The sequence below is a fragment of the Vitis vinifera genome, chromosome 14 (assembly GCF_030704535.1).
Source record: "Vitis vinifera cultivar Pinot Noir 40024 chromosome 14, ASM3070453v1".
NCBI lineage: Eukaryota > Viridiplantae > Streptophyta > Magnoliopsida > Vitales > Vitaceae > Vitis > Vitis vinifera.
Window position 1 is genome coordinate 11,216,969 of NC_081818.1, and position 72,089 is coordinate 11,289,057.

Sequence of the window (72,089 nt, forward strand, 5' to 3'; positions counted from 1 at the left end):
GTTCCATAAGAAGACATCCAAGCAGATGGAAGGTTGTGCTTGGAATGGAAATTCTATTGAAATTGTGAACATAAGAAGCTTGTCTAGAGATATAAAGGTAGCTTAAGTCAACTAGGGCATCAACTCCTTCAAGTGGGGGTGGGTTTGTTAGCTCTCGCATCCTTACCTGGACATTGAAAGCCACTAAGGGCTCATGGGTGAACACCTTGTACCGATGGTAGAAGCCCAGAGAAAATAGGCAAGGTGATGGAGGGTTTGTGGAATTAGAAAGGTAAAGTGGTGCAAAATGGTTACAACACATAAGCCGGTTCGAGGTGTCGCACATGGGCAAGGCACATAGGTCACACACATGGGGTGCACACATGGGCAGTAGCTACGCACACAGTAGGCCGCACAAATTAGGTGTATTTTCACTCATATTACTCACCCAATTTAGTGTTTAGAATACTTCAAAAATTACAACTAAAACAAAAAGCATTCATCGAAGAAATAGGATTTGAGGGTCTTCTACAACTAAAGTGTACAAAAATTGACCATGTTTTATGTCTTTAGTTAGCAAAAAACTTCAATCCAAACTCTACATGCTAGGAGTGTATAACATTTCTATATTATTGTCACCAATGGATGTGGAGTTTATTTTACACTTAAAGGCAAAAGGGTTGAAAATTGATATGAATAAATATATAAGTAATAGGACTAATTTATATAATAAATATTGTAATAAAAAGAAATAGTTATCATTTGCGATGTTAGAAAATCAAATTAAGCAAGTCATAGATAGTAGGAATGAGTTCAAATTTCACTTGTATTATTTGTGTTGGTGTCTTATTATGTCCAATAATGAAACTTGTTGCCAAACGTTCTTTTTTATATATTCTTGAAAACATCACTTCAATAAACAAAATGAACTGAGATGAACTTGTCTTCGCTTTTCTTGTGCACGACATAAAAGAATTTAACAAACAAAGTGGAGTATTTAATTGCTTATACTTGTATATAATTTTTTTTCTAATTATTTTTTCATGTACTACAAAATGTGACAGAACAAGCATATATCTTTAGAGAAACATTTGCTACTATTGTCTTTATGGGAGGATAACAAGTTATTCAAGATAAAGTGAAAATTAAAAATGTTTGATGGTTATGTCAATCGGAATATAAGTTATATTTACTAATTTATTATGTTGTTTGTTTATGTAATTAATGATTTTTAATAGTCTTTCATCAACATATTATAGATGAAAATACGGGTTATAAAAAACAAGAATGGTAGAATAAAGAAAAACAAAGTCAGAATAAAAGGAGATATAGAGAAGAAGATAAAGAATGATGATAAAATAAAATTTTCAAATAATGGACATGTGAAACAAGTACTATAATTTTTTTAACATGTATAATTATTAGTAGTTAACCCTTATGTTATCATCTTATTTATCACTAGGTTATGAAGAAAGCTTAATGGACATGTATAAAGGTCTTTAATGAATGAATGCATATGTATTTGGTATATGTAAGTATGCTATTAGTAGTAATTTCTTAATTGCTTTCAATGAATATGAGAAATACACAATATTCAAAGAGCTTGTTTTTGCTTGAAGAAAGAAATATTTGAAAAAGAAAGGTAGGGAAAAAAAAATAACACATCTTCATGTGAAAATTTTTTGGAAGAGAAAGTAAAAGAAAAAAAACTAACACATCTTTAAGTGAGAAATATTTGAACACATCTCCTACTTCAAAAAAAATAAATAAATAAAGTGAATGCCTTGTGCAAAGTAAACGATAACATTATACCACTTACGATCAATAGGCAAAACAATGATAATGAAAAGATATATTTAATTACGACATGTGTACTTGTTGATAACCACTTTTTGACAAGATAATACATGCATATATGGTAATGATTATTTGCTTCATAGAACCATTATGATCATTATATCTTCTTTTAAGTCATATCTGCAGACCCACATTTTTCACATGCATCCCCACTCGATGGCGAGACTCACTTTTTAAAGGTAAAAAAATTGGAGTCACCATTTATTTTTATTTTAGCTTTTAAAAATGAAACTAAAATAAGAAACTAAAATAGTTAAGAAAGATGACTCCTTAAACTTTTGGAAAAAAGTGTCTTTGAAAAACTTGAGTCTAGGACTGAGATCAAGTTACCTATCAGGAAGGTACCTTAAAAAAATGTAGAACCCTTGTAAGCCTTAAAAACAAGTCTCTACTGACTAGGTTGAGGGAAGCATGGCAATTAATCAATAAATCAAGAATACCAAAGAAAGCAAAGATGATCAAGTCTGAGGGCACACAACATGATATTATATCCTAACAAACATACCAAAGAAATTAATCATAAGAGAAAGAAAGATAAGATCGTACATGAGTTGCTTCTTAAGCTCTATCATAAGACATCAAAGTTAGTTTGACAATATAATACAACATACCTCATGAATTTTATCTCATTCAAGTAATCAAGAACTTATCAAAACATACAAAACAATAACATAAATCAAAATATCCACACCCAAAGTTTGCATATTTTGGAATTAGAGGGATAAAAGGTGTGAGAGACATACTTGGGTAGCACGCACCATTGACAAAACGCTTGCATTAGCTAGAGAGGGTTAGCTCACAAGTAATAACAAATAACTATGATACTGATTACTACTCAAAAAGTGTTATTTCATAGCTTGTAATTAACTCTTTTAAACACTTTTGTGTAGTAGTTATTACCTTTTAACTAAATTGGCATGTTAAGGACCCTTGCAATCAATTCTAATCAAATTGTGTTAAGTTTTGGTGTTTTGATAGCTTTTTTATCACCAAAGCAATCCAAGATTGAGGAGAGTTCTTTGGAATCCATGGCAAAGCAATGGAAAGCTCAGAAACATGAAGAACCAAAGTATTAAAGCTTTAAAGTCTTTTGCCATAAGCAAATCCGGAATGCAAGGAGGAGAAGCAAAGAGAAATCTAACATGAAGCATTCTTGATGACAGTCATGTCAGCCACTTTTGGAGCACTTCCTGGAGTTCAATTTTTACATGCTATATGTCATTTCGAAGCTCAGGAAGTCAACAATACAATGTTTCAAACGGTACGCAATTCAGAGTTGAAATGAAGGAGTTACAACCATTGGAAGCCAATCACTCCAAGCTGAAGGAAGATTTTTGCACGGCTGCGAAATCAGCCTTGGGCTGCGAAAATGTTGTCCTTTTGCTGCGAAATTTCACAGCCCTCTTGCATGCACAGCTGCGGTGTTCTCCTGAAGCTTCCCGATATTTGCGACAGACATTTTGAGATATTTTGCTTTAAATATTTGATGTCTAAATCCCCAAACTCTCCTTGTAACCCACCTATCATAGGATTCCTTAGTCTTTAAGTAAGAACAAAGGGTGAATAACCTCTTATATATAGTTTGTAATTTTCTTTACACGATATCATGATGTAATCGGCAAAAGGAAGAAATATATTTTACAGAGCACTTGCTCTGTTTTTCCTTCATATTTTTGTTTTTTCGTTATTTTTCTTTCTAGCCAACCAAACTCTGAGGATTTTTCCTTAGCGGATAAGAGGCTAGGCTCTTCGTCTCTTGGAATGAAGAAAGCCGGGTAAGTTTCCACATGCATAAATTGGAAGTTTTGTTGTTTTAGTTTTTAATGAAGAGAAAGTGTGACCCGTTAATGGTTTTTATCTTTTTAGTTAACTTAAAACGCCTTTAAATCACCTGGGTCAACACTTGGTAAGGCAAGTGATCTCCATCCATTGAGATGCACTAGTTTATCTCTTGCGAGCCTTTGGGAGGTGGTTTGAAGGTAGGATTTTCTAGAATAGCCAACACTTGGTAAGCTTTTGGACTCTAAGGAGACATCCATTAGTTATCTCTTGCGAACTTTTGACAGGTAATCCAAGGTTAAAGATCACCTTGAATGGAAAATGCTAGGTGAGAGGCATGAGCCATTGCAAGATGCATCAGTGAGAGGGATTTAGAGTTTTAACCCATTAGGGGAAGCATCTGTACCACACCGGTTAGAGAATTAACTATATGTTAATTCTCTAATGCGAGGAAAAGAAACAAGTGACCAGAACTCCCTTTTTGTATAAGGAACCTGAGCCTAGTGATCTAAACTCTAAGAAACACTTTTCTTTGTAATTAAAATAAGTTATTATTATTTTTGGTTAGCTTAAAACCAACCTTTTCAACCAAAGATTATGTTTTCTTTTAAAGCTAACCTTGAAATGAAAAAGCACCAATTCATCTTTGAATTAATATCAATTGTGAAGTGAAAACTCATCCCAGTGAACGACCCTAGAGCCACTATGCTATGCTAGCTAAGATTATCCTAGTACATAGTGTAATAGGTTATAAATTTTGTTGATTACTCCCTGAGGACCAAAATCAAGGGACACCAACTGGACATGAATCAGCTGAGACACCAATTGGGAACGTATCAGATACAAAACACTAATATATATATATATATATATATATATATATATATATGACTATGTATAGCTGAAAAAAGGCAAGAATCTAAAGGAATATCATCTATCACCTAGGACATGCATACAAGCTCATTGTTAAATTTAAATTGATGCTCAAGATAGCTAGAAGTATCAAAATTAGTAACTAAGACGAAAACATTTTGCAAAGGGCAGAACAATTGCATTCACTTGAAAAATCTTAAACAAATATCTAAAAACATTATTTTGTCATATAAAAAAATCAAACAATATCCTCATTATGTCTACATTAGAGAATAAAATCCAAAACCAAGTCAAGATATGTCAAACAACACTAGATTAAATAATAACCAGGTATTGTATGCGAACTTCAGCATGCAATTAGAATAGGAAGGTTTGCAAAATAAATCCTAAAAAAATATCTAGAATGTGAATTTAATTACAAAAATTTTCAGGGAACCTCTTCTATATGTCTAGTTTATCATCCAAGTGGTCAAATTAACTATCTTGGTCTCATTAGTACCAGATTTTTAAAAAAGCATAATCGGTTTAGAATAGAGTAATTTTCTATAGTATGCAAGAATTAATTTTTTTAATTAACTTAGATATGTCCTAAAATCCTATAAAAATTCACACTATTTATTTGATATGCCTAGTTTACAAAAAAAAAAAAAAATTCCAAGACATGATAACATACATGACATATTTAAAAATTAATAAATATCTAATAACTCCATAACATAGCATGTGTAGTAGGTCTCGAAAAGAAAAATCATAACTTATACTGGGGAAATTATTTGTCAATATTTTATGTGTTTAAAATTAAATTTAAGAAGTCTAAATTAAGGGAAAAGTACCCAAGGAAAAATAAAGTACAAACTAAACCTTCTAAAAGATTGATTTATATCTTTTAAAAATTATTTTTGCCTCAAACAACATTCTAATAATATATTTAGGAGGTTTGTAACATCAAAAAAAATCATTAGATAAATTTTAGATAAACTCTAAATAATTCAAATCTAATTTTACATTCAAAAGATTCAGTTAATCATCAAGATTCAATCACATAAGCACATAAGCAACAAATCTAAAACTCATGTGTGGCCTATTCATCCACATCAAACCTGATTTAACACATTCAGAAACATCTAAGAAATGTGGGAATAAGGTTGAGAAAGAGAAGAAATTAAAATCAAAGAAAAAAAATGACTAACTTGAAATTTCTCCCAAACTCGATGTTGTTGAGTAATATCCAAATTGTTTATAAAATGTGTTTTGTACTCCCAAAAAAACAGTTGTCAAATTGAGTTTAAAATTGTCATACTCGACCCAACCTATTTGTATTTCTTTTGAACTTATCCTATTAGCAAATAATCCAAAAGCAGGATTATAAAAAAAAGTTATCCCATTATTATTTCTAGTTAACTTGTCATAGAAGTAGTATTTAACCAATCAGTGCCTTCCAGAGTCTTTTTGTTTTTGTTTTTTTTCTTGGGGTAGAATTTTCTTTCCTCAAGATGCTTCAAAGGTTTGCTTTTGAAGATCTAGAAGCTTTCAATGGTAGCTTCTACCTATTTCAACAAGAGAGAACCTTGTGTCCGTGTTTAAGTTTACTTCTCAAAAGTAAAATTACTTTTTTAAACTCAATAAGAGTTAAAGTCGGGGTGATATTATATTGTAAAAGTTTTATCAAATATAAAATAACTTTTTGTATGGAATAAAATGGAACTTATACAATAAATAATATTTTTTTAACTTTTATATTAAACTCATTTTTAAATAAAAAAATTCTTTAAATAAATAAGTCAATCGTATATAAAAACTCTTATTGAATTTAAAGAAAGAGCTTTTAACTTCTTAAAATCGATCCAAACATGTTTTGTTTAGCTTTTGAGAAACTAAAATCTTTTTTAAAACTTAATAAAATTATTATTATTATTATTATTATTATTATTATTATTATTATTATTATTATTATTATTATTATTATTATTAATTAAAGAAGAGTTCAAAGTATTTGATTAATAGTTCATTGATGGGAAGATAAATTTAAGGTCATTATCTCCATTAAGCCATTATAAAATTCATCCAGGGAGATTTTATATGCAAGGCCATTGAAACCTTATTGAAATCAAGTCATTAGTATTCACAAAGTGGTTGCCCATTCTCCATCATAATCAAAGTGTTAACACGACTGAAAGTGAATGAAAGCCTTATAAGGGAATCTACATAACAACGACAATTCCATGATTTACGTTCATTCCAGAATTATCTTTGTAATCACTCTTTCTACCTTCTATTTATATATGTACATTCCTTAATTAGTCACAACATTGTATTATATATAGTCCAGTTACAATAAGAATACGGTTGGTTTTTCTTGCCAAATTGTTGGTTTTTCTTGCCAAATTGTCTATGCAATCCTTATATGGTATCAGAAGGTCTTCTTCTCTCACGAGCATAACGATCCTCCTCTGCACTATGTCGTCCAATGTCCACTCCACTCCCTACTCTGTTTCGGGCGACTCCAACCCTTCCTCTGACTTACCCCTAGTCACCATCAACACCTCCAATCAAATTCCTTACAAGCTTACCGCATCAAATTACCCTTCCTGGCATGCAACGTTCACAACCATCTTGTTTGGTTATGATCTAATGGGATACTTGGATGGCACCCTCCCGTGTCCTCCCACACCCACTGAGAAGTCCTCTCCCTCTGCTTTGGCTCATTATGCACACTGGTATCGACAGGACCAGTTGCTACTCAACGCGATCTTCTCCTCGGTTTCTGAAACCGTGATGCCTCTCATCGCAATGACCACTACAAGTCGTGATGCTTAGCAGCATTAATTCGTGCCCAGTCGGTGTATCAGCTGATTCATGTCCAGCTGGTGTCCCTTGATTTTGGTCATCAGGGAGTAATCAACAAAATTTATAACATATTACACCATGTACTAGGGTAGCAAAGACAAAGCTACTATAGCATAGTGGCTCTAGGATCGTTCACTGGGATGGGTTTTCACTTCACAATTGATATTAATTCAAAGTTGAATTGGTGCCTTTTCATTTCAAGGTTAGCTTTAAAAGAAAACATAAAGATGTTTTAAAATGTTGGTTTTTAAGTGAAACCAAAAATAGTATCTGATTTTACTTACAAAAAAAAAGTGTTTCTTGGAGTTTCAGATCACTAGGCTCAGATTCCTCATACAAAAAGGAGAGTTCCGGTCACTTGTTTCTTTTCCTCGCATTGGGGATTTAACATATAGTTATTTCCCGAACCGATTTGGTACAGATGCTTCCCATTAATGGGTTTAAACACTAAATCCCTCTCACTGATGCATCTTGCAATGGCTCGTGCCTCTCACCTAGAACTTGTCATTCAAGGTGATCTTTAACCTTGGATTATCCGTCAAAAGCTCGCAAGAGATAACTAATGGATGTCTCCGTGGAGTCCAAAAGCTTACCAAGTGTTGGCTATTCTAGAAAATCCTACCTTCAAACCACCTCCCAAAGGCTCGCAAGAGATAAACTAGTGCATCTCAATGGATGGAGACCACTTGCCTTATCAAGTGTTGGCCCAGGTGATTTAAAGGCGTTTTAAGTTAACTAAAAAGATAAAAACCATTAACGGGTCACACTTTCTCTTCATTAAAAACTAAAACAACAAAACTTCCAATTCTTGGATTTGGAAACTTTACCCGGCTTTCTTCACTCCAAGAGACAAAGAGCCTAGTCTCTCATCCTCTGAGAAAAAATCCTCAGAGTTTGATTGGTTAGAAAGAAAAAAAAAAAACAAAAATATATATATGAAAAACAGAGCAAGTGCTCTGTATTTTACTTCCTTCCCAAAACTGTACAAAGAATTGATCGTCGAGAACAAGCTCCCGAGATATCCTACATATCTTCTGTAAAGAAAATTACAAACTATATATAAGGGGTTATTCACCCTTTTTCCAAACTTAATAACTAAGGAATCCTATAATTGGTGGGTTACAAGGAGATTTTGGGGATTTAGACAACAAATATCTAAAGCAAAATATCTCAAAATATCCCAAAATGTCGGTCGCAAATATCTGGAAGCTTCAGGAGAACACCGCGGCACTGTGCAAAATGGCTGCGAAACTCTCCGGGTAAGCGCTATCAGAAGATCCAGATATGTTTGACCGGGGAAGTTGAAACGTCCTTCTCTCCCATCTGGCGTTAGGCGCCGGATGCGAATTATCCGAAGAAAGTGTGTGCCGGATGTGAGACATCCGGGTGGAATGGCGGCGGAGCAGAATTCCGCCCAGATTCTCTAAGAGGATATGTGGTACGCTCCCCTATCCGGACTCCCTCATGGAGAAGCACACGGCACTCGCGATCATCACACCAGGACGATAGCATATCCTATCCGGATATGTTGTCCGGATGAAAAAGACAGCCTGCCATAGCTCACATGGCACTCCGATGGTGTGTCCGGACACCCTATGCCTTGCCATGGATTCCAAAGAATTCTCCTCAATCTTGGATTGCTTTGGTGATCAAAAAGCTATCAAAACACCAAAACTTAACACAATTTGATTAGAATTGATTGCAAGGGTTCTTAATATGTTAATTGGTTTAAAAGGTGGTAACTACTACTCAAAAGTGTTTAAAAGAGTTAATTACAAGCTATGAAATAGCACTTTTTGAATAGTAATCAAGCATCTAGCCAATTTGTTTGCAAGCAAATCTCGGGCTAGGATTATGCAGTTGAAGAAGGATTTAACCCTTATCCAACGGGGTTCTCGCACGGTGTCTGAGTTCCTTTATGCGGTCAAGGTGACTGTCGATGAACTTTCCCTTGTTGATGCACCAATTTCGAATGATGATTTGATGCTCTACATGCGTAATGGTCTTGGTTTGAAATTCAGAGATATGGTCGCGCCCATTCGCACCAGAGAAACTACTCTCTCTTTTGCTGAGTTACATGATTTGATCATTGGTCATGAGCATTACATCAAACGTATGGATAACAACACTTCCACTCTAGTCATCACAGCAAATTCATCTCAAAGAAAGCCGTCCAATGGTCGGTTCAAAAACAACAAATCCCAATCCAAACAAAACTCTAATAACAACAAGTCTAGATCACAAAAGTCCCATGTTGATTGCCAAATCTATGATTAGTCTGGACACACTACCAAAACATTTGCCAAACTGCAGTCACGCCCTACTGTGAACTATGCCACTTCGACAAATGGCAAATGGCTTCTTGACTCCGCGGCCTCCCACAACATCATCTCCGACTTGGTCAATCTCTCTATTCATTCTGAATATGAAGGACAAGATGAGGTGGTTCTTAGAGATGGTATAGGTTTGAAAATTGCCTACATTGGTTCCATAACCCTTTCTTCTTTATCCCGCTCTCTTATGTTAAAAGAAACATTACATGTGCCTCTTATTCGCAAAAACTTAATATATGTTCATAAATTCACTCATGACAACAATGTTACCATTGAGTTTCACCCTTTCTTTTACCTTGTGAAGGATCGGATAATGGGGGCAGTGCTCATGCATGGAAGGTGTGAAAATGGTGTGTATCCTGTGGCATTGTGATCTTCCTCGTCTCAAGCAAATCAAATTCGCTTAGCTGGAACTCGGGTCACTTTTGATTGTTGGCCTCATCGATTGGGGAATCTAACTCCAAAGATTTTGTCATCGTTACTTCGAAGTCATGATTTATTTGTTGCCTCTTCTAAGTCTACGTTGTCTTGTATTTCCTGTCAATGCAATAAGTGACACAAACTTCTTTTTAGTTCAATTTCTCTCAAGGGTATTGTCTCTCTTGAATTTTTGTATGCTGATGTGTGGGGACCCTCACCGGTTTCTTCTATTAATGGCTATCACTATTATCTACTGTTTGTTGATCATTTCACTAAGTACTGTTGGTTTTATCCTTTATGGCATAAATCTGATGTTCACTCCACATTTGTGCAATTCACCACCATGGTTGAAAATCAATTTTCATGCAAGCTTAAAAACTTGTACTCTAATAACGGTGGCGAATTCATCAAACTATGATCATTTCTCATTACTTGCGGTATTAGCCATTACACTACTACTCCACACATCCCTCAACAAAATGGCACGGTTGAGCGTCGTCATCGTCATGTTGTTGAAACAGGGATGACCCTGCTCCATCATGCCTCAGTCCCTTCCACTTATTGGATTTATGCTCTAGCCACTGCGGTCTATCTCATCAATCATCTCCCCACTCCTTTGCTTTTGTACAAAAGTCCCTTTGAAGCACTCTTTGGTTGTACCCCTAACTATCACAAATTACGAACCTTTGGTTGCTAATGTTACCCTTGGCTTGTTCCTTACCGAACAAACAAACTCCAACCAAAGTCTCAACCTTGTGTATTTCTTGAGTACTCCCTTACTCAACATGCCTTCAAATGTTTGAACCTCCACACGGGTAAATTGTATCTCTCACGTCATGTCATATTTGATGAACATTTGTTCTCGTTCAAAAATGCACCACCTCACGTTCAAGTGTTGATTCTTGCTACCTCCCCTACGATTTTTTCATCCCCTTCTCCAGTGCCTCCTGTTCGCCTTACTACTTCAGATGGCCCTCCTCACACACGTCCTACGCTTGAGACTCCTGCCACCTTCAAATTGATCTCTAAGCCAAGTATGACCTCGCTCACTACCCTTCAGTCTGCTCCTAACATTGTGTCTTCTTTGCCTGCAGTACCCACACCTCCTCGTCGAACTCATCCCATGGTCACTAAAGCTCAAAACAATATCTTTTGTCCCAAGCAACTGTCTGTCACCACCAAGCATCCTCTTGCATCACCCTTGGAACCAACTTTTACCTCTCAAGCCCTCAAGGACCCCCAATGGTGCAAAGCAATGGCTAATGAATTTAATGCCTTGGTTTCCCATGGCACTTGGAAACTTGTCCCCCAATCTTCAGCTTTTAACATAGTTGGATGTAAATGGGTGTTCCGCGTTAAACGCCACCCTGATGGTACTGTGGACAGATTCAAGGCCCGTCTCGTGGCCAAAGGGTTTAATCAGCGCCCAGGTGTGGACTACACTGAGACCTTCAGTCCTATCATCAAACCCACTACCATTCGGCTGATCCTATCTTTGGCTCTCTCCAATGGTTGGTCACTCCACCAACTCGATGTCAATAATGCGTTCTTGCACGGCCAGCTCACTGAGCAAGTCTTTATGCCGCAACCAGTTGGTTTCGTTGATCAATCTCATCCTCAACATGTCTATGCCCTTCAAAAGTCCATCTACAGACTTAAACAGGCTCCACGAGCCTAGTACACTGCCCTAAGGTCTGGTTTATTGGAGTTGGGATTTTTTAATTCAAAGTCCAACAATTCCCTGTTTATCTACAATTAGGACGACATCCTCTTCTATGTTTTAGTCTATGTTGATGACTTAATTCTAATCGGCAACAACAATCAATTCTTGCAAAATATTGTTAAGTCCTTGGGTGATAAGTTCTCTTTAAAGGAACTAAGTGATCTGCATTACTTCCTAGGAGTCGAAGTCATACTAGTAAATCAAGGTATGTTTCTCTCCCAAAATCGATATGTTCATGATCTCCTCCGTCAACTGAAGATGACAGGTGCCAAAAAAGTTCAAACACCTATGTCCGTGTCTACCAAACTTCTCCTTAATGATGGCATTGCGAGCTGTAATGCCACTGAATATCGCAGCACCATTGGTTCTCTTCAATATCTATCCCTTACACGCCCAGATATTGGTTTTGCTGTCAACCGGCTTGCTCAGTTCATGCATCAACCTACAGTCTTCCATTGGCAGTAAGTTAAAAGACTCCTGTGATATCTCAAACATACCATTCATTTTGGTATTCTATTACGACGACAACTCAATCCAGTTCTTCGTGGCTTTTCCGATGCTAACTGGGGGGGGGGGGGGGGGGGTAATCTTGATGATCGTAAGTCTACAACTGCCTACATTATATTTCTTGGTAACAACCTAATCAGTTGGCGCATCCGTAAGCAAAAGGTTGTTGCTCGTTCATCCACCAAAGCAGAGTATCAAGCCCTCGCAACTGCTGCCTTTGACATGGCCTGGATTCAATCTCGTCTCAATGAACTTGGTCTTAAGCTTCGTGACACTCCACTACTGCTATGTGATAACGTGGTGCCACACAACTTAGTCTCAATCCCGTCATGCATTCCAAGATGAAACACATAGCCATTGACCTTCATATTGTATGAGACTTTGTTCAACGAGGCCACCTGCATGTAGCACATGTACATACAGATGATCAGTTTGTCGATTTACTTACCAAGCCCCTTGCACGATCTCGCTTTCAATAACTGCGTAGCAAAATCAATGTTGCTGATGGCATCTTAATTTTGAGGGGTCGTATAAGGGAATCTGCATAACAACAGCAATTCCATGATTTACGTTCATTCCATAATTATCTTTGTAAATTGATTTGTAATCACTCTTTCTACCTTCTGTTTATATATGTACATTCCTTAATTAGTCACAATATTGTATTATATATAGTCCAGTTATAATAAGAATACGGTTGGTTTTTCTTGTCAAATTGTCTATGAAATCCTTATAAGCCTTTCCATTAAACCAAAGCATCAACGCAGCTAAATGTGTATAGAATCTTCTCCATTAAATCAAGGCACCAACACGCATAAAGGGGATTAAATTTCTCCATTGAAAAAAATTTCCACTAGTATAAATTCCATCGAGCTGCCATTTTTCCCACAAAATTCAACCACAATTCCAGTATTTTAGTGCTCAAAAATAAAGAAACCTGATGATGCATGATGGTGATTACTGATGATGCGTGTTGATTCCTCCTACAATAATGCAGACCGATTGTTCTTCAATGGATGAAGTTCTGCTAATGAATTACAATCTAGTGCATTCCATGATGGTGTGTGTTGATTGTCTTCAAAGAAAAACAATTGGATGCATTCCTCAATTCTCACTAATCTGCATATCCTAAAATTTTTGAAAATTCTCTCATCCACTTCTTTAAGAAATTATGTCATTTCTTCAAAAATCTGGTGGCCTCCATTTTGTCCTCAAAAATCCCTCTCCTTACTTGCGTCAGAATGCCTCCTAAAATCTCTTCCTTGTAGTCTATGAATGGAAACTTTTGATAGTAGCCTGTATCAATCCTTTCTTTTTCATGTGGTCAAACCCTTCATGGAATAGAATATTTGTGTTGTCTCTCTAAAAATAAAGTTTCCTCCTTTTCAAAACTCTGGTGAATGATCATTTTCAAAGTGGCCTCCTTCCTTGCAATATTTTGATGTATCCCTAAGGTAAGTGGATAGCAGCCTCAATATTCTCTAATATTCCCATATCTTCCATGATAAGCCACGACGTTCAGCTAGAGGTTTCAAACCAAATCCCAAATATTTGGGAAAAGGTTGATAGGAGACGTAAATGGGATGTAACAACGTAGTGCATGGGAGTGTCATGCATACTTGCATGGACTGGGTCACTTGTAATTGCGCATTTTACGTCACTTGTATTTCCGTTTGTTATGCTACTTTTATTCCATTAGTTATGCTTTGTGTTTACATATGTGGTATGTTTGTTTTTACATGTGTTTACATATGTGGTATGTTTGTTTTTACATGTGTTTAAGTTCCAATTGTTAGTTACCAACTTTCATTTTATTTCAGATTTCTTGTACATGGCTTTGCTTATTTAAAGTAGTCGTAGTTATCAATGGAAAGGAAAAAATCATTTATTATCCAAAACTTACGGTACTTTCTCACCCGAAGAGAAATAATTTACTTATCATTCTGTGTTGGGACCTATCATTGGTATCATAGCTAGATTACCTATGGGAACTAACAAGGAGCGTATTAAGCACTTGGAATTGGGACTCAGTACAATTCAGGAAAGTCTAAAATGGATGGAGAAAGCTCTCCATCGAATTTCGAGTGTGTTGATCACAAATTTGGAGAACCCCAACCACGGCAACCCTCACCGAGAAGGCAACGATGGAGGTCGGCATATCATCGTCCAAATCAGCCAAGCTAGAATTTCCACACTTCTCTGGAAACGATCCAACAAAGTAATTCAATCGGGTGGAACAATTCTTTGAATACCAAGGCACTATAGAGAACCAAAAAGTTCCCATGGCTGCTTACCATCTTAAATGGGAGGCCAACTAGTGGCTGCAGTGGCTTCGGAGGACGTTACAGGAAGAAGGATAAGTGATTTCATGGGAAAATTTTGAAGAAGAATTATGGGCTCGCTTTCGACCATCAAATTGCGAAGATTTTGATGAAACCCTCTCAAGGATCAGGTAGTTGAGAATGTTGAGAGACTATCAACGGGGATTTAAGAAGCTCGGTAACAAGGTATGTGAATAGATGCAAATGGTGTTGGTAGGAACGTTCATATGAGACTTGAAAGTTGTGATTTCTGATGGGATACGGATGTTTAAGCCGCGATCCCTCAAGGAGGCCATTAATTTGGCATGAATGCGAGACAAGAAGCTTACACAACAACAACGGTTCAAGCGACCACCAACCACAAGAGCTCTCCTAACTCTTCCACAAACTACGCTTGTAACTCCCGCTACCCCTATTGTTCCAATCAGGCGCTTAACATGGGATGAAATGCAAAGGAGAAGGGCTCAAGGTCTTTGTTTTAACTGCAATGAACGCTTCACAGTTGGGCATAGATGCCAAAAATCGCAGCTCTTACTCTTAGAGGGGCACACGGGTACCATGGTATGCGAAGACATTACTAATTAGCCAACGTTCAAGGAAGACCAAGGTGGAGATATAGGAAAAGTACAGGAACCTGAACTGGAACCCGAAATTACGTTGTATGCATTAACGGGATGGACGAGTCCAAGAACCATGCACATAATAGCAAGAATGGGCCCTCACGAAGTAGTGGTATTCGTTGACAGCGGGTCGACACATAATTTCATCAGTGATCGTTTGGCAAACATGCTCAGGTTGCTAATCGTTCCTACGAAAGCATTTTCTGTTCGGGTAGCCAATTGAGAAAAACTAAGGTGTCAAGGGTGATATGACAAGGTACGAGTGGAGTTGCAGGGCACCGAGTTTTACCTCACCTTTTTTTCTCTACCTTTAATAGGTCTTGACCTTGTACTTGGTGTGTAATGGCTTGAAATGCTTAGCTCTGTGGTCTGTAACTGGAAACAATTGACCATGGATCTTATTTAGGAAAATCAAAATCGGAGGCCATAAGGTGTAAACATGCAAGCAATTCAGGTTGTTTCACCAGACTAATTATCAAAGGAGCTTCACCAAAGCCATGCGATATTTGCGGTATGCTTTCAACCAACCTTGGGAATAGCATCCAATGGTGTGCCACCTGATGATAAGCATCAAGATATGCAAAGGTTGCTAAAAGACTATGCAGATGTGTTCCAGGAGCCTTAAATCTACCACTTGTGTGTGAGGTAGAGCATTACATTATACTCAAAGAGGGGACCCAACCAATTAATTACACCCGTATTGATATGCCCATTTCTAGAATGAAGAAATTGAAAAAAAAATTCAAGAGATGCTGAACTCTGGCCTCATTCGACCGAGTACCAATCCATTTTCATCACCCGTATTATTTGTGAAGAAAATGGACAAAAGTTGGCAATTTTGCGCAGACACCGCACATTCAATACCACCACCGTCAAGAACCGATTTCCCATTTTGATAGTAGAATGGCACATCATACTTTACCAAGTTCAACCTAAGGGTCGGATATCACCAAGTAAGAGTAAATCCTTCTCACATATTCAAAATTGTTTTTCATACTAACAACGGTCATTACAAATATTTAGTGATGTCGTTTGGCCTATGTAATGCACCCTCTACATTCCAAGCCATTATGAACTCTATATTCCGATTTTATCTATAAAATTTTATTTTGGTTTTCTTCGATGATATTCTTGTATATAAATTCTACTTGGGATAGGCATGTTAAACAAACCTTAGAGATTTTGAGGCGGCATCAATTTTTTGCCAAGGCCAACAAATGTGCATTCAGCTAATAGGAGTTAGAATATTTGGGACACATTGTTATGCCTCAAAGAGTGAAGGTTGATAATCACAAAATTGCCGCCATGGTGGCGTGGCCACAACCAACTAATATTTCTGAATTACATGGGTTTTTATGCTCGATAGGATATTATAGGAAATTTGTTCAGGACTATGGCATCATCGCTTGACTTCTTACCAACCTTCTCAAGAAATGGTAGTTCGGATGGAACAAAGAAGCCGGAGTAGCCTTTGTGACTCTTAAGCAAGCGACGATCACCACACCTGTTTTGGCAATACCTAATTTCAATGAATCCTTCACCATAGAAATGAACGTTGTAAAGGAAAGAATAGGCACGGTCTTAACTCAACAAGGCAAGCCCGTCGCCTTTATGAGCCGTGCATTGGGAGTTACAAAAAAATCATGGTCAATATACGCCAAAGAAATGCTCGCAATTGTGGAGGTTATACACGTATGGTGACCATATTTATTAGGAAGAAAGTTCTTCATCCAAACCGATCAACGCCGCTTAAAATATTTTTTGGAACAACATTTGGCAACACCGAAGCAGCAAAAATGGGTAGCCAAATTGCTAGGCTAGAATTATGAGATCACTTATCGCCCAAGTCGTGAAAATTCAGCTATGGACGTCCTCTCACACAAGCCCAATAGTCAAGTCCTTAATCACCTCCATTTACCCACTATATCCGTGTGGGATGAAATCCAAAAGGCATACGAAGAAGATCCATACATTCAGTTAGTCGCTCAGTTGGCCAAAACTCAAACCCAAGGGCCATATACACAACAACAAGGTTATTCTACTTCAAAGACAGGGTACTCATTCCTTCCCAAGAAGAGTTATAGAAAAGGCAACTACATGAGACTCACGACACAAAAATAGAGGGGCATTTAGGAGTGTTGTGAACATTCAAGCGATTGGCTCAACAATTTTATTGACCTAAAATGTATCGAGAAGTCCACGACTATGTCCAGCGCTGTGAAGTATGCCAAAAAGTGAAATTCGAAACACTCTGACCTATAGGACTTCTCCAACCGTTGCCTATTCCGTGCCAAGGATGGGATGATATCACTCTCAACTTCATTGAAGGATTGCCCCCTTCCCACGGCAAGGACACAATATTGGTAGTAGTGGATAGATTAAGTAAATTTGCCCATTTCCTAACCTTAACTCATCCATTTACTGCCAAAAGTGTAGTTGAAAATTTTGTGGAAGGAATTATCAAGTTGCATGGCCTGCCAAAATCTATCATCAGTGATCATGATCCAGTCTTTATTAGCAGGTTTTTGCAAGAATTTTTTCAAATGTCAGGCACCAAGTTACAACTTAGCTTCGCTTATCATCCGCAAACTGATGGCCAAACGTAAGTAGTCAACCGCTATATGGAGTAATATCTTCGGTGCTTTGCTCAACAAGAATGACTCCATTTTAAGCGTTATACAAGTGTCCGCCCCCCTCATTCTCATTTTATCATAATTGTTTTTCTTACATCAACGAAGTGGATGGGCAACTGATAACTAGAGATGAGGTAATACAGAAGCTTAAAGCCAATTTGGAAGCCTCCATCAATCGCATGAAGCAAACAACTGACCAAAAGATGAGGGATGTCACGTTCAAAATAGCAGAAATAGTTTCTCAAGTTGCATCCCTATTGGTAATAATTAGTTTTTAGACGTGCCCACCAAAAGCTTGCCAATCGATTTTATGGGCCATATCCTATCATACAAAAAATTGGTGTGGTTGCTTACAAACTTCAGCTGCCAACGAGAGCTCGCATTCACCCAGTTTTTCGCATTTCCCTCTTAAAGAAATTTATTGGCGAGCGTACACTGCCTTCTACTGAGTTGCCACCCGTAATTGATGAAGGAGCAATCATACTTGAGTCTCAGCACATTCTAGATACTCATTGGATCAAACGGGGCAAAAAGTTTGAAGAAAAACACTTGGTTAAATGGAAGCATTTACCAACTGAAGAGGCCACGTAAGAGACACACTAGTCATTGCTTGAGCAATTTCCGAATGTGGACCTTACGGACAAGAGTCCACCCGATGGGGGAAGTATTGATAAGCCACGACGTTCAATTAGAGATTTCAAACCAAATCCCAAATATTTGGGAGAAGGTTAAGGGAGACGCAAATGGGACGTAACAACATAGCGCATGGGAATGTCGTGCATACGTGCATGGACTGGGTCGCTTGCAGTTATGCATTTTACATCACTTGTATTTCCGTTCTTTATGCTACTTTTATTCTATTAGTTATGCTTTGTGTTTACGTATGTGGTATGTTTGTCTTTATGTGCGTTTATGTTCCAATTGTTAGTTATCAGCTTTCCTTTTATTTCAGGTTTCTTGTACATGGCTTTGCTTATTTAAAGTGCTCATAATTATCAATGGAAATGAAGAAATCATTTGTTATCCAAAACTTGCGGTACTTTCTCACCCGAAGAGAAATAATTTACTTATCATTCTATGTTGTGACCTATCATTCCACCTTCCACAATTCAGTATGTCCTCTTGTTTTGAAAGTCATCGAATTCTCATGCAAAAATAAAAATATAAAAGCTAGAAACCTGGAAAATAATTCAAAAAAAAAAAATCATGTAAATTTAAAAAGGAAAATAGAAATGATCCATACATACATTCGTTTCATAAGAAAAATTAAAATCTTAATTCGTGCAAATTAATAATAATAATAATAATAATAAGGATAAGGATAAGATCACCAATCAAACGCAATTTTCTGAAAATAAATAAAAATCAAAAAATAACTAAACAAATAATAATAACTAAATAACTAAATAAATAAATAAAATAGATAAATAAATAAAATCAAGCACATGTAAGTGTTAAATATGCAAATCATGTGAATTATGTAAGCCATGCAAGGAAATGCTTGAAAGGCTACCTGAGTGGGCCAGGTAAACCCAAGTGAGCTAAGGTATGCCTAGGTAGACCAGGTGTACCTAGATAGGCCTAAGGTGGGCCTAATGGGCTTGAGGGTGTCTAGGTGATCTAGGTGAGCCTAGGAGTCTGAGTGATCCTAAATGGACCTATGCGAACTTGAGGGTCTAGGTTAATTTAAGTGAGCCAAGGTGAATCTAAGTAGGCCTAGGGGAGCCTTGGTGGGCCTAGGGTGGTGCCTAATGGATCAGGTGTGCCTAAATAAGCTATTCTAAAAAGAAAAAAGGAAAATCCTAGATCTAACTTAGGGTTGCCAAGGCTCATAATGAAGGGTCAGATAAATCCCGTAACTAAAGTCTCCAAGATGGCTCAAAAAAAGTAAGTCATTTGAATAGCGATGGGTGATCGAGGAACTACTACGGAGTATTGGAAGAGCACTCAATAAGACGTGCTAAGGGGACAAAATGTAGGGTCTACAATATCATGAAGACACATACATCAAATGAGAAGAAGCCTAGTAGATTTAAGATTTTATTGTTTCTTTATGATTTAGTGAAGATGAGAAAGCTTAAAACAAGTGAGGTATAAAAACATCTTATCGAATACCAATTTATTAGTTGTAAAACATCAGTAGTTAAATAATTGAAATAAAACCAATAGTTGTAAGTATTGCGTTCCATATAATTAATTTCTATGTCTATTCAGGAACACATGGTGGATTTACAACACTCACTAGACTTAAATTTCTTGGTAATGATAATTTTGTTTTTAATAAATCATTACCACAAGGTTTGTAATTTATTTGATAGACACATGCTTTCTCAAAAGTTTATGTGATAGTATGTATGTATCATGTAATTAAAAAAAAATTCTTTTAATGAGCTTCTTGTCAATTATGAGCACGAACATGGAGGTCAAGATAATTTTAGTTGGATATAATAAGTATATATTTCATGTTGGGAAACCCCATATTGCTCTGTTCCCTTGCCCCAAATCATTAAGGTGCATGTAGATTCATCCTAGGTTTTCTAGATCTATTACACAGTAAAAACATGGCATTTAAAACAACAAAAGATATCATAGATCCAAAAAAATGTCATAACCACAATTCAGATGTTCCCGGATCGAATCCTATTAGTGTAGAAAACTCTAAAAATATAAAAGATCTCAAAAATGTCATGATCTTCTACATGATGACTCATTAAGTCTAAGCATTGAGATGGTGGAGATCTCAAGGCTAGAGGTTATTATTATCTCTTTGAACTTTAAGGAGCAAATGGCAAAAATTAAAATCCTAACCCCTAAGATGAGTATTTATAGGCTTCCTACTTAGCATAGTGACTTAACCCCACTATGGGTTTAGGTTACTTGATCTAGCTCAAAACGGTTGCTAATTGATTAATTAACTCCTATAAGGCTCCAATTAACCAATTAGCCCAATCTAAAAAGGTGAAAGTTATCAATCTTTCAAGACGACCTCTATAATCTTTAATTTATAAATCCTACTATTATGTAATCAAATGGCATACTCTAACTAACTAAGAGCATATGTCAAATTCCACTAAAGGAATTATTGTTGGCTCATAAATTTCATGATTGCATGTCCTGAGGATCACCTAAGGGGATACATTGTCTTAAAATCTATGAGATATCATTGTGCTTCTATTAAGAATACTTGTTATCAATTTCCATCAATAGTGACCTAATCCATAGGGAATATATTATTGACTTATGATCTCACCTGTAGGTCAAAGCCACCACCAACTTTTACACAAGTTCAATATTCTCTCAAGGTTGAGAAACTACATAGTATAACAACTTGGTGCAAACATGATTACTTGATAGCCTTATATCATGACTCACTTTAAGTTATGTCCAATATGTAACCATACATACTAGTGCACTCACCATGGGAACTCCATCCTGATGGCTAAGAAAATTGTGCATTACAGCTTCAAAAGAATTGTCTAAGTCCACGAACCAACTATGAACAAATCATATACTTGTAACGAACCCATGACTTGGATCTTCCGTCCAACTCTTAATACACCCAAGTCATGTACAATACAAGAGATGCTAAGCTAAAATGCTCATAAAGTATAATGCATGGAATAAGGATAGATAAAATTGAAACTGGAATATTACATGAATAATGAATTTCTAATCTATTACATCATATCATGCTTTTAAAGGCTCTATCCTAACATTTCATTCACATGGAAAAGCATTTTAGTTCATGTCATGATTGTTACTAAACTTATTGTAAACAAATATGGATTAAATCTATTTTTTCTATATAATTTCAAGAGTATAATATAATATTTATAGCCTATACAAGATTCATTCAAAACAAAACTATACAATTGTCAACCTAATCTAGATAGGAATTAAATCAAAATCGCAAATCACAATCTCATATTTAGCTCCCTAAAATAACGAGATTAACTTAATCAAATTTCTTAAAATAATGCACTTCTCAACACTCCTTAAGCCAACTCATAAATGTCAATCATGTCTAGCTTACTAGTCAAGTAGTCAAATGTGGGTTTTAATAGCCACTGAGCTCCCTAAAATAACGAGATAAACTGAATCAAATCTCCTAAAATAATACAATTCTCAACACTTATTTAATACTACAGATAATGAATCTTGAAACATGCAAGCTTAATAATTTTGAGAGAGTTCAAATACATACGAAATACAATATGCTACCTACCAAACACATTTTTGGTCATTTTATTTGTTTGTTATTATTAACAAAGAGAACAAATATCATGTTAGATATTTCTATTATTTTGTTTAAATAACAAATGATTTTGGATGGTAAGAAGAAAGAGAATTTAGATAATAAATCATCGATTGTGAATAAATACGTTACTAAATTGGAAGAGTGTAACAAGATCAATAAGTATTTCTAATGTCTTATTTACATATATCATATTTAATGCATATGCTATACCAACTACAACTTAACAAAATAATCTTTTTTTATTCAATTTCAAATATAAATTCCAATGCATAACAATTTCCCTAGGCATTAGTTTTTATGTATAACTAATGTTGAGCAATATAATGTCTAAAGTTTGGATTCTTTGTGAACAAAATAAGGAGATGGCCTTCACTATAATAGAGTAAAAATAGTGGTATGTGTTTCCCTTTTCAATTAGGTATTACACTATTTCATGAAGTATTAGTGCTTCAATATTACAAATAGGTTGAATTTTGCTAACTTTTTTCAAGCTTCATGAATTTGAGAAAGACTTATTGAAGTTTCGCATTGATAGCCCTTCTTGGGGGGTTCCAGTGCAAGACAATCAATGAGTTATAGTATGCTTAACTATTACATTATTTATTTTATGTTCTTAATAATGATATTAGTCAACTAATATTTACTTTATTTCTTCTATTTGTATTAAGTGAGATTATTGAATCCATATCATAAAACATAAGTAGACATTAAAGTATTTTGAACCCATGAAGGCCTCTTTCATAGGGAATTTCCCTCAGCTAGGGTGTAAAATAACAATTGATTTAGTGCTAGATGAAGGAAATAAAGAAAAATATAGGATTTTGTCTACTCTATGCACATAAGAAAAGAGCAAGAGGTTCAAAATGTAGGTGAAGTGGGTTGTTAAGACTTTTTGTTGTTGCAATTCTATTGATTCAAGATTTGTTGATTATAATTTATAATTCTATTGTTACTTTAGAGCTAAGGATCAATGGGTAATGATAAATTGTAGGTCTTTCATTTTATGATTTTAGTTAATAGATGGACTTTTTGTTATCCCCATACTAAATCAAGTTTTCATTTTGCCTTTTGCAACTTTAAAGCTCTAATACGATCTCAAATTCTAATTTAGGAGAATATTAATTTTATTATGCCCCACAATTGATCATCTCCACATTCATGCTTTCCTCTTTCTCAAATATTTTCATGCACCCAATATATAGAAGAAACAAGGTAAAAAAAATGAGTACAAATAATGAACTTGAAATACAATTTGATGACTATATGTGACTTAGATGCAAATGATTAATTTCCTTCCCATAATGAACCTTAAATAGTGTGAGATGGTGAAGATGGTGCCCAAGTTTAGATTGAAATGAGTTTTTTTTTAAGGAAGATGATAGGTCGAAGTAAACTTTATGCATATAAAGGTTAGAGGTACTTTTACACCATGGAAATGTTGGGTATGCCTTCCATTGACCAATTAATTTTTTACTCTATCAGTGGCTATGGTAACAAGAAAAACAAACTTCGAATATAGACTGGCAACCCTTTTTAGTCCAACGGTCAAGTTATTAACTCTATAGATAAACCATTAAATGTCATGTTCAAGCCATTAACTTAATCAATGGTTATTATACCTTGAATTTCAAACTATGAATATTATAGCAGTAAACTGTTGGACATACTAATCAAGCTATGAGTTTAATCAATTCTCACTACATTTTAGGATAAACTAGTGGTCATTCCACTTAATAGATTGTTGACATGAGAGATAGACTAATACTCCTTCAGTTTTATATTTTTCAAAAGATGACCTGAATTAGGTATTAGGAGATATCCTTGAGGAATTAAACCATGTGGGGGATGTAGTTGGTGGAGGTTTTCGAAGGAGAATAATTTTTAATGTCATTACATTAGTTTGAGTATTTATACTTATTTTTTAAAGGGTAGGGAGATTTTGATCATATTTTAAAGGGTTTTAGGGAACTTCGTTAGGTAGGACTCATTAATGCATTGCTAACTTTACCTTTAATAGTTTTTTTAAACTACATCTAAATGAGCATTTTTTCCATATATCAAAGGCAACATGTATTAAAAGGTTGCTCAAAGACTGTTTTAGTGTGATAGTAAAGAGTAATAGGGTATATCCATTGAAACTAGGATTATAGAACTTCTAGTTGTGGTAACAAAATCGTCATTTTTATAATCTAATGTCCTTAGAGTTAACCATGAAGAGTTGATTTTTTTCTCACTACTTGTCACATTTCTTCTATCATAGTCACATTTTTCATATCTTGGTCATACTTTCGTACATTGGTTACATTTTTCATACCTTAATCACATTTCCAATACTTTGATCATATTTTTTTATACACGGGTCTCATTTTTCATACCTTGATCACATTTCTCATACTTCAACCACATTCTTTGTATCGTGGTAATATTTTCATACCTTGATAACATTTTCTGTACTTTAGTCACATTTTTCATACATCGATCATATTTTTGTAACCTAGTCAAGTTTTCTTACCTTAGTCACATATTCATACCTGAGTCACATTTTTCGTACTACAATCATATTTTCATACCTTTTTCACATTTTCTATACCATGGTAACATGTTTTGTATTTAGATCATATTTTTCATATGATCACATTTTTGTTATTCAATCATATTTTTCATACTAAGGTATGAAAAATGTGACCAAAGTACAAAAAGTTTGACAAAGTTATAAAATGTGACTAAGTGTCAACAAAAATTAAAATAATAATAATAATAATAATAAATTCAATTTTTCTCACTTTTTCCTACTAAATCATTTTTGGATTTCTATAGATGTCCCAAAAATCTACATTTTTCAAGTTTCTTTTTAAATGAAGTGAATTATTGACATCTTTTTAAATTTATTTAAACACTATATTATTCTACTAATAATTAAAAAAAATACTATCAAAATGCATTTAATCCTTTTCATATAAATAATGAAATCTCATTCTACATTAACTAAAAATAAATAATAACAACATAATTACAAACAACATGCATTATTATATTCAACAAATGAATATTAGTGACATCATTTTGAATAATAAATGAATTAATATTATAATTTTTGTTAACAAAATAAACTCTTTATTGTAAAAAGAATTTTTTTTTTTTTAACATAAACTTTGAGTTTCAACTTTATATTTTCATGAAACAACATAAAATGAATTAATATTATTCTTTTTACAAACATTATAAACTCTTTACTAAATTTTTAAAATAAAATAAAATTTTCTTAACTCATAACTTTATATTTGCATAAAATAAAATAAAAATTATATATATATATATATATATATATATATATATATATATATATATATATATAAAACATTCTTACCTTAAGACTATAAAATCTTCAAATTCTATGCAATTTCTTCATCACCAAATAAATCTTCAACCTCTCCATCCCTTCAACCTTAATATAAAATTATTTTTAAAAAAAATGTATAAAAATAAGATAGAAATACCATTTTAATTTGGTTATTAAGTGAATTAATGTTTATTAACCCCATTAAGATGATTCATTCTTAAATATGAAAATGGACTTATTGGTATAATTTTAAGATACATAAAGCCATTAAAAGGAGTAATTATAACTTGATGATAATTTTCTCAACAGTTTTTTATTTAAATTTTATTACAATTCATTTACAAATGTCGAGGCATGGTATCAAAAGGTTGTGTTGATACCATAGTTTGACCCATAAATGTGTAGAGAGGATTTAAGGTAAGCTTCTCTTATTTGCAACCACAAATTATGCTAATTAGAATAATCAATTCTAAAATGCAGTGGGTGATCCAAGAATTTGCTCCAAAATAAGCATCATTGGATAACAGAAGTAGTAATGAATAAGAAATTTAAATTAATAATGAATACAAATATCAAATATTAATATTTGATATTACTTATATTCAATAATCTTTTCATTGTTCCCAATGATAATTTATATTCAAATAATCATATTATTAATGTTATTAAGAATTTTATTTTTTTTCATTATTGTTCTTTCATTGATTTACATCAAATTGCATGTTAATCATTATTTCATTGGAAAAAACTAAGGTAACAACAAGATACCTACTAAACTTTAAAGTATAGGTCATTGATCGAAGGAATTACCAATGGAATTACAGGTCATTGGACGAAGAAATTAACAATGAGATCAAGACATAAAATAATGAGACCAAATATAAAGAACGGAAGTAAGATAGAAATGAAGGTGATCAAGGTGAACAATGGGATCAAGACATAAACTAATGAAACCTAGTATAAAGAATAGAAGTAAGATATAAATGAATGTGCTCACGGTACAAAGCAATTGATATAAAGCAATGAGATCTTAATGCATACATGACACGATATAATTAGTCACACTTTTCCTTTTTTTTTTCCCCTAGAATAGAATATGAAGTATGTTAAAGATTGAAATCTTTTAACAAATGAAAATTACATGATTTATAATTTTTATTATGTATGAAATTTATCATTATATTATTTATTAAAAAATGTTACTAATTTATTTTATATTTATTTCTTATGATTTAATATTTATTTTAAAGTAAATAAAAATGTGTAAATTTTAAAATATTGTGATTCATTGTTAAAAAACTCTCAATGTTATTATTCATTTTTAATAAATGCATATATAACTTTAAAGTTTATCTAAAAGATTGTTGATTTCAAAACCTTTATAAAAGATTAAAAAAGTTTACAAAAAATAAAAATAAAAACCAAGAAGAAAAATAAAGCCAAAAAAAAGAAGTTGCATTTAAGATGAGTGAATTTTGCTAAAATGAGTGGGTTTATAAAGTAGAAAAGATAAAGAAAAAAATTAAAAGTTTAAAAAATTAAAAGAAAATAAAATAAAACAAGAAGATAAGTGCATCTTTAACTTTGTAAAGAAAAAAATACAAAATAAAAATACAAAATAAAAATGGTGATATATTTAACAACATGAATGTGTTTACAAAGTACATAAAAAATAATTAAAAAAAAAAAAGAATTTTTCTAGATGTTGTAAATGAAGTGGTGAATGCTATTTAAATATCATTTATGACTTCCATTAATAAGCATTAGTGGAATCCATTTAGAAAGCCTATAAAAGGCTTCCAATCCCTTGTATGAGTGGCATCCCAAGCAATAAAGAAATCTTTCATTCTCTCCATCTTATTCTCTCTTTTTCTCATTCTCCCTATATTTCATTATCTCAACTCTCTTCTTTGATTCCTTCCTCCCCATTATATATTATTATTAAAGTAATATATATTTGTCTTTACTTTTATTTGCGTTGCATTTATCGTCATTTTACAATACATTATCAGCATGAATTGCTTGGAAAGTAATTCTCGTATCTTAAAACTTGAAGTTGTTTATATAGAATAAAATTTTCCATATTTATATTACTACTGATTTTGTTTATTTAATTTGTATTATATATTGTTAAAAGCTATAAGCAAATTATTTGGTTTTAATTATAATCAAAAGTTATATCAATGTTATAAATTTATTATAACTAATTCTAATAATATTGTTTTGTCATATATCTGAAATTATTTGACAATGTCGAATTGTACAAAACTCGAATTTGTGGTACTTGACATTTCGAAAAGGAACTATCTATCTTGGATCTTTGATGCTGAAATACATCTTAATGCAATGAATCTTGGAGCTACAATCAAAGAATGAAATCAAGCATCCCTTCAAGATCATGCAAAAGCATTGATTTTCCTTTGTCATCATCTTCATGAAGGTTTAAAAATGAGCATCTTATAGTAAAGGACCATTTTACTCTATGGAGTAATTTGAAGGAAAGATATGACCACCAGAAAACTGTGATTGTCCCAAAAGATGGATATGATTGGATGCACTTAAGATTACAAGATTTTAAAACTATTAATGAATATAACTTTGTATTATTCAAAATTAACTCTCAATTAAAATTGTGTGGAGAAAAAATCACAAAAGAAATATTAAAAAAAACTTTTACTATATTTCATACTTCGAATGTGTTCTTGAAGCAGCAATATCGAGAGCATAGATTTACAAAATACTCCAAATTAATATTATGTCTTCTTGTTGCTGAACAAAATAATGAGTTTTTAATGAGAAATCACTAATCTTATCCAATTGGATTTGAACCATTCCCTGAAATGAATGCAATATTGCCCCAAACTCATGGACGTTGACGTGAACGAGGATGAGAACATGGTCTTGGAAAGAATCCCGATACCATGGTTCTTATGGTAATAATTCCTCAAATTCTCAAAAAAAAAAAAAAAGTCTCATGGTACCACTAGAAGTGGAGTAATACTGAGATAAAACAAGAAAATGAGAAGTGTATACAAGATAAACCTCCTAATGACTATGAGAATAATTGTTATATGATTACTACCAAAAAGTGCTATTTTGTGGACCTAATTATAATGGTTTTAAGCACCTTTGAATAGTAATCATATTCATTTAACCCAATTAATTCATTAAGGTCCTTAGTAATTGGTTTTAACCATTTTGTGGCAAGTTTACATGTTTTTATCAGCTTATGAATCAATTCAAGCATGCCAAATGATGGAGGAGCTACTTGGACAAGTTATGACAAAGCTTTTGGAAGCTCAAATTCATGAAGAACCAAGCTTTGGAGCCTGATAGTCCTTTGCCTTAGTCGTTCAAAGTATGCAAGGAAAGAGCACTGGAGAAAGGAAAAACAAAGTGAAGAAAACAGAGGACAGCAGCTGCAGTCTTCTTGCACACTTTTGGAGCACTTCCCGAAGTCCATTTTCTACATTCTATATACCATTTCAAAGCTCAGGAAGTCAAGAATCCAATGCTTTAAGCGGTGTGCGATTCAGAGTTGAAACGAAGAAGTTACAGCCACTTCAAGTCAATCACTCTAAAGTGTTGCGAAATCACCCTTTTGTTGCGAAGTGATTTCGCAGCCTTTTTGTACAGTGTTGTGGATTTCCTCCTGAAGTTACCCGATATATGCCGCGAGAGGGAAGCTTGGAACCTCAAGGTGGAAGCCAACTTCGCAGCCCTGCGAGGATAGCTTGTTGCTGCGAAGTGATTTCGCAGCCCTTCCTGAGTGTCTGCGAAATCTCGCAGACACCATTTTCTCCTGCGAAATGGTCCTTAGTGCTTCCCGATATTTGCCACCGACTCTTTTGGATATTTTTCTTCAGATATTTTTGTCTAAATTTCCATTTTCTCCTTGTATTCAGCCACTCATGTAATTCCTTAGCTAGGAAGTATCCAAGGAAGGGTAAATTACCTTCCTATATAAACTCTCTTGTAAACACTAAAAAGGGGACTCTCGGAGAGATGTATGTAATATAGATAGATATATCATATATAGAATCAACGAACAGAGCACTTGCTCTGTTTTTCATATATATTCTTGTTTTCTCGTTAGTTTTCTTTCTAGCCAACCAAACTCTGAGGATTTTTCCTTAGAGGATGAGAGGCTAAGCTTTTTGTCTCTTGGAGTAAGGAAAGCCGGGTAAGTTTCCACATGCATAAATTGGAAGTTTTGTTGTTTTAGTTTTTAATGAAGAGAAAGTGTGACCCGTTAATGGTTTTTATCTTTTTAGTTAACTTAAAACGCCTTTAAATCACCTGGGCCAACACTTGGTAAGGCAAGTGATCTCCGTCCATGGAGATGCACTAGTTTACCCCTTGCGAGCCTTTGGGAGGTGACTTGAAGGTAGGATTTTCTAGAATAGCCAACACTTGGTAAGCTTTTGGACTCCAAGGAGACATCCATTAGTTATCTCTTGCGAGCTTTTGACGGGTAATCCAAGGTTAAAGATCACCTTGAATGGCAAGTGCTAGGTGAGAGGTATGAGCCATTGCAAGGTGCATCAGTGAGAGGGATTTAGTGTTTGAACCCATTAATGGGAAGCATCTGTACAACACCGGTTGGAGAAGGAACTATATGTTAATTCTCTAATGCGAGGAAAAAGAAACAAGTGACCGGAACTCTCCTTTTTGTATGAGGAATCTGAGCCTAGTGATCTAAACTCCAAGAAACACTTTTCTTTGTAGTTAAAATCAGTTACTATTTTTGGTTAGCTTAAAACCAATCATTTTTCATTCAAACATCTTTATGTTTTCTTTTAAAGCTAACCTTGAAATGAAAAGGCACCAATTCAACTTTGAATTAATATCATTTGTGAAGTGAAAACCCATCCCAGTGAACGATCCTAGAGCCACTATGCTATAGTAGCTTTGTCTTTGCTACCCTAGTATATGGTGTAATAGGTTATAAATTTTGTTGATTACTCCTTCAATCAAGGAGCACCAGCTGGACACGAATCAGCTGAGACACCAATTGGGCACGAATCAAATGGCGCCGTTGTCGGGGATCGAACCTCGAATCAAATGGTGCCATTGCCACTGCCGCTGCTAGGGACGAATCATTATAGATGTAGTATGAATGGGCATTGGTCGTGTACCTCTCATACACCCAAACATTTGGTCGAACTTTACCAAGCATCAATAAAAGTAAAAGTAAAAATTATAGAGATAAACTTTACCGATGGTGATAGATTGGACTTAACCTACCATGATATCGATTTCTTTGGAAGTCATAGTGAAAAAACTAACAATTTAATAAATGATGAGAATAGTAACATTGAGTGATGTTACTTTATATATCAAATATATATTATTATTATGTCTTGTATTTACATTTGATTATTACATTTATTATATTGTCATTTACATTATGCCTTATTTTTTTAATATTAATTATATCTAAAATTCATGTGTTATTTAGTCTCAAGATGAACGAGGATGATATATGTCTCGCAGACTATGCAACCATACACACAATTCTTCGAGATAAAAGATATTTTTTCAAATTTACAATAATAAAAGCTAATGTAAGTACCATATTGAAACTATGAATGAAGATAAGGTAGAATACATTTACATTACTTCTATTATATCTAACCAAAAGCTTATAATGGAAAAACTTTCAACTTTCTCCTCTAGGTTATATCATACAACTAGAAAGCCTATTAAATCATATGTTGTCGTGAATCAAAAGTTCAACAACCCAAAAGTTTTTGTCAATTGGCATGACAAGCTAGGTCCTCACATTGGCATCCACTAAAGAACTAGAAGATTCTTTTGCCCAATGAATACTCATGCACTGCCTGCTCACAAGGTAAATTGATAGTCAAACCATCTTTTACAAAAGTCATATCCAAGTCACCAATCTTTTTAGAAAGAATACATGGGAAAATATGTGGGCCTATCCATCCACCATGTGGACCATTTCATTATTTTATGATCTTAATATATGCATCTACTAGGTGGTCACATGTTTGTCTCCTACATGTAATGCCACCATTGCTAGGCTCCTTGCACAAATGATCAAATTACGAGCACAATTTCTAGATTATCTAATTAAGACAACATATCTTAATAATGCTGGCGAATTTACTTCTCAAACATTCATTGGCTACTGTATGTCAGTAGGGATAAATACTGAGCATGATGTTGCTCATACCCATACCCAAAATAGTTTAGCAAAATCCTTTATCAAACGTCTACAATTAATAACTCGACCATTACTAATGAAAACTAAATTATGTATTTCTGCCTAGGGACATGCTATTATGCATGTTGTAGTTTTAGTCTATATTCAACCTATAACTTACCATGAATACTCTCTTTCACAACTTGTGCTTGGAAAACAACCAAATATCTCTCACTTAGGGATCTTTGATTATGCAGTATATGTATCAATTGCACCTACACAACACACTAAATTAGGTCCCCAACAAAGACTTGGGATTTATGTAGGTTTTGATTCTCCATCTATCATAAGATATCTTGAAACTTTTATAGGCAATGTTTTTACAGCTCGTTTTGCGGATTCTTATTTTAATGAGAGTGTTTTTCTACCATTAGGAAGAGAAAACCCAATTCCTGAATAACGACAAAAAATTACTTGGAACGCATCTACTATGTCCCATCTCGATCCTCGTACAAATCAATGTGAACTAGAAGTTCAAAAGATCATTCATTTGCAAAATCTTGCAAATCAATTACCAGATACATTCATTGATATAAAGAAAGTGACAAAGTCACATATCCCGACTGCTAATACTCCAACACGGATTAATGTCTCTATATGATAGTTAACAAATGAATTTAAGATACGCCTAAAGTGTGGTAGACTTATTGACTCAAAGAATGTAACTTCTCAAAAAAAATGATAACACAAGGAAAACTTGACACTCTAGAAGAGACCATCAAAATGACTCATCAATCTAAAATTGATAAATCTATAGCCCCAAAAAAGGCACAAATAATGCAAAAAGTCTTTAAAGAGGCACATATTGAACAAAAAGCCCCTAAAGAGGTACATAGTGAACAAATGGCCCCTAAAAATGCATAGGCACCTGAAAATTGTGAGATCTCAGTAAGTTATGTACACACGGGAAAAAAAATGAAATTGAAATAATATTGTTATTAACAATACTTTTGCTTTCCAAGTAGCCTCTGATATCATAAGAAATGATGAAGATCTCGAACCATGAAATGTGGAAGAATATTGACATAGAAATGATTGGCCAAAATGGAAAGAATCTATGCAAATAGAGTTAAACTCATTAACAAAACGAGAAATTTTAGACTTGTAGTCCAAACACCTAAAGATGTCAAATCTATTGAGTACAAATGTGTATTTGTACAAAAACACAATTAGAATAATGAGATCATTAGATATAAAGCGTAATTAATAGCCCAAAAAGCGTACTGAGTTCAAAAGTTCGACATACAACAAATAATTATCAAATTACGATGGAATTCAACGCCAAAAAGACGTTCTATGCTCGAGGAAGCTCCTACATAGGATTGATAAAGTAAGTACCCAACGTTCACAAACCAACTACCCAAGCTCCATTAAGGTAATAACTAAGGTTCACATAAGGAGTCCCCATGCTGTAGTAGGGTAGTATTGTAGGTACATTTACGTACTATCTTAGGTACATTCAGGTAGCCACAAGGGCAATCTGCCCTTTGCCTAAGGTCAAATGTTCACCTATGCCATTACAACATAACAATGGCATGCTCAATTAAGGAAATTGTATATTATCTACTCATTTCTTGATTCATCTTCAAATTTGGATGGAATTGAATGCAAAAGATACATCCTATGATTGAACACGGGTAGTACGTAGTATTGACAAAGTAACTACAGTTGGTTCAGAAATTAAGTACCCAACATGTGCTAAGGTAGTGCTATAGGTTTCACAATGGTAATATGTATAAGACATTAAGGTAGTACCTAAGGTACATTAAGGTAATACCTAAGGTACATTAAGGTAGTACGTAAAGTTTATTACGATAGTACCTAAGGGTTACTAAGGTAGTACCTAAGGTTCAGTTAAGCAATGCTTACATCTAAGATGAACAAACTCACAAAAATTGCAAAACATGATGCCCACGCACATTGCAAAGGTTCACAAAGGTTACAAGCCAAGGTGTGCTAAGGTATAAGACCATAAATAGCCTCATGACTTCACATAGAGCATGTAGGATGTGTTTGACATATGGGAATTGGATTGGAAATGGAGCTGAATCATAATATTATATAGAAGAGATGAATCAAAATTCTAGTAGGGTGAGAGTAGGTTCCCATCAAAATGAATACATCATTCATATTCTCATATTATAAAACAATCTAAACAAATTAATGAATGGAAAATGCCATTACTTCCCATTTCTCATTCTCTATTCTACCTTTACAAGCATTACCTTATTTGTTACTCAAGCATTATCGGATTCATATTTCATGACATTCATGCCACAACAAAAACAAAAGAGTATCATATTTTCTTCATTCTATCTAACAATAACCATTGTAACACATCATGGAAGTTACCTTTGGTGCAACATTCACATTTCCAAATACACCAATGTCCAAATACTCAACAAGACAGGGATCGAGCCTGCAAGCTTGCGGTCCAAAATCCACCTGTCGTGAAGTTATCGCCTCACCACTGCACACATATTTGGAGTCCAACAACCACTCCACAATTGTTGATGTGCTCCATTAAAAAAAAAAATTAAACAAACAAACAAAATAACACCAAATAAAAACTAATTACCTTAAGATTTTCAATGGGGGTTAGGCCAAAATGCAACCTAATCAAACGAATAGGAGATTTCTTCTTCATGAAGCCAATATTTCACACTTTTCCTTTTCATTCGGGTTCACTCAGTTGAACCGGAATTTGAATCACATTGTTGCCTCCTCAAACCCTCTTTTTAACTAGACGTTGTTACCATGAAGTGCTTCATTTGCTTTTTCAGAAACTGCACAACAAAGAAAAATGTAGATTGAGGTATTCGATTCACGGTTTCTTCTCATAAATGTGTCAACTTTTGAAAATTTAAACACGATTTTCGATTCACGGTTTCTTATTTGAAATGTGTGAAATTTTGAAAATTTAAACATGGTCTCCGCTCCAACTGGCTGCGGACATGAAGACGAAGGAGAGAAATATTCCCAAACTTTGAGATGACGAAGAAAAAGGAAATTTCAGTCTGGGTATCAATTCGGTTTGATAGATGTGAAGGTTTTGGCCAATTCAGATTTCAAATGACCTTCTGAAATGGCAAGTTTTTGAGATTCTAGCTTAGGGAAAATCTCATATTTGGTTGTTGACAAACTAAAATGCATATTTAGGGCTACGAAAGTTTCAGATAAGAAAGTTAGATGTCGATCGACTTAGGGTTTTTTTGCTAAAATGAGAGAGAGAGAGAGAGAGAGAGAGAATGGGACAACCAAAGTCGGGTCGAGTGATTTTTTCTGCAATTGTCAAGGTTCACATTTTTTTTTATTTAAGTATGACGTGGAGGTTATTTGGTTGCTAATGTAGAAGACATTGAGGGCAATTTGGGCAGATAAAATTGACTTAGCACAAAGTGCACAATTCTAATATTATTTTGTTCATTAATGATTACTTTCCATATTTCATAAGCTTGGGGTCTAAATACCATATTTTTTTTAGGGAGAATTGGGCTTTAGACCCATTTGACTTTTATAATTAATAAAAAGTCCTTCAAACACCCACAATTGATTACAAGGATATGAGATAGGAATAGACAAAAATACCCACTTGACTCATTTTTGTCTTTATTCACCACCCTTTACATGCTACTATTCTTTCTTATTTAACCATTTTTGGATTTTTTATTATTTTTTTAAACTCTTTTATAAATAATTAAAAAATCAACATTATTTTTTTATTTTTAAATTATAAATAAACAAAAATTATATTAATGATTCAAAGACTATTTTGGAAAATACTTTCTAAAAAAATACTAATTTAAATAAATAAAAATTATATTTTACATTTATTTTTATCTTTTACATTTTAGAAGTAAATAATCTAATTATTAAAATACTATTTAAAATAAATATATTCACTATTTTAATTTTTTTTTATTAAAAAGTATTTTAAAGTTTTTTTTACTATTATAAAATAAAAAGTTTAAGTTTTTTTTTAATCTTCTTTCTTCCTTATTTTAATAACTTTTTCAACATAACTTTTAGTAATAAGTTATATGAAATGTTACAAATTTGTTTATTAAGGATTTTTTTTAATGATTTGAATTAATTGAAAATTTATTAAAATAAGAAAAAAAAAAAAAAAAAAAAAAAAAAAAAGGATGGATGGAAAGTTTTTATTTTAAGTACTCAATTAAAATGTTTTCATATGACTTAACTTTAAAAGTGGATTATATCAAAACATAGTAGAGATTGAATTTTTCTTATATAAAATGATTGAAAGGTATATTTACTTATTTTAGATTAAAACAAGTAGTTAAAAATTATATAGATTATATTTGAGTTTGGTTTTAAAATATTTTTCTAGTTTTTATTCTTTATTTTTAAAAATAATTTTTATTTTCTATATTGTCTCTTTTTGAAAATATTTTTAATTAAAAAATGAAAACTATTTTTTAAAATGAAAATTGAAAAACTTTGTTTAGTACTATTTTTTATATGAAAATAAAAATAATAATAAATTTTATTTATTTATTTATTGCGATACTGTACAATTGTATTACACTAACTGTACAAAGGAAATGTACTAAGTGTACAAAGGTGTACAAGGCTACCTTTTGTGAAATATTATAATCGATTATGAGTCATTCCTTTATTTTTTTTTTATCACTCACAAATTGTACACATATGTCATGCACTTTATTTAATTCCCGCATGGAAATTCCAATATTTTTCCTAATCATAATATTTGGAAAAAAAAAATTTTGACCTTAAATCATCTACCATCTTCTCAACTAAATCATTGTAAATATGGTTAAACACTCCTACGTGGACACATAACTTAGAAGGGATATAAAATTTATGTCATTGTATAAGGGAAATGTACTAATTATACAAAGGTGTACAAGATTACCCTTTGTGAATGATTTTAATTGATTCTAAACTACTTTTTTATTTTCCTTGTCACCCAATAATTGTACACCTATGTCATGTACTTTATTTAACTCTCACATGAAAATTCCAATATTTTTCCCAATAATGAGATTTGGGGAAAAAAAAATTGACCCTAAGTCATTCACCATTTTCTCAATTAAACCATTGAAAATATGATTAATACACATACATGGACATATAAATTAGGAGATATATGAAATTTGTGTCATTATATAAGGGTATTACACTAACTGTACAAGGATATTGCACTAACTGTACAAGAGAAATGTGCTAAGTGTACAAGGGTGTACAAGACTTCTAATAAGTTTTGTACGATTTTTAAACAACTTGAATTTAATATTAAGACGATTATTGATAGTTTTGTTTTTCTTTTTTTACCAAACTATGTCATTAAGACATTCCCTACAAAAATTAACACATAGGAAATAAAATTAAAATAATCATGTTTGAATTGTTCATTATAAGTAAACTAAATGAAATATATATTTTTACTATTTTTCCTTTATAAACATAATTTCATTGTTATCAATAGAGATTAAAAAAATCATATTTAAATGGAATTAAAAATAAACAAAAATTATTTTTATAACATTTTTATTTTTTAAAACCATTAATTTAAATTATGAAATTAGTTTTAAAATTAAAAATATTTTTTGTAATTACAGTTTTGAAGATTTCATAATTTTTATCTTATTACTTTGAAAAAATCGTTTTAATAAGAAAATATTTATTTTAATGATTTTAAATATTTAAATTATTAAAAAATATTTAGGATTAGTGTGGAGAGCAATTAAGTAATTTTGAAATGGAGAAATTTTGAATATTTCGAAGACTTTAATTTGGCCAATTACCCTATTTACACTTTCAAAATTATTGGAAGGTTGGTAAATTAGTATTAAAAATACTGTCTTCTTGATTATATATATATATGCATGTGAGTGTTTACATTATTTTCGAAATAATAAACACCATGTGTCTAATTTGCAAGTTAGAAAAAAATTAATAATATTTTATGAGGTATTTAAAAAGTATTTATTATATGTTCTATAAATTTGAAAAAATATAATATTTGATGATACCTAATTTACAAGTTAGAACAAACAAATAATACTAATATTTTATGAAGTGTTTAAAAATTATTTAATATATATAAGAAATAATATAAATTTGAAATAAAAAATCATATTTAAAATTATAATCATATTTATCAAATTTTTTTACTAAGATTATCTTTAATTCTTTTAATATATTTATACTCATTTATTTAAAAAAATGAAAAACTAATTTTTTTTTTTTTTGTAAACATGTTCTATTACCTTTCAAGTAAAAAATTAGATAAGTTTGAAAGTCAATAAAAAAAAATTAAATACCACTTTCAAAAATTTTTAGATAAAATTTTATATTAAATATTTTATTTGAAATTTAATTTTTAAAGTTTAACTAAAAAATTGTATTAACAATTTTTTTGTTGTAAGTCAAAATATTTTGCCTTAGTCTATCTAGATAAGAAAAAATATTAATATAATATTAGAACTTCATATTTTAGTTATTTTTTTCAATAAATTTATCTTTTTAAAAATTTTAAAATAAAAACATTAAAAATTAAAAAGCTAAAAGGATATATATATATATATATATATAAAATAAAGTGAACTGATAGTCAATTTTAAAAAATTTTAAAATATGGTTAATGTAGAAAATATAAAAAAATAAGAGAAAAATATAAATGAAAGGGTAATATAAATTTAAATAAAAAATGAAAATTAAACTAAAAGATAAATACAAAAAGATAAAAAATATTTGGATGAAAAATCCCAAAATTTTTATCATTATTTATAATAATAGCAAAAAGATTCAATATCTTTAAAAATGAAAAACAAAAAAACATTATTGCTTTTTATTTGACATAAAATAAAAATAGAGATTGGAAGAAAAAGTAAAAAAAAAAGTTAGAAATGAGTAATACTTAATAGGGAATAGAAAAGGGAAAAAAAAACACAAAAAAATTGAAATTCACCTTCCCTTGTGCCTATGTAAGGGTTAAGGGTATTTTAGGAATTAATGAAAGACAATATCCTTCATCTTAATTTTCATACTTTGTTTGGGTCTTGGGCTTAAATATACATGATATATGGACCAAATGTTAATTTTTGGGCCCAGATGGGCCCAAAACACAATTCTCCCTTTTTTTTATAAATAAGGGCCCTAAAACACAAGTTTCCCTTTTATTAATCCTAGTTTTACCATACTCGCCCAACCCAACTCCATTATGATGGGCTTGGGCTTGGTTTGCTCCGTTTCAGTAGGGCTCCCAAACCCAAATCCATTTTAATAATTTTTAATACAGCATAGTATAATTATTATTTTAAATTTTAGTCACGCATTCTTAGAATATTATTTTATTTATCATAGAAAGCTTGACATAAATGTATAAATTTATAAGAAATAATTTCTATTAGATCACGTTAATTTTTAGAGTAAGTTTTAAAAAATAAAACCTTGTTTTTATGCTTAGTAAGAATTTTCATGAGTTTGAATGAATTTTCACTTATTAACAAGCTTAAAATTTGGTTGGCCGTCTGATTTAAAAATATTTTTCAATTTTTAAAAATAAAAACTATTTTAAAAATTTTAGACATTGTTTGGCTACTGTTCTTTAAAAATAGTTTTTAAACCGATTCAATTGTTATGAAATGACACCCGTAGCGATAATTTGTAAAAAGAAAAATAAAAACTATAAAACACAAAAAGTGATGGATATAACGTGGATGAGTTTATAAAGTAGTACCGTTTTGCAGAGTTGGATATTTTGAAAACAGGAAATTTTCTAACCACATATTTTAATTATTTTCATTTGTTTTCATACAAATATTTAAAAAAAATACTGAAAATAAAGCATTTCAGATAAAATTTATTCTTAAAAACTATTTGAAAACATAGTAAACAGGTTGAAACATTTCAAGTTCCATACAAATTTTTTGTTTTAGAAAATACAAGAAAAGTGCTTTTGAAAACGTTTCCAAACATACCCGAAATATGTCTTTAACTTCTACAACTTTTTGATTTTCCTAAAGAGAAACAACAAAAAAAATAACCATCTAAAGGTATTATTAATTGAAGAGAATACCAAGAACAAAAAAAAAAAAAAAAAAAAAAAAAAAAAAAAAAAACCAGAATTAAAAAATGTTGAAAAATGCCAGCCCCACCCCACCCTAACCCCAACTAAAATTTTACTATTGATGATACCCCAGAGAAGCTACTCATGAAAAGCATAATCTATCCAAATACATTAAGGATCATGAGGAAGACCAAATATGCATAAAACCCTCACAACTGCACTATTGTCCAACACTAGTCACAAGGAGTGGTGGACTCTTACTCTGAAACATCACCTTTGCTCACAAACTACTCACTCGCTTGACTCTCCAGTTTTGTTTTCATTTTCAATGTTGTTATTGTCATCATCCTGGAAAGGAGAAAAGCAAAAAAAACATTAGTCAAACTGAACTTCGAGGTCAAATGAATGAACTACTCAAAACTAAAACAATCAAAGCAAACATCAAACTGTTACGACATATCAAAGGATTAACTTAACAAATTTGTAGCTTTTGTCAGGACACAAGCTAAGAAGGTGTTTAGCACTCCCACATTTGAAATCTCATCTCTTTTAACATCCAAATTCCAAATTTTAAACTTTTCAAACAGATATGATCTAGGGAACTTCATCATTATCCTTTTTGTCTTTTAAAGGTTTAATCTGAATAATATTTCTTGATATAAATGCAATTCCTCCACTGGGCATTACATGTATGACAAGTTGTCATAGTAGAAGTTGAAGCTGTTGAGTTGAATAACGTAGAAATAGAGAAAAAGTAGACAACTGTTAAAAATAGCTTTACAAGCACTATTGTGCAGGAAAAATTTTGAAACTTCACAATGATAGGTGATGTTTATAAGATCCTTGATCTTACGCATTTATTTGTACCTCCTTGAGTTTCCCAAACAAAAGAACACACAAACTCAAGTCACTGATATATATAACCAATAATTCTTTTAAGTACTATGTCAACTTTCTTGAGTTTAAAGGTACTGCTGAATAATATTTCTTGATATAAATGCAATTCCTCCACTGGGCATTACATGTATGACAAGTTATCATAGTACAAGTTGAAGCTGTTGAGTTAAATAACATAGAAATGGAGAAAAAGTAGACATCTATTAAAAATAGCTTTACAAGCACTATTGTGCAGGAAAAAATTTTCAACTTCACAATGATAGATGATGTTTATAAGATCCTTGATCTTACGCATTTATTTGTACCTCCTTGAGTTTCCCAAACAAAAGAACACACAAACTCAAGTCACTGATATACATAAACCAATAATTCTTTTAAATACTATGTCAACTTTCTTGAGTTTAAAGGTACTTCTGTGTTAGTCAATTGTGCATAGATCACAAGTTTTAATTATTCTTTTGTCCAAATTTGATGAAGACAAATAGCTACCATACACCGGAGGGAGGGGATGATATCCCAGTCTTTGCTTAGGCATTGCATACCAAGCATACACTTATTTTCAGATCCAATCAATTAAACCAGAATTGCTTTGAAAAAATAAGACTTGGAAGCCAGGATAAAATTCGTAAAGAAATGTGTTCTCCCTACTCAAGTGCATTTATCAAGGTGAAAAATGCAAAGCAGCAGCTACATGTGTTATTATGGTGTAACTTAAATTAAAAACACAACTTGAAACCTAGACTCCATTACTGCCATCCATCCTAAGTTACAATGAACTCAGTTACATGTGTCAGGTTCATTTAATTCTCAGATCTTAGGGCAAGGGAAACAGCTAAATGATCTAAATTTCCTTTCCTCTCATTCTTTCCCATAGACCAAATTGAAGTGTAAACTAAGATCCAATGTCCAAGATGAGTCTAAGATAAATTAGAGTGAAATAGAATTTATTCTTCTTTTTCTTTGTTACATATACCTGTTGAATATATATCATACCAATAGGTAATGTTGAACACCTATCACTTACCCAAACCCTTGTCATGTCATGTTTGATAGGTTGTTTCACATAGATTGAAGTGCTCATGTGGCATAGGTGTCATCACAAGTCTAAAGGCCGAAAGATTGCAAAGTAGAAAGATAAAAAGAAAAATGAACAAATGCCGATTTCTCATATCAAGAGTTCAACATCACATATAGTTTATTTCGTTTAGATGTGAATTCAAAGTTCTTCCAGAACACCTAAAAGTAATACTCAATTCAATGCATATAGCTGTAATATTGTGGTGAGTCCATCATAGGAATGCAAACTTGGAGAAGAAAAATACCTTTATAGTTTGACGCTCAGCTTTTGTAAATTCATAGAACTTGTGCATGAGCATTTCTTCTTCAACCTACAAATCATAACACATGAAATTTCAAAACAACCTGTACAAATTACCAAACCTAAACAAAAAATGACAGCATATCATCATTATATTTTTATCTGTGACTAAAACTATCTTTTCAGAAGCACATAAATATAGTTTGCATGTCTAAGTTCACACTTAATATTTCCTTTCGATTCTTCTTCACATCCCATGTCACCACTTGATTTCAATGATTATCAATGAGGAAGCCCAGACAATGACCCTACTGCTTGCATGAAATACACATTATAAATAAGAAATATCATGCCAACATGCAACAAAACGGTTAATATTAGTGTTGCTAAATCAGTTAGTATTAACATATGCAATCAACTTTTTATTATAGATGTAAGCCAACCCCCAAGTAATTTACATTTAGAATTTCTCAAGTAACTTTATTATCTTGTCCATTGTTCCTCCTAAAATTTTCAAACAGAAGCCATGTTAAAATCCACATAAAAGAAATCTATTTAAATATTTTTGTTATCTTGTTCGAAGTTTCTTAAGAATTATTCTAACAGATACTTATCAGAAGGCATATAGAGAAGGGCATTCATAATTAAAGTTGAACAACCTGAAGTTTGTGCAATTCATGCGACATTGATCTATAAGCATCCATAAGGAGGTCATTCTGCTTCTCCAAATGTCTGCACAGAAAAAAAAGAAGCAATTAACTAAATATTAACACTACTACTAATAATGATAATAATAATAATGGAAATAAGAACAGAAGAAAATTGATGAGCTTTACTCTAATATTTCTGCTGTGTATTTTGGGTCCATTTGTTCAAAGGGGTCTCATCTATTGAGACAGGATGCTCCAAATAAACGAACGCCCAAATGTTCAAATCAAGTGCCTCTGTTACAGATTATGAAATTTCTCATCAAACGCAACTTAAGAAACAATTTTACGCATACAATTTATCATATGTCTTGCAACCATAAAGCCAGAATTTTAACAATAGATTAACAAAATAAGTTGTAATTCAAGATGGATAATATGAATTAACTCATCTTTGCAAAAGGATGTCTTTTCAGCATGATGTATGGTTTGAGAAGCCTCCCACAACAAACTTACAAACTTGTTCAGAATTTCAGTTAATAAAAGGATGCTAACATGGCTGATTTTAAGTTTCACTAGGGGTCTAGTGGGTGATAGATTCCGAAATTTGTTATGTTTGTTTCCAGTTTCTGGCTGTTTTTTCATGTTTCCCACTTTGGGGGTCAACATATATCATGTATATGCTAGAGTTGAGCTCCTAGCAATCTGTTTCAACATGCATCATAGGATTGGGTTATATAACTTCACAGCCATCACTAATCCCCTACACAAAATGCGAGTTTCATTCAAAAAGATATTGATCTTGCCTTGCAGCCACACATAGATTCCAAACTCACAGAAAATCCTTGAGTTTTATGCTATTAAGAGACATACTGTAACGCATCACTCGCAGTCCTTGAGTTTTAAGAGTTCTTTTTTGTATCTATTTTGGGATTGGATTAGATTGTACATAAGGGATGGGTCTATATCATCATTAGATTTTGTATATTGGTTAGGTTCCCCGTAGGGTGCGGTTCTTTTTTTGTGTATTCACCCCTTATGAATTTTGTTTTTTTGTATACATCATGTATACTTTTTTAATACAATTTCCATTTACCTATCAAAAAAAATCTTTGTAACAAACTTCTGAGTGGCAACAGCTACTAGTCTAATTCTTCCAAGGTAAAGGAGAAAGTCTATGCATTCTAATAAGATAAAAATTCAGAAAGATTCTTACTGGATTTCAAGAAATCATGTAAGGAAATTTTAGCTCAATGGAAAGTGATTTCAAGTTCCACATACACTATAATCCAAAAACATGTAGGGAAATTTCAAATGAATGCACACATGGATCCTCTTACCAAAAGAGTAGAGCGTGAGGAAAAATGTAAACAAAGAAAGAGTTGATTCTAGCTTGAAGAAATAAAACTTAATTAAAAACCATCCATATAGGAGGTAATCAAAACATATTTATTTTATACATAAGGAGAAATATCTTACAATGGACAAGGGTAGGAAAAGCTTGAAGAAAGCTTGAAAGCTTGAAGAAAGCTTGAAAGCTTGAAAGCTTGAAGAAAGCTTGAAAGCTTGAGAGCTTACATGATGAGAGAGAAAGAAGAGAGAAGGAGCATATGGAATGGAAAATTACATTCTGCTTACAAATGAGGACTGAGCCTCCTTAAATAGGCAAAACGGAATCTTAAATAGTAATAATGAACAGCAGACCCGTACTTGAATAGTGCTTGAATAGTAAAAGTGAACAGTGAAAGGGAACTGTAGCACTTTTGACTTTGACCCGGAATCTTGCTTTCGGCTGAAATGACAGTTGTAAACTCGAATGCTGGAAAACACTACAGTAGAGGATAATTTGACAGGTGGAGAATCATTACTTGTATTTTCTTACTGGTGGGAGAATACCTTCACAGTCATCCCCATTGTCAGGAAGGTAACTTGTTGAATCATTAGATTCTGCATATGAGTTGTCTTGTGAAAAGCTTGAGCTTCCTTCATCCAGGATTTTTTGGAATTCTTGAGGGGTTTTTGCGGCTGCTAGCATGGCTTGAAACTGTTGCTTCTTAAGCAGAAATTGTGACATTTCATCATTAGTTGAGGCTTGTGTGGGGTGCTTGAGAAAGTACTGCTTAACTGCATTAAGAGATGCGTCCCACCATTTTGTCTTAAAAGTCCTTCCGATGGTTGGAAAGGTTGCTGATTCATCTGCTATGATTAAATAATCCCACTGGACAATCCAAGCGAGACCAAAATTGCTGAAGAAGAATAATAAAAGTGGAAAGACCCAGTCCCAGTTTGGGCGATAGCATCCAAACGTCCATTCTCGAAACGTTGGGTTTCGGTCAGTATCTGAGTTCACGGTCGCCGATCATTGTTTATAACATTCCATCTCTGAGTACACAAAAACAATCAATTATCCCTTCTCCAAAAGGCAGCGTCTCTGTCAATTCTGGGATCAAGGTACTGTTCCAATCTCTATTCCTACTTCATTCAATCGATTTCTACGGTTGATACAAGTCGAAATGATGAGAAAATGAAGGGATATTTTGAATAGAAAATTTTCACCATCTAGGGTTCGAGATTACAAAAAATTGCACTTTAGCAACTCATAAGAATCTTTGGTTTAGTTGATCTGAGTTTTTAAATTTTTATTTATTTGTTTATTTGTTTTGAATTTTTGGCAGCAAAGAAAGTGGGAGAGGGAACGTAGAAATCAAAATGTGGTTTTCTTTTATTTTTCTTCAATTTCTTGGTAACAAAATAGAGGGTTGGATTTCACACTGATTGTTGTTGCTGGAAGTTTTCAATTATAGGGTTTCTCTTTGAACAGCTATGGAACAATTGCTAGTTTGGATTAGATTAACAGTCCAAGGAATGTTTTCTTGTATAAAAAATAGATTTAGTTTAGATACAGAGAAAATATTAAAATGGCAATTAAAATTTTGCATTGTAAGATTTTCAACAACAATGATTTGAATCATAAGATTTTCAAACCAGTAAGGGCTAGGTGTATTTAGCCAAAACCTCAGGAGGTGAATGAAATTAACCAGAAATTTTAACATATAGAGAATAATAAAATTGCATACCACTTCTGCTTTTCTCAAGAGAGGTTAAGTTTGTAAATGGTTGATTCGTAATGTTAACCAAGTAAGCATGTTAAAAACTAAGCATACACTGGAATGGAATAGGTCTCAAGGATTATGTTGTTGAGGGGTGAACATAGTTTAGTTGATGGTCCTGGATAAAGGGTAACGGTGAACCTTGGATCTAAAGAGTTGTTTTCAAAAAGAGTGTATGGCTACTTAAGAGTGAAAACGAGATGAGAAGTGTATTGTTTTTTTTTTTTTTTTAAATTTATAGATAGATTTATAGAATAGTTGAAGACTGAATTCATAGAACTCTTGTTGTGGAGAAATTTTCTCTTTAAGTATAGAAGAGAGGCTTAAAAAGAAAGAGAAGTTGGAAGTTGGGAGATTAATGCATCTCAAAAGATGGCCAAATTCAGTCTATTTATGATTTCTGTATCGGAAATATTATATCATACGCGGAAAGATATGAGTATATTTTTTCCTATAAAAAAAAATTAAAAAAGGATCTTACATGGATGTTTACCATTTTAATTAGAAATTATTAGGACATCAATATTAGTTGCTATTATCAAGTAGTTACTTTGGCATGTGGTGTAGCAGTTACTGGGCATTACTCATGGTTTCTTAGCAAGTTGTTCTTCACTTTATTGCACAAGTGAATTAGTAGAGATCCTTTTATTTAATTAAAACTTTCAGTTAGGATTCTTTTCTTGCATTTTAGACCTGTCCATTCACGCCTAAAATGGTTGAAATTGATTTAAGGATGACTCTCTACAAATAGAATAAAGAGATTGGATGCTGGGATTTTCTGTTTAATGGTCAACCAATTTTTGAGACTTCCTTTATAATGAGCACAAAGATGCCCTAGAAATGCACTTGGGTTGTGGCTCCCTTTTGTTTTGCACTTCTTAATATATCCTGTTTCTTTGCTTGTCAAAAAAGGGAAAAAGGTAAAAACACCCTGGAGAGTATAACAATGCATGGAAAAAATTGCAAATTTTCTTAAGCAAAACATTATTGCCATCTAATGCTCCTTTGTTCTGAAAGTTTGATGAATACATTATAGAAATATTTGTGCTATGAAACAGAGAGATTTTTCTTCTTTTACTTGGTACAAGTTTTTGTGATATCTCACTAATGCTGAAGCTGTAACATTTACTGAGAGGGTTCAACATTTATACGTGATCCTACAAACATAGCATAGAAGTTGTGTGTACTTATATAAGGAGATTGGGGGAGTGGGGAAACTTTGACCTCTCCTATTTTTCACTTATATAATTTACATTAGTAAAATATTTTGGATTTATGTAATTTTTGTTTTTGCTGAGCTAGAATCAGCTCTTTCTTTGTTTACATTTTTCCTCACGCTCTACTCTTTTGGTAAGAGGATCCATGTGTGCATTCATTTGAAATTTCCCTACATGTTTTTGGATTACAGTGTATGTGGAACTTGAAATCACTTTCCATTGAGCTAAAATTTCCTTACATGATTTCTTGAAATCCAGTAAGAATCTTTCTGAATTTTTATCTTATTAGAATACATAGACTTTCTCCTTTACCTTGGAAGAATTAGACTAGTAGCTGTTGCCACTCATAAGTTTGTTACAAAGATTTTTTTTGATAGGTAAATGGAAATTGTATTAAAAAAGTATACATGATGTATACAAAAAAACAAAATTCATAAGGGGTGAATACACAAAAAAAGAACCGCACCCTATAGGGAACCTAACCAATATACAAAATCTAATGATGATATAGACCCATCTCTTATGTACAATCTAATCCAATCCCAAAATAGATACAAAAAAGAACTCTTAAAACTCAAGGACTGCGAGTGATGCGTTACAGTATGTCTCTTAATAGCATAAAACTCAAGGATTTTCTGTGAGTTTGGAATCTATGTGTGGCTGCAAGGCAAAATCAATATCTTTTTGAATGAAACTCGCATTTTGTGTAGGGGATTAGTGATGGTTGTGAAGTTATATAACACAATCCTATGATGCATGTTGAAACAGATTGCTAGGAGTTCAACTCTAGCATATACATGATATATGTTGACCCCCAAAGTGGGAAACATGAAAAAACAGTCAGAAACTGGAAACAAACATAACAAATTTCGGAATCTATCACCCACTAGACCCCTAGTGAAACTTAAAATCAGCCATGTTAGCATCCTTTTATTAACTGAAATTCTGGACAAGTTTGCAAGTCTGTTGTGGGAGGCTTCTCAGACCATACATCATGCTGAAAAGACATCCTTTTGCAAAGATGAGTTAATTCATATTATCCATCTTGAATTACAACTTATTTTGTTAATCTATTGTTAAAATTCTGGCTTTATGGTTGCAAGACATATGATAAATTGTATGCGTAAAATTGTTTCTTAAGTTGCGTTTGATGAGAAATTTCATAATCTGTAACAAAGGCACTTGATTTGAGCATTTGGGAGTTCGTTTATTTGGAGCATCCTGTCTCAATAGATGAGACCCCTTTGAACAAATGGACCCAAAATACACAGCAGAAATATTAGAGTAAAGCTCATCAATTTTCTTCTGTTCTTATTTCCATTATTATTATTATCATTATTAGTAGTAGTGTTAATATTTAGTTAATTGCTTCTTTTTTTTCTGTGCAGACATTTGGAGAAGCAGAATGACCTCCTTATGGATGCTTATAGATCAATGTCGCACGAATTGCACAAACTTCAGGTTGTTCAACTTTAATTATGAATGCCCTTCTCTATATGCCTTCTGATAAGTATCTGTTAGAATAATTCTTAAGAAACTTTGAACAAGATAACAAAAATATTTAAATAGATTTCTTTTATGTGGATTTTAACAATGGCTTCTGTTTGAAAATTTTAGGAGGAACAATGGACAAGATAATAAAGTTACTTGAGAAATTCTAAATGTAAATTACTTGGGGGTTGGCTTACATCTATAATAAAAAGTTGATTGCATATGTTAATACTAACTGATTTAGCAACACTAATATTAACCGTTTTGTTGCATGTTGGCATGATATTTCTTATTTATAATGTGTATTTCATGCAAGCAGTAGGGTCATTGTCTGGGCTTCCTCATTGATAATCATTGAAATCAAGTGGTGACATGGGATGTGAAGAAGAATCGAAAGGAAACATTAAGAGATGCATCATTTTTTAATGCGTCCCACCATTTTGTCTTAAAAGTCCTTCCGATGGTTGGAAAGGCTGCTGATTCATCTGCTATGATTAAATAATCTCACTGGACAATCCAAGCGAGACCAAAATTGCTGAAGAAGAATAATAAAGGTGGAAAGGCTGAAAGTTCTTTTGGGATAATAAAAAAGCTGCTAAATAGCTCAAACCCATCCAAAACAGGCTTAGGGAGAATCTTAATAGAGGGACCAAAATATGTCCACCAATTGTGGAACCAAAATGGGAAAGAGGAAAGCTGATTCTTAGAGGGGAAGTAGAACATCCATGAATGATGGAAGTCCCTGTTTTGGATTAAAAAAGTATTAAACCAGGCTTTCTGATAATCCCAATAGTATATATATATATATATATATATATATATATATATATATATATATATATATATATATATATATATGAAAGGCATTCTGTTTTATTTTTAATTTGAGCAACAAAAGCTTATATATATAATAAGCTCAAGGATAAATCTTATGCAGAAGAAAGCTAGTAAAACGGCTAATGTCAACATCCCCACATTAGAATGCCCTGGACCTCAGCCACGCATCCTTAGATCACCTCCCATTGAGGAATAATGACTGATATACCACTTTTATTATGCTTTCAATCGTCAAGGCAAATTCTCACACTACCAACTCTTTATACTTTTTGAGAACAATTTATGGAATTTATAAGAAGCTAGTTTACCATAAGACCTAGGCTTACATTTTTTACATTGTTATTATAATATGAATATGCTTGACAGTGTAGATATTCTTTACATGACTTGTTCCCTAAAAGAGTGAAAACTTTCTTCTACAAAATACCAATTCCTTTGTCGCAATAAAGAACTACATATTGGTTGAACACTTTCATAAAGTAGACAATCAAGTTAGAAGCAAAGTCAAAAGTCAATTTTGAAATTGAAAATTTTGAAGTTGTAACATGAAGACCCTTTTTATCAAAGTGAGTTGGGTTATATCCTCCTCTAAAGATTGGATCATTGCATCCAACTCTCTGGATTATGATATAACTCTATTTGTCTACTTCATCATCATTGGATGACTCTATGTCAGCATGAGAAGGTAAACCTACTGATCATATATCATTTCAGCCTACAATTTATATCCTACCAAAACAAGGTCAGTAGTCAATCACCAACTAGACATGTCTGCTACCTAATTAGGCATAAAAAAATAAATCATCTCTTCTATTCATTTTTCCTTAAATTTGTAAAGAAAAAACTACAGTATTGCCTTCCTGCCACTCTGAACAACAACTGTGAATTTATACAAGATATCAAGTTCTGACTTTCTCAACACCTAACACTAGTGTCTATAATTTTCTTCAGGTAACAATCGTTCCCCATATTAGATCCTATCATAAAATAGAATGGCTAATAGATTTCAAAATCTATTATTACTGAAGACGTCTTCAAATTTATCTTATGAACAAATCTATTTAGTGGTTCAGATTTCAGGGAGATTTCAAAATCAATTATTACTGAAGACGTCTTCAAATTTATCTTATGAAACACATATATTTAGTGGTTCAGATTTCAGGGATCCTTATCATTTAAACAAATACTTTTGACCGTTACAGTTCCAGAATAAACAACGTCAAAGCCGCATTCATAGTATCTCAACTTGATAAACTAGTCTCAACCAACACCAATTGTTGCGCTACGCATCATGGAATGGAGATTCTACCTTTCAGGTCCAAAACGAACCGTTTTTTGATAGGATACTCCAAAATATTTAACTACTCGGATAATAATGACCAACCCTCTTTCTTCTAAAGAAAGAAAAGGGAAAGTTAGATATGCCTTTTGCAACTTCATCCCAAAACTAAGAAAACAAAGCCAAACAGATGGCTTACATGTTCACAATGAAGATCTTCTTTATAATCTCCTAAAGATGAAACCTTTAACATAGAAAGGAACACCCAAACACAAAAACCTAATTCATCAACATACCAGGAGCGAAGGGTTTTATGTTGTGAAGAATCAGATCATGATTTTGAGCAAACTACCACAAAATACCCAAACAAAGCCAGCAAGAACACACAAAATTTTAAACACACAAACAGGAATTATGATCCAACAAAAACCCTCTTCAAAACCCTAATCAATAATCAGAAATAAACTACGAGCAAAGCAGAAAAACCTTATCATAAACCCTAAAGAAGCATAGATGAATCAATATCAATAGAAGAAGATGAGATAAAACCCTAACCTTGATGAAGGATTGAGACGGAGAGAAATACAGAAGCCAAATTGAAATGAGAATAAGATGCGGATGAGAGGGTGTCGTGTTTATAGGCATTCAAGGAATTTTCATTTTTATATTTTATTAAAAGATAAGGTTTGGCCAAGTTGCCAAAGTAAGCTTTAAAAAAAGTATGTTATGAAGTTGTGATTCAATTATTTTTTTTGGATGAAAATAAATCTATTTTTTAAGGAATATATTTATATAAAAAAATTATTAAGATGTAAAATTAAAATGATAAATATGGGAAAGAATTTTTAAAAATAAATCCGTAGTTAATTTTGGTATAAAAATTATTGTGAAAAATTTCAATAAATCGTGATACGATTTTTCATGATTATTAATAAATCATATTTTTATTGATTTTTTTTTTTAAAGGTCAGGCATCTTTGTATTATGCTTTCATTTCTTTATATCATAGTTTTTTTTCTTTATATTTTGATCTTATTTCTTTATATCTTACGTTAATTATATTCAAAAACGGTATATATAAGTAATTTTTTAATTTTATGATTGTTTTATCATTTTTATAATGTATGTGTTGTTGAAACCTAACAAAATGTGAACTTTTAGCAAATTTTTAGTGATTTCATATCCATACGTTCAACTTTGGCTCTTTAGTCTTCTAATTGCACTCCCCAGTTCTCTATTCCACTCCAACGAAATGAATTACAAGTAGTTTCAAGACTTTGTTGACATTATTTAAATTCTTTAATATATATTCACTCAATTGTTTACCAAACTTTAAAATAGTAATAAATTTTATAGGGGAATTTATGTAACCAGGGGAAAAAAATTGACTTTTAGGAATTTTTCTTTTTACTTTTCAAGTTCAATCAATTTTGGGGAATATAAATGTTTTTCCATACTGTGGACTTATATTTTTTACGTGTGCCTCCACTCAATCGGCGATACTCGTTTTTATTGGTGAAAAATTAGTTTTGGAAAAGTTAGAGTCGCCACTTATTTTATTTTTATTTTAAAGAAAAAATAAAATAAGAAAGAAAACCCTAAAAAAGTGACTGCATAATTTTTGAAAAAGCATGTCTTTGAAAAACCCGAGTCTAGGTCTAAGGATCAGGTTACCTATTGAGAAGGTACCTCTAAAAAGTACTACCCTTCTAAGCCCTAAAGAGGTCTCTACTGACCTAATTGAGGGAAATGGGCAAATTAATTGGTTAATTATAAATATCTAGGTAGGCTAAGATGATTTTGAGATTCTATCAATACTAGCATGTCAAATAAGAAATCAAATTACAATCATAAAGGAGAGTCAGGGTGTGTACCTAAACTGCTTCTTACTTGCTATCAAAAGACAATCAAAGTTAATTTAATAATATATCACTTAACATGCATTTTATTAGAGATAATCAAACAAGTATCAAGGCAATCAAGGATAACATTTAAACATGGATATAGATCATGATAACATGCATTTTCATAGAATTTTGGAATTAGAGGATAGATAGCATACCTGGATAGTAAGCATATTTTATAAGATTCCTCAAAAAATGCTAGAGTGGTTTGGACAAGCATAAATTATTTAACATATCCATTATGTCTAATATACAATTTCAAAACCAAAAATTGAGCTAAGATAAATCAAATAACTCCAAAAATAATAACAATTTCAAGTAAAGTATAAAACCATCAGCATGCAATTAGAAAAGGAAGCATCACAAAGCAATTTCTAAAAAAAAATGGCTTAGAGTGGAATTTAATTACGAAAAATTTCAAGCAACAACTCCTACACATCTAGATCAACATACTGAAATCCAAACACTCATTCAAAGGATAGATTACAACAAAGACACCTAAAAGTTTTACAAAGTCCAAATTAAATAAGAAAAAGGGACATGCATAAACGAGTTTTTAAAAAAATAATAAATGATCACATAAAATCATAAAAAAATCACACACGTAGTTAAAAATGTCTATATCAGATAAAAAAATGAATCCAAGGTCAGATAGTACTCAAAGATATTTTTAAAACACTCAAGCTTCTCAGATGTCCAGAATCCAGCATGCATAGTAGGCACGAATTTGAAAAATCATATCTGTCCCAAAAAGGCATATTTTTTTAATATTTTTCATGTCTAAGATCAATTTCAAAAAGCCTAGAATTGAGAAAAAATATTGAGTCAAATTTAAAAAGTGGTTTGGTATTTTATTTTTTCAAAAAGATCTCAGGTGTCCAGAACTAGGTGAAAATGGAGCCCCTCTAAAAACTCATTTATATCTTCTATTTCAGAATGAATTTCTAACTCAAACAAAATTTTAAATTCAAGTCAAGAAGTGAGGAAAGTCATACAATTTTTGGAAATTTTTTTTAAAATATTATAAAGTTTCCGAAACGAATTTTGAATCTAAAGGGTCAATGGTTGAGTGAAAACTGACAGCAAGTGGTTTCTTGAAATTTGAATTTTTTTTATGAATCTAGAAACTCTTTAAAGATGAAATATGAAGGAAACTAGAACCGTTTAACAAAATAAAGAAATAGGAGGATGGTGTGACTGCCCTTAAGAATGAGTGAATGGTGTGTGTAGGTAAGATCATATTTGGAGGCTGACTAATTCCATATTACGCATGTTGCATGTTGCATGTTGCATGCTGTAATGTGGCTTCAAAGAGGATGCAAACCACCCCGTTTTCAATCCTTGATGCATCTGTTAGTGGAGCCCATTCATAGTGGCAGTAAAGTTGTAAATTCCTTTTGAGTTGTGTGCTGAAATTGAATTCCAAATGCACTTTGTCCCTTGTAGCATTGCTAATTGCATGGAAAAAAAAAAACATGTCTGCTCATATGCAAACCGTTGACCCTTTTATGCATGGACTTTCACAAAGATCCTAGTTAGAGCAATGTGAGACATCAAATTGCTAATGTTATGGGGTACAGTCCCATCAATTTAATTTCCTTAGGGCATCTGAAAGTGTTAATGACCTACATAAATGTATCGTTTCTTTTGATAAAATATAGAGTTTCGAAGTCATCACAAACTCCAAGAACGTCATGAGATTCTAACTAGGCTCCATATATAAATGTCCCAAGGTTGTTACTTGTAAAAATGCCACATGGCTCTTGGTAGTTATCATCTTTCTACAAAATGTTTATTTGATTTCTAGCAGCTACAACCACACGTCCACCTCTCAGGGAGACAAACAATGATACCTATCTCTTCAATTTTATTTTATTTTTTAGACGCATATAACCACTCCATTTCTCTTTAATCTAACTCAAACCTCAAGATAATGACAGAAAACTTCCTTTGGCATCTTCAGTTTTTCAATAGTTGAATTGATGGATTCAGTATCAATTCCAATATCTAGTCCAAAAACACACTTGTTGTAGCCACATGCTCCCCAGACTGCACATACTGAAGGCTCACAAATCGAATATGCATAACAAGCAGCATTCCTAATATATACCTGTAGTTATACGCCACATACAATCTCATCGAATACCTGCCTTAAATCAAAAGCACCATGGCATAAAGCGGAATCAAATTGATAATAAACGCATAACCGCTCCAAGCTGAAACCATATAGAAGTGTCCAAAACTGGCTTCTCGATATGCAAAGTAGTTTGGTTGTGGCTCTATCATCAACCTTATACGACCTTCTTTCAAGAGGGACCCACACGTCTGCCACCTGGAATCATTTCTTAAGGAAAGGCATGCATGCATGGTAGTTTGATTGTTAACGTGGGTACAGGTAAGATAGGTTTCTGATAGCAACTTGGAGTGCACTTCCTTGGAACACGCATGGTATATTGAACTATAATCTCTCTTCCCTCTTTAGGAAGTTGTTTAGTGATTTTAACATCTTTTGATAGGAATGAAATAAACCAATCCACATCAAAGATTTCAGCAAAGTTGTTGTTATTCTTCCAAAAAGATTTTTGGTTCAAATTGGGAATGACATGAATGGCAATCAAAATATGGGCTACAACAACTACATATGTTATCCCTCTTTTCTGAATCTTGTGGCCTCGATTTTAGGCTTTTCGGAATCACCCAAAACCTCCTTTGCAACCCCATTTAGTGGCCTTCTTAGCTTGCTACCTCCAATTTCTCCAATTCACTACAACTCCTTGGAATTAACTATCCAATATTTGAGTGAGATTGTTACACACTTCGGTCATTTCCCCAATACATGCTCAAACACATAGATGAGGACTCTAACACCGTGTGAAAGAATGAGCAGAAAACATAGATGAAAACATTAAAAAATTCCAGGGAAAGGATGAGCAGAAGGTGAACATCAATAATCTCATTTCAAGGGCGGATCCATGGGTTAAAACGAGAAATGATTCAAAGCAGATTTTTAACATAAACAGGGTAGGATTTCTATCATCAGATTCAAAGACAGACTCAAATGCAGATTTCTTTCAGATAGAATCGATGACATTAACATAATGAAGAACATAGCAAACAGACAAAGAACCAATTTCAACACAACAATTTGTGGGCCTTTTCGTCCACACCAATCAACAAAATAAATGCCCAAAACCATCAGAGAATCATCAGGAATTGAACATAAGATAAAGCATAAAAAATGGCTGAAAATGTACCTAGGCAGTCTCCACCCGATTACTTGGCTTTCCCGCTATGGTTTCTCTCCCAAATCCTCAAAAGAAAACCCTGTGAACTGATGTTCTCTTTCTTTCCACCAAAACGATCCCTTAAATCATCCTCTCCAGTGTCCCTTTTCGTTTCTCTTAGCCTCCAAAAAACCCCTCTGGTGAAATGGAAAATCCAACTTCCTTTCTTCTTTTTTTCCTATATCTCTTGTTCTATGCTCTCTTTTATTTTCTTCCTCTGAAAAACAATCTTTGAAGTTCCCATATTTCTTCTTCTCTCTGAAAACAATCTCCGAATCTCCTATCTTTCTTCTCTACCTCTTCCTATATCTCTTAGCTTTTTTTCTCTCTCTAAAAAATAATCTCCTAATCCTATATTTCTTTTATACCCTACACCTATTTGTTAAAGCTTTTTATAGCAAATAACAGTCTTTCTACGTGAAGAGTCTTCCTCTTTCCAAATTCCCTCTCATCCACCGCAAAAACTCTTTTTTAAATTTAAAACAAAACCAATCCATGCATATCACCTATAATCCATGCATATCACCTAAAGAGTCTTACCGCTTTCAAAAACTTCTCCATTGGTAGATTTTCCTATAAAACTTCAAATTATTAAATCGGATAAATAAATAATAAATAATAAATAAACCGGAGAATGATAAAAATAATAATAATAGATAAATAACAAGATAATGAACAACTAAATAAAAAATAAAAAATAACTAAATAAATAAAAGTGATTGATAACAATGAAAATAAATTAAAATAAATAAAATATAATAAATGATTAAATAAAAATGATTGATAATAATAATAATAATAATAATAATAATAAATAAATAAATAAGTAAATGAAATAAATGGGCTATGCAACCATACAAGTCACGTTAAAAAAGTCTAATGGGCCAAGCGAGCCTAAGTGGGCCTAAGGTGTCTAAATGAGACTAAGTGAACCTAGATGAGCTTAGGGTATCTAAATGGGCATAAGTGAGCCTAATGTCACAGGATGCTTCAAATGACCCTCCCCAATGGCTTATATAGGAGGAGAGAAGCTTCTGGAGACTCCTAGAGCCATCTACACTAAGCCATTGGTGGGAAGAGTGTGGAAGGTTCTAGAAATGCCTAGAGATGTCCACACATCTCTACACTATGGTAGAAGACATGAGAAGGGTCCAAAGCTTTCTAGAGAAATCTAGAAGTCTCTTGAATATTCTAGAATAGTGTAGGACATTCTAGAATATTCATGAATTGTAAGGAACCCTCCAAGGTTCTAGAGAGTTCCATTGGTGCCTATAAATAGGTGAGGGCCTCATTTGGCCAAGGCACCAAGCAAGTGAGCATCCAAGCACTTGTAAAGGCTTTCTTGAGATAATAAAGCTTCCATTCTTTAAGGAGTTGCCTACTAAGCTCTTTAGCTTTCGAGTCGCGAGTGTTTTAGCCGAGCAAGCTAAGCATTGGGGATCAAGGCTGACTTAGCAAGATCAAGCGTCTTGACTTGCCTAAGTGCCGCACGAGCTTAGTGAACGACTAAGTCCGTGACACTAAGGTGTCTAAATTGGTTGGGTATACCTATATGGGCCAATGATGATACTAGGTAGGCCTAATTAAGTCTAACCTAAAGTACACTTAAATGAAGCCTAGTCTAAACTTGAAGGGTAGTCAAGGTCATAATGTGGAACCAGATAAACCCCTCAATCAAAGTCTCCAAAATGGTTCAAAAAAGGTAAGCTACATGAGTAGTAATAGGCCATCAAAGGAACACTATGGAACACTGGAAGTGAACTTAAAGACAAGTGCTAAAGGGACAAAATGGAGGGTCTACACATACACCTAATAGTGATGTTGAGATCTTTCCAAATATGCACCTTGCACTTAACACCTTTTCCAATTGGATCACCCACTTGGAAAAACCATGTAAGCATGGTCCAAGTCAATTGCCCACTTAAGCTAATGACATGACACATGTACATGTACCATCCAACTAGACAATCCACATGAATTGATTTTTAAAAAAATGTTTACCCCCAAATGTCGCCTTCTCTCTTCAACCAAACCTTAACTCTAAAGACTTATGTTACTTATTCTTTGTTCACAACCACAACCCATTAGAACTCATACGATCCATAAAAAATTTGGTTTGCCTTCGTATTCTTGCACACCATTTTGCTTATCTTGTGCACCATCAATGACTTTAGAGTTGGGATTTTCAGACAAGTCAAGTTACTAGTAACCATCCTGATTTTCAAGTCTGACCCACAATTGTTGAGCTTGTGAATATCAGTTTTTTTGCCAAATCGTCGTCTACACTCTTGGCACCTACCCTCGTGTTTGTCTTGCCTTTTCCAAGATACTCTCCTCATTCTTGTGGAATCCTATATTTTTCATAAAGATTTGTACTTTTTTTTTTTGGGTTTTTGGGCATCAAGATTATATGATTTGTTGATGGTTGGGTTGAATCGATTAAAGCATAGGAATAAGAAGTTTGTTTTTCATGTGCAAGGACTATACCAAAGGAATAATACCTTGGTTTAAGGATGAGATTTGGATTGAGTTATTGAACTATTTTCTTGCCCCTATTTGGTTTATGAGAAAAACGTATAGAAAAGTAGTGGGAAGAAGAATATCAGTTATCATAGAAACAAATTTTTGTTTCCAACTTGACTTTTCTTAGCAATCAAATAGACCATTAGGTTCCTAATCATGTAGGTTCTAAACTTCCCCCTTGATTAATACAAATTTTTGTCTTTTTTTTTTGTAATTTAAATTCAATAAAAATAAAAATAGATATCACCCACTTTTATTACCCCTATTTGATGGCAAAGAAAAAATTTTAAAGAACTTTTTCTCAACTACACCTACTTATGCACACTTTACTTAGTCTTAGGGTTGGTGTCCTTCTTTTTGCTCATCAGTCTAGCACATGAGAATGTACTCATGAATTATTTCATGAGCTAACACTATTCTTTGGGATTCTTTCATTTCATTCACCTTTTTTCTTACCATTTGTTTCAGAGGCTGACCCATTGAAATACACATTGTGTGCTTTTATTTGGGCAATAGTGGGTAGCCCTATATTTAACAAGTTGACCCCTATGGCAATCATATAATTGAGAAGTTAGGGCATACTTATCTCAGTGATTTCCATTTACATGATGTGACAAAATGTTTGCCATTTCGTTGTTAATGTATGTTACATTTGTGTAATAATTATGATGATTCCATATCGGAACACTATATTCATATTCACAAGTCTTTAACATTTGATTTCTTTATTAATGAATTGTGGCTGTTTAATGCAGTGATAATATGGTGAGACGTTGTCATTGTTTTGGGCGTAGATTCCATCATGGAATACAATTACTCTTAGAAGTGAAAAAGGATGTCATAAAAGAACTTGGTTTCATAGGGCTATTGCAATTAGGTTGCAATAAGGTGAATTTAGATTTATGTTTTTGGTTGATGAGAAACACAAATAGTGTTTATTCCCAACTCGAGTTATTTGAGGAGAAAAAGGTCCATTTGACATCTCATGATGTCGGGATCGTGATGGGAATTCTACATAATGGAAGGAAGTTCATTGTTGAAGAGGAAACTATTAAAGCTAGTCTAGTGATGTGTTTGAAGGATATAAAGGCATTGATGGTTGACATTGATGATATTGATGAATTTAAGCGACTCTTTTTTATATTCTTGTGTGCAACCTCATTGGTACTCACATCTCATTTGGAAGGTAGTCACGCGCTGTGGTATACACCCTGAGATCAGTTACTTAGGAACATAAATTGGAGATAATTTGTATTACAATTTTTGATTCAATCTATACATGAACATAGAAGGAAGGACAGTGTTTGGGTTAAAGGGTGTTTGATATTTCTATAGGTAACTGTTCGTCTTATTTATAAGTATTTGAAATTTAATAATGGTAGTAGACTATATTGGTCATGATGTTAACACTAATTATGTCTTATATAATGCAACAAATATTTTACTTTTTAATATCTAATTTTCCAACCATGTATATGGAACTTAGCATGTCGAGTTATGCTACATGGACCGATTTTTTGGTGAATTAATGAATAAAGTTAGAGTTGGAAATGCTTGGAGGATTTTGTAAAGTTGAGGTATAACTAGTTGTTTGTTATATTAAGATATTTAATGAATATTGCAATTGGATTATTAGGATGACAATTTACATGTTTTACAATGATAGTTAGTTAACACATTAGTGAAGCAAGATTAAATAGAAGGAAATGCAGCTCTTCCAATTGATGAGTCAATTGACACAACTGAGACTGAAGACTTTGATATAATCCTTCATATCTAACGACTATGAATAGTACCTTGTATTTAACTAAGTCTCAAGTGAAATAATGTAATTTAATGTCCCTTCATTATGTTTGAGTTAGGTTGTTTTTGCTCTTGTGGAAGTAACTCAATGTCAGATACAAGATGCATAAAGTCATGCGATTAAACTTATTACATCATACCATTGTGACATGAATATGTTGAGGACTTGTGTTATGTCTTCACACTATGACACTAATAAAGGACAACCGTCAAGTTGGCATGAAGATGTAAATAAAAGTGATGCACCATTTGATACGAATAATGCATAATAGTCACCCATTCATTCCGGTGGTAAAAAACTATCTGGTGAATGAGACATTGGATATACAAATTTAAGGGGTGTTAGAAAAACCCCATGTAGAAGAATGTGTGTTCTTTACAAACGAGAATCACCTTCATCCCAGAACACAATTTGTTGGTGTTAATGCCATCGCGCGGGGACAATAATGTGGATGTAGAGCCCCAAGACTCAAAAGAAATAAGACTACAAAGAGTTAAAATCAAAGCATGTCAATCGTAAACAACAAGCGGCTATGTGCAAGTCACCTTTTGTAAAATTTTGTGTATCAATATACAAAAAGTTGAATGAGGAAAAAACACTTGTTGTTGACTATGTGTTTGATGAGTCAAGTGATCCTAGGTCAATCCGAAATCACAAGTTTAACAAACATTGTTCTTACAATACTATGATTATGGATTTGTTTCCTAAAAAACAAAAACAAAAAATCTCATGGTTTGTGTTTCTTGTAATTAATAGTGAGGTGATTTGTGCATATGGTGGCTATGGTGTGACACGAAAACAATTTCAATGCTTAGCAGAGGAAGGATTCATTGATATTTCGGTAAGCTTTATGATAAATAAAGAAAAAAAACCCCCCAATTTTTCATCCATCATTCTATCAAATGAAGAGACGTTTTGTAGATAATTTTCATGTTATGCCAGTACATGAATGCAAAAGAAAAGAATCAATGTCATAGACACTTTTCGTTTCCATACTTTGGGGTGAGGTTTCTTTCCCAATTACACCAAATCTTGTCCCTAATACAAGACATGTATAACTTTATTCATACATTATGTTATCGCGATCTCAATTGCTTTTTATAGGAAATATGTGGTTCATTAAGCAGGTCAACTTTAAAATCAACACTTAAGAAAAGACTAGGTGGCTATTGTGTTGCTTTTAAAGGCTGCAACCAGGTAATGTTTGGCTATTGTATTAATTACTCATTGGTGATTTTATTTTACACATCAAGGACATGCATTAGATTGATGACAAATATTTGTAATTTCAAAATTATACTTTAAATATTTATGTATTCATTGTTGCTTATGATGATTGTATGTTTTGTAGTTTTATATCCCTTTATTACAATTTAATGAATGAGTGATCACAGTCATCAATTTGGAGGCTAAAAGGCTGGATCTATTTTCATTTTATCAGAGCATGCAAGAAATTCACTTTGTTAATGAAGTTTCCAAAGTTGTTGGCTTTATATCGCAATTATTAAAAACCCCCTTCAAGCGGAGTGATGTTAATATAAAGAACTTACATCCATAGTATGCAAATATAGTACGAGATCCTAAATTATAAGTTAAAATTGTATTTTTTTTTTTATTCATGTATTTATTTTCAAGGCTAATTATATCTTATTTTAATAATATATCATAAATCATGCTTGTTATTGCAGATGTCATACTGGGATATATGCTATTTTCAATATGCAACATTGGGACGAAAGTGGTCTTAATAGAGCCATTAATTATGTAAGTTGTTAAATATGACGTTATGCCCTGATTTTGAAATCTACAATTTAAATGTTATCATGATGTGGGCCTAACATAAGTTTAATGTATAGGAATGCATGAGTCTTAAAAGACTTAAAATTGCAATTCAAATGGTTCTCAATAACAAAAATGAAGTTGGTGAACCTTCACAAGCATTGAGCTGTTAGGTTTTGGGATTGGTTTCTTCGTTAAGGGTGACTACAATATTGCAATGTTACATTGCTTTCTAGTGTTTATTTTGGGTTTTTATTGTTCCTGAATGTTGTAGTCTGATGAGATCACTCTAGCTGAGTTACTTTACCATGTGGTCACAGGATTAATGAATTAAGCATACAGAGCGAAAAGTACGAATGGTAAATGAAGCTTCAAAGGCATAAAACAATGAAAAACTTGGGCTTGAGTGTTGCATTTGAACATGCTATGTTTCTTGCCAAGCCTTATGGATGTTGCAGATGTTATCCTTTTTCCAAGAAGTTATGGAAAAGACAACAACTAATCATAGTTGTAAGATAAGTAATGCAACAATGAGTTATTTTACATCAAATATATTATACAAAATTTAGTCCTATATATAATGACTAAGCAATATCTGATTGATCGATGAGAAATTTAAGCTTTGAACAAAATTTGTTGTTTACTATGAGATTAACACTTATCTCTAATGTTTAAAATCTTATATCATAGTATAAATATTTGTATAATAGACCATAAATAAAAGTCTATTTTCCTTTCCACGTGCCAAATCCCAACAATTTAAAACTTTTCAAAAATTTGATTACATGCAAGCTTGTAAAGTGTTTAGATTTTGCAAGCATACTTTTATTATTTCACTACAACATCATCTATTATTATTATGAATGTGTTAGCCTTCGTGGAAATCCTCCTACAATGTCCTCCTACAATGCCCAAATTGTATCGATTGAATATGTCGTTCACTGTTTTCTTTATTTCATCCTTGAAGTGATGATATATTCCAAACATTTGCAAGACATCGATTAGCTCTAACTGCTTCAAAGGCTTCTTCACTTTGCCAACTATTGTTTTCACATCTCTCTTTACCTTATCAAGTCTTCTATCATATGTTTCTCGTTGCAAACATAACTATCTATTTGTTAGTAACACCAAGTGGACCATTAATAACTACAATTAACCTATTACCAATATTCATGATGCACCTACCACATAATCACTTCTTAGTCACTACACATAATCATAGGCCCAAATGGTAGGGTGGTAGAAGACTTCATTCATGCAGTCTTATCCTAGTCGAGTTAAGTGACTTGTAACTTTGCACTCATTATGGAACATTAAATGCATGTATTAACTACATATTTTGAAAGTCTTGCCTTCATTCCAACTTGAACCATTTACTCAGTTTGGTTTACATCACATTCTCTATCAACTCTCATTCATTCCCATTTACACCTCTTATTGCACCACCTATACACATTACACATCATAACCATTAGTTTCCATCCACCCATTTCCTTCATTGTAGTTAACCCACCCATCTTTCACTCTCACAATTTCTCATTCATACTCCATTACACTTACTATCGTTGCAACACTAATAAGGTTAGCCTTCCATACTCCATTCCATAATCCTTTCAATTCATTACAATTCTATACATATTTCAATTTGGATGTTTCAACCGATTTTTTGGGACTTGCATGAATTTCATTTTAAGCTATTTTTGGTTGGGTTGGATGCAATGATTCTATATTTTTAATTGTTACCATGCATTGCTTAATTTTCTTTAACCTTTGATATGTAGAGTCATTACTAACACCAAACATCATGGCTTCTAAAAAGAAGGCTACGCATGGGTCAATTTCAATGGCACATGAGGCAATCCCACATGATCCTTTCAAGCCTTGCCACTCACCAAATGAGAAGGAATGTGATTAGCTCATAGTAAAATGTCCAATTGACGTAGAGCATGTCATACTGATTGTTGGTTTTGAGGAACATGGTGTTGTTGAGTTACTTGACTTTCACAAGTTGAGACCATTTATACAACTAACATAAGAATGTTATCCAACTCATGTGCGGACATTCTATAGCTATATCAGAAATGTTGACCAAGACAAATATTCATTTAACTCTTCATTCAAGAGTGTTCTATACATGTATCTCCATCCCTTATTGCACATACCTTCGATTTGAAACCACTAAGAAATCGATTAACTTTTGTATTCCAGATATTGATATAAAGGCAATGTCAAACACAATAACAAAGAAATTATGTGACCATTCTTTTGAGTAGGATACAAGTGTTGAACATAGTTCCCTTCTACTAAAATACAAGATTCTCAGCCTTATATTGTTTCATATCATCTTAAATAGGAACGGTCATTTTAATGAGTTTGCATTATATGTTTTGCATGTTTTGTTCCACATGGCACATCGTCATAAAATCAAGTAGCCCACACTTATTTGCCATAACATGATCGAGACACACCGTATTAATGTGATCACACGTGCATTACCATACAATTCAACCATTTGCTTGTTTTTATAAAATGTAGGGTTGGATTTCAAGTCACTACCTTATGATTTAATATTGCACATGCAACCTATGCGCATGAAACATTCAATGGAGAAACAAACAAAAGTCTTATTTTTGCATAGGTCAAGCAAAAGTTCCTAGCTTGGGGACATTTACGCAATGTGCATCAATAATGCGATCATTCGATTGCCACATAGAAAGCATTACATCCTGATGTTTTGCCTCCTATGCCATTAGACACAAATGATGAGGAAGGTGCTAATGATGGTGGTGGCGATGAAGAAGACAGAGCTACACCAGCTAATGAAAATGAGTAACCACAGTTTGTGGCGATGTTACAACCCAATGCTTGTGTGGTGAAGACAATTTCATGGATTATATAATAACTTTTTAAATTCTTGTTCTCAGATAACTGCTAAGCTCATTTTTACATTTAGGATTTCCAATGATTTTCTACATGCATGTTTTCACTATTCATCACTAAACTATATAATCTCTTCTAACAATTATCAATAGTCATTGTCATGCTTAAGTGTAATTGTGACGTTCATTACGATGTTGTTTTAAATTATTTTGAACATATGAATTAAATTTTGCTTGATTTTTCATGTTAATAGGTAGTACTTCTATATTTTAGGTTTGTCTACACATGAAACAACTGTCCAGACATTATATAACAATGTGAACATCAAAGGCCAACCCTTCATGCTTTGGGTCCACCTTCTATAACCATACTGCTCAACCCATACCTCAAATATACTCATTTTGAAGGCATGTCGTGTACATAACATGCATACTTATCTTTTTGATACTGCACATAAAATAACATAACATTTTTTTCACTTATGACCATATTCAATTTCTCTAAGAACCAAAGTTAATCTTTGTAATTCTTAGAGCTAAATAAGCCATAAGCAAGTGGAAACATGCCATCTTCAACATCATATAAAGAAGCCAAAAACAAAGCACCCTTGTATGGCCCACTCATGTGGGATGAATCAATTGATATGATAGGTCGATACTCCATTTTAAACCCATGTATTGACACTGTAAGGGCAACAAACAATTGCACGAAATGACCATCATCCAAACATCTATATTCAACAATCATCTTTGGATTTGTTTCAATAAGCCTTATACACAACCAAGGCAACAACTCATATGAACATTGGGGCACACTGTGAATTCTTTCTTTAGCCTTCTCTTTCAAGTTCCATGCTTGATAATAACTCAATCGCATTTCCTATTGTTAATGAAAGTCTTTACATATTTATTGGGCCAAGTAACTTGGACTTGAACAAATAACATCATCAATCATAGTTGTGGCTTGATTACAATGAAGTATTGGTTTGGAAATTGACACATTTTAAATAGTGGTTATGTTGATTTTTAAATGCATGCACCTGAACTAATTTTGTTGTCCCAATAGCACAAGTAGTAACTTTCCAAGGGCATCCTTTAACAACACATATTACAGTCATATGCTTAAGAAAATTCATCTTGAACTTATATCTAAAATGACCCATTATTAATGTGAGATATATTGCATCCCAAAAGTCATTTGTAGTTGAGAAGGTATGATCACTACCCAATATTACACTCTAAAAAAGACTTGACTCTAGTGGACCAACATGTGATTTAACACATCTTTGATAAAATCCTCATGATAGCATTCTAATATCATCATCCCTTACTGAATATGAGATTAGTGAGTTAAACCCCACAATTGTTTCGTTCAATCTGCATTATAAATATGTTTATTTATCAACTTATCATCTATGAATGAACATAAATACTAAAAAAAATTAAATAAACAAAATCATTTCAGATTATATATTCTTTTCATATAACTTACCTTTGTCCTCCATTCTCAATTGTTTCATTATCTTCAACCGTTGTTGTTAAGCATATAATACACGTGCGAACTAGTCACTAAATTGAAACATGTTTATCAAGTCGTCATCATTTTTCAATTATTGCAATGCATATAGATCAAATGGGAGACAGTACGAAAATATTGGTCCCACCATATTGATGCTCATTTCGCCACAAACCCTTGAAATAGAATCGTTATATGTCATTGATCGTTCTAAACTTATACCATCTTGTCTTCCACCCGTATATTCCATATTGCCATGTTCACCCTTTACTAACTCTCATCTCATGTGCATATAACAATAAATTGTATTACTTGGATCCATTTAAAAAGTATTAGTTCTTGTGTAACCCTTATTTAGAAACATGGACCTTTAGTCAAGCTGAAACAATTAACTAATTTCTCAACAACACTGCCTAAACCAAATTACTTATAACAAATCTGATTATCACGCCTATGACCATCATATATTAGTACATGGTTTACCTTTGGAACTTTACAAGCGAGTTTCAGTTACACTTCATGGTCTAAAAATAATGTTGTAAATAAGGACATGTATAACATATACTTAATATTAAACAATGCAATTATTTTATTTTATTTGATAATAATTTGCTATGCTATGTAAGTTGTGGAGTGAACCTCTCAATTCATAGGCAAACCATTGTTTTTGTCATTGTTCAAGCCAAATTGTGTTAAGTCCTTGTCTTTGTGTCAGCCCCTAAAACAACGGGTCTTCATCTATTTTGCCTATTGCCCACACTGGACCACAACAATGTTTATAATTAAGGGCCTGCCTCTAAACAAATAGGTTAGCCTCTAATTCACTTATTACAACCTCCCATGAAAACAATTATTCTATCCAAATGTTATTACTTGAATTACGATCAACCCCTTCATCCAAAGGGTAGACCCCTACCATGACCGCTACACACACATAAACAAAACAAAATTCAAGTTTGTGGCTGTGAGCATCAGATTTGCACCTAATGCTTCACTACTATTTTTCCCAATTCCTACATAAATCCATAGTTGCTTTACTACATTTTTTTTTTTCTTCTTCAATTTAACCCTCATTTATTAAAAATTCAAAATTTTTATGAAGAAAATTATTTAAACTTTACTCTCAATCAAACTAACAAGATTTTTTTTTTTTTTAATTTATAATCATCTACTCATGACTAAACATGAATTCTTTTCCCATGCATTAAATTCTCCAATTAACAACTATAAAAAACCACTCAACCTACTCATTTTGGATCACCAACATCAACCCATTAGATAAACATATAAATACAACTTAAAAAGTTGAAATTCAACATAAAAACAATGCAACATTAAATAGTTGAATCAAGTTAAAGTTGGAGACATTGTTTATTAGTTAAATTGTAATACACATTGTTCATGAATGTAAAGGGGCCAATAAAAGGTCCACGACAAATGACAACATAAGCCCAATATATTTATGATATCTCACAAGCTTTAATGCCCATGTCATACATATAACATTTTAGTCAAGGGGATCTGATATTGATGCTTCATTCAACCGTTGATTCAAATCCTTAGTCATATTGCTTCATTTCACAACTTTCCAATTTTATTTTACTTTATTTATTTATTTATTTTACATTTAAAAAACAATCAATGCTCAAAACAAACACATACTCGACCCATGCACACCTTTTAGCCCAAGTTTTATTTTAGTTGTTTCATCCGCCCCTTAGCCTTTACCATATTTAATAGATCCCAAACATCACTTTGTTCCCACCTAACTCAACCAAAAACCCACCTACAGTAATCATGATAGAACAACATGAATGGATATAAAAACTAGACAAATCTTAATAACAAAATACCCTCCATTATCTCCTTTTGTCATTAATTTTTCAACATTTTTCATTTCTAGAACTTTCCCATATTTTTTATTCCCTATAAATTTCAAAATACATCCAATTAACAATTCTAAAAAACAAAACATCTCGAATTGCATATAAACAACATTAAAAGAAACAACTTGTTCAAACATTCCTAAAAATTGTATTCCCTTATTCAATAGTCATATTTTTCTTATCTTTTCTGTATTTTCTCCAATAACCATATACAACACAAACACAACAATTCAAAAAATAAAACAAAATTGATAAAGGTTACCACCACCTCATTTGCCATCATTTTTCAAAATTTAAACCATATTTCATTACAAATAAATTAAAATATAAAATTGGATACAATATTAATACACTACAAGAAAAAAGGTCATTATTGACATATATCATCTTGCTTTAAGATAATATATGTGAAGATTGTCTATTTAAATGAACAATTATGACATATACAATTTAGTTTAAACCAATAAGGACATATATAATAGTTATTGCATTTTTCCATGACTTATGATGATGCAACCTTGACAAATAATTTATAAGTCAATCTATAATTAATATATCCATATGTCAAGGTACCGAAATGAAAGCAATAATGACATATATATATATATATATATATATATATATTAATATTATTTGCTAAATTTTCCTTGGTTTAATGATATGCAACCTTGACTCAAAATTTATGAGTCAAAGTATAGTTAATCTTTTCTACCTAAATAAAAGTAATAATGACATATATGCATTTGCTAAATTTTTATATGGTTTATAATGATACAACCTTAATAGAAATTTATAAGTTAATAAAAATTTAATAAATTAATATGTTAAGATTAGAATCTTTCGTTGCGTCACTTTAACATATAATTTGTAAGTGAAAATAAGCCTATTTTATTTTAATTTATTAATGTTGAGTTATTGAAAAAGAAAATCCTAATTTAAGGCAATTTTATCAAATTTTGGTAGTTTTTACAAGCATATTTATTATTATTTTGAATAGAAATTTGTGATTAAGAAGGATAAGATAATGTTTCCATTTAAAAAATAATATCAATATATTGAAAACTATAACTATAATCTTATTTTAATATTTTGGATAAGATACTAAGTTATGTCTCTATATTTCTAATTATTGGAATTAAAATATATTGCCACTAACTTGTGTTAGGGTCTCACAAGTATTAGGTAATTAAATTATTATTTATGTATTTAATTAGACATTAAATCTACTAAGAATAACTTAATGAGTATTTTGGCATGCATTATAACTAACTGTAGACCCACAAAATCAATCCATAGACCCATTTCTTTTAAAAAAAATTTTAAGCCCATTTTTATTTAGTTTGGGTCCCTTACATTTATGTTTTTGCTTGAGCCATAAAAAAAAACTCAATATATAAATTTTTTTCCTCTCTATTCCATTTACAATCGCCCCATCTGCCCCATATTCCATTTTTCTTTTCTTTTCTTACTTTTTTTTTATTCTTCTTTCTTCTACTTTCTTTTTTCTTTTTTCATCATCTCATCCTCATATTCATGGCAAACCCTACCCCACCACCTCCATCTCTCGTGTTGTTACCATCCATGAGTCCTACACCCACCATGCCACCATCTTTCTATTCACCGTTGTTGTTCCCATGTTCGCTACAACTCAGACATGCTTCCCGATGTTTCGCCACAATCTCGACGTTGTTGTTGTTGTTTCGCCATAGCCCCGACATGATTCTTGATGTTCCATCACCATCATAGCCACCATTGTTGCAGCCCACAGCCTTGGTACCCCCTGCACTTCCCATTGACTTATGTTGGATAGCCATCAGCACCGTCTCCCTAGTTGCCACTTCATTCTTCATCTTAGGGCTTCAAGAGACGTAGGTAAGTTTCCTTGGATCTCTACAATACTTGTTGTGGTAGTTTTAATTTAATTTTTATATGGGCTTGGGTCTCATTTGCTTTATGATTGGGCTCCAAATTATTTGGTACATGGGCTTGATGTTATAATATTTTATTACTTGGGCCTTGTGTTTCATTTGGTTGAGCCCAATATAAGAATATCAGGCACACATTAGCAGGTTGGTTCTTTGAGAACCATTGAGTTTTGTTGAACCTTAGGATTGTTGAGGTCGTGCTTCACCATTGATTGGGCTTCAAACAAGAGATAAGTATGGAAGTTGAAGTTACTGACCTTAGTGTCTCTGCTCTTGGCCATGGTTGCAATATGTGGGTCAATTAAGGGGTTTGGTGAAGCTCTCCGTATCTTAAAGCCCTCTCTAGTTGAAAGAATAGTCCAACGGCCAAGTGACTAGAAAAAACCACATGTTTAGGGTTAGGTTAAGTTAATGTTGGATAAGTATTAATATACACACAAAATAGTGAAAAATCGATGTGGTTGGGGCTGAAGAGGCACAACATCATATATATTTGGTTCTGATGGAGGAGTTAATTAATTGATATTACCATGAAGGAATTTCTAATAGTTTTAATCTATTTAATCATACCATCATTGAAAAGATGTTTTAGTCATTTTCCTTTTCCTGTTTTTTTTTTTTTAATATTCTGGATGATATTCTTTGTTTAAAAATTTAGACATAATACGTATTTGTAATTGAGCTAGCTACAACAAAATTATAAGTGCTCATTTCATTCATCATCTCTAAATTATGTCTAGTGGCCTCAACTTTGAGTCAGTCAGTGAGGGACTTAATTTTAGGAGGAGAATTAAAATGTTCTTTTTTTTTCTTCTAAATTTTGTTTTTCTTGAATATCCACTGTGTTTTACATTGAATCTAGAATCACAAAGTCAATTCAATTACAATTGATGATATTAAAGGTCAATAGGTGTATTCATTTTATCTTTATGATATTGAAAGTTAGTATATTTATTGTCTTATGAAAAAAAATATTTTAATATTTTGGTATTTGTTACTTACTTTTCTATTAATTATGTGTTTATTCTACTAGGTATCTAAGAAATACATCAAGAAGAAGACAATAATGCAAAAATAAAGATCACCTCTTATGAAGATAATGTTGTACTTTTCAATTTAAGTTTGTATATTATTTTAATTGAATGTTTTTAGCTAGATTTTGTTTGTATATAGAAAATAGAGAGTAACTTGAAAAAGATTTATGGAATTGTGTTCTTAATATTTAATGTATATGTAATAATTTTTTTCCTTAAATAGTAATTTATTTAAATTATTTTAAAGACTTGATTGTAATTATCATAATTAAAAATATACCAAATTTAATTTCGAGATAGGTTTCATATGGTATATAACATGTTCATTTTCCATTAAAAACTAAAAATTCTAATAAAATAATATTAATTTTTTCATAAGTTATATTGACATATGGTTCATGCCCAATATTGACATGTGTAGTAGCAACTATGACATATGCGATATCAAACATTGACATATATAAAGCAATTATGATATATATAAAATCTAACTTTGACATATATATTTAGAAATCTTGACATATGTAGGATTAATCATAACATATATGACGTCTAACCTTGACACTTGTTGATTAACCTTAACAAAAAAGTAAGTTAACCTTGACATAAGATCAGGTAATCTTGTCATATGTTAAATTCAACATTGACAAAAGTAAACGAAACATTGATAGATATCATACTATTAAGATTTCATCATTAGTGGAAATAAAGAAATCTTAACATATGGATATGTTAAGGTAGCTTTAGACTTTTCTTGACACTGGCAAAGATGACATATACGAATAGTAACCTATCTTGATAGATGTACCTTATTTTAACGGTGAAAAACTGTTAACAAGGGTCTTTTTTCTTATAGTGTAATGAACATTCAACATGTATAGATATACAATGTAACTATCATAGTTTTCAACAAGTTTAAATCACAAGATTGCACAAATCACATAACTATGACAATTTTCAAATCTCAAAAAATAAAAATTACAA

At 32.5% G+C, this 72,089-nt stretch overlaps 2 long non-coding RNA genes across 2 annotated transcripts; both read right to left on the minus strand.

Moving 5' to 3' along the window:
- Positions 1-33,991: 33,991 nt before the first annotated feature.
- Positions 33,992-35,177, minus strand: LOC104881499 (uncharacterized). The gene is made up of 2 exons (XR_787516.3): positions 34,298-35,177; positions 33,992-34,189 (listed from the first exon to the last, which is right to left on the minus strand). It is a non-coding gene; the product is annotated as an uncharacterized LOC104881499 (long non-coding RNA).
- A 4,723-nt stretch (positions 35,178-39,900) lies between these two features.
- Positions 39,901-51,255, minus strand: LOC100249412 (uncharacterized). The gene is made up of 5 exons (XR_009467558.1): positions 51,127-51,255; positions 42,827-42,934; positions 42,650-42,722; positions 41,995-42,060; positions 39,901-40,123 (listed from the first exon to the last, which is right to left on the minus strand). It is a non-coding gene; the product is annotated as an uncharacterized LOC100249412 (long non-coding RNA).
- Positions 51,256-72,089: the final 20,834 nt, after the last annotated feature.